Source organism: Ovis canadensis, chromosome 12, assembly GCF_042477335.2.
Source record: "Ovis canadensis isolate MfBH-ARS-UI-01 breed Bighorn chromosome 12, ARS-UI_OviCan_v2, whole genome shotgun sequence".
Lineage (NCBI taxonomy): Eukaryota > Metazoa > Chordata > Mammalia > Artiodactyla > Bovidae > Ovis > Ovis canadensis.
In genome coordinates, this window is record NC_091256.1 from 49,230,875 (window position 1) to 49,291,456 (window position 60,582).

Genomic DNA, 60,582 nt, shown 5'->3' on the forward strand with positions numbered 1-60,582 from the left:
GGATCTAGAATCACAGTAAAGCAAGGCCTCTGGCTACAGTTGTGAGTCTCCCAAGACTCCATTAGGTTCAGCAAAATACAATAATGAGAATTACAAGATAGGAAGTGATCTGGAAAATCTTCCCAAACCCTCACATATTCTGCAATAATCAGCTTGTCTGTCAAGCATCAGTGCTTCTCACGCCTTATACAAGGCTCACAGTAAATTCTCTTATTCTTCCCCAGCCTCCAAGAATTCTAGTCTGCTTCCCAGGGAAGTCAGACAACAGGCAGCCTGTCCAAACTACTTCTGCTCTGTCCAGCATTCAAACTACAAACCACCTATGGAATTTGGAAAATGGGGAATTGAAGAAAGAGGAATGAAAAAGCTGGTTTAAAGTTCAACATTCAAAAAACTAAGATCATGGCATCCAGTCCCATCACTTCATGGCAAATAGATGGGAAAACAATGGAAACAGTGACAAATTTTTATTTTCTTGGGCTCCAAAATCACTGCAGATGGTGACTACAGCCATGCAACTAAAAGATGCTTGCTCCTTGGAAGAAAAGCTATGACAAACCTAGACAGCATATTAAAAAGCAGAGACATCACTTTGCTGATGAAGTTTTGTCTAGTCAGAGCTATGGTTTTTCTAGTAGTCATGTATGGATGTGAGTGTTGGACCATAAAGAAGGCTGAACATCAAAGAATTAATGCTTTCAAACTGTGGTGCTGGAGAAGACTCTCAAGAGTCCTTGGATAACAAGGATATCAAGCCAGTCAATCCTAAAGAAAATCAATACTGAATATTCTTTGGAAAGACTTGATTCTGAAGCTGAAGCTCCAATACTTTGACTACCTGAAGCAAAGAGCCAACTCAGTGGTAAAGACCCTGGTGCTGGGGAAAATTGAGGACAGGAGGAGAAGGGGGCAACAGAGAATGAGATGGTTGGATAGCATCATCAGCTCAAAGGACATGAGTTTGAGCAAACTCCAGGAGAAGGACAGGAAAGAGTGGTGTGCTGCAGTCCATGGGGTGGCAAAGAGTTGAAACAACTTAGTGACTGAACGACAATAACAACAATTCTTATATAGCTCGTTTGGCTTATACTTCAGAGGCCCCAAACAGTAGTAGTCTCTCCACAATAGTCCCCTTGACCCAGAAGGGGAGGCACTGGGAGGTACTTCCTCAGCAACATCTCCTCACAATGGGGTCCCATGCTGCTTCTAGGCAGCTGTACTGGACAGGATTTAATATAACCCCATTTTAGCTCATCTTGGGAGGCTCACATTTGGCCCTCAATAAACCATTTCACACATTTTGTTGCAACCCCTCTGGGAGTGTATGCCAAAGCCAACACAGAAGGTCCTTCCTAGGTAGCCAGCCAGAATCTGATCCTCTAGATTTCCCAGGCAGGAGGCAGATAGACAAATTTCCTCTCTCTAAGTAATTGAATGGAGCTCCTCCTTTATGCATGTGGCAAGAAGCAGGTCTTCTGATCCCATCGCTTTGATCGAAAAGAGACACACAGCACACCTGCAGCTCTTTCCAGAGAGATTCATTTCAAGATTCTCTCTCAACCCATTTTCTTGACACTCTTACACTTTCAGTTGCATCAGCTGAAACTTCCAATTTAACTTGGCTCTTAGCAGCCAAATTGAGTCAACTTTTGGACTTTAGGGTCATATAGAACAGTCTCTTAAGCAGTTTAAGTATATTTGTGTTGTCTTTAGCTTACATTTTCTATCTTTGAAAGGTTTAGTTTGATTTATTCAGTAGATTGGGCTTCCCCGGTGGCTCAGCAAGTAAAGAATCTGCCTGCAATGCAGGAGCCGCAGGAAACAAGGGTTCCATCCCTGGGTTGGGAAGATCCCCTGGAGGAGGGCATGGCAACCCATGCCAGTATTCTTGCCTGGAGAATTCCATGGACAGAGGAGCCTGGCAGGATACAGTCTATGAGGTCATAAAGAGTCAGACACAACTGAAGAGATTTAGCGTGCGCTCATGCATTCAGTAAACCAACAGATTCAGAGAATGTTGGAAGGATGCCATTAATAGTTCAGTTTTCTCATTTTACAGAGTAGAGATCTGAAGTCTTGTGAGAATTAACACAAAATGTACAACCAAAGGGGTAAATCACTGAGTATTTATTATATAGCCCTTAGAGAAGAGTATGAATGTGTTTAGGGGTTCTAGGAATACAAAACTGGTTTCCAATTCTTTTTTCTTTTTTTTTGACTGTGCTGGGTCTTTTTGGGGGCATGTGGGCTTTTGCTAGTTGCAGTGCAAGGGCTTCTCTTGCTGGGGAGCACAGGCTGTAGGGTGTGCGGGCTCAGTAGCTGCAGCATGTGGGGTTCTCTAGTTGTGGCACACAGGCTTAACTGCCCTGTAGCATGGGGGATCTTAGTTCCCCAACGAGGGATTGAACCCTTGTCCCCTGCATTGGAAGGTGGATTCTTAACCACTGGACCACCTGGGGAAGTCCCTGGCTTCCACGTCATACCACATAACCCACGGTGCTAGACAATGCTCAGTGACATTGACCCACTCCTGTAGGGTCCCTCCTGCATCCCAAGGATTGGAAGATTCAATACTACATTTCTAAGACTTGTTTGCAGTTAAAGCTTGGATACAATTTAGGTTTTCCCATTGAGATAAATATCTGGGCTTAGAAGGCAAAGGGAAGCAGAGGCTACATTTCTGTAACATGTTGGTGGGCAAACATGTTCCAACAGATGTGTTTACATCAGTCAGACTCCATACCTCACTGTTTGAAGACATCTGTTGTAACAGCAGAAGTTTCCTGTCCTTTGGGTGGTAGCTCTAGTGATATGATCTTACAAGGCCTGTGGCAGCCCTCTGGTTTCTGCTCCTCCTACCCTTTTATCTACTCCTTTTTTTGTGAAATAGAAAATTTTCTGCTTCCTGTTCTAAATCATGAGTGATATGCATATAGGCCATGAATATAAAATCTTAAAGATGGAAGGACCTTCTTGGAGGCATCAATTCTATAATCACCTAGCAAGTCCCCAAACATCTACCTCCTAAATATTTCATATGTCCAGTCTCTATTCTCCTTTCTGCTGACATTGCTCTAATTTAGGTCCCCCACATCTCTGCCTAGACCTCTGAAATAACCTCCTGGGTTTTTATATGCTTTATTGTAGTTATTGTCCATTCTAATTTCCATGTGAATCTGGTCTTTTCTGATCTTATCACTCCCTTGTGCAAAATTCCTGAATGGATCACCACAACCCAGAGGATATATCCAAACCCTTGAATGTGGCACTTCAGTGCTCTTCATAATCTGGGCCCTGCCTGATTAATTCATCTGCTATTCCCATCACCTTCAGTTCAGTTCAGTTCAGTTCAGTTCAGTTCAGTTGCTCAGTTGAGGAACTCTGACTCCTTGCGACCCCATGAATCGCAGCACGCCAGGCCTCCCTGTCCACCACCAACTCCCACAGTTCACTCAGACTCACGTCCATAGAGTTGGTGATGCCATCCAGCCATCTCATTTTCTGTCATTCCCTTTTCCTCCTGCCTCTAATCCCTCCCAACATCAGGGTCTTTTCCAATGAGTCAGCTCTTCACATGAGGTGGCCAAAGTACTGGAGTTTCAGCTTTAGCATCATTCCTTCCAATGAACACCCAGGAATGATCTCCTTTAGAATGGACTAGTTGGATTTCCTTGTAGTCCAAGGGACTCTCAAGAGTCTTCTCCAACACCACAGTTCAAAAGCATCAATTCTTCGGTGCTCAGCTTTCTTCACAGTCCAACTCTCACATCCATACATGACCACTAGAAAAACCAGAGCCTTCACTAGATGGACTTTTGTTGGCAAAGTAATGTCTCTGCTATTTAATATGCTATCTAGGTTGGTCATAACTTTCCTTCCAAGGAATAAGCATCTTTTAATTTGCTGCAATCACCATCTGCAGTGATTTTGGAGCCCAGAAAAATAAAGTCTGACACTGTTTCCACTGTTTCTGCATCTATTTCCCATGAAGTGATGGGACCAGATGCCATGATCCCATCACCTTACAGTTCAGCAACACTGAACTGATTGCAGCTTGCTCTATCTTGTTCTCTTTTTTGTGCATTTGCACATATTTTTCTCTCTATTTTATGTTCCTTGCCCATCATCTACCTAAGAAACCTCTATTCTTCCTTCAAGATTCAGCTTTCTTCTCACTTCCTCTTAAAGTTTCTCTCACTCCTCTTCCAGGTGGACCTAGATATTCCTACCTGAGTGCCAGCACTCCACTGAATCACACTTCCATTGTGACTTTGATCACCTCTCTCCATTAGACTAAATGTTTCTAGATGGTAAAAGTGTTCTTTCCATCTTTGAGTCCCTAACAGACTACTCTAATGCATGACATGGAAAGCACTCAGGGAAGTGGATGGAAGGGAAGAGGGGAAGAGTAGGAAGAAGGTATAGAGAAACAGGAAAAGTGAGACGGAGACAGAGCCAAGATTCAGTGACTTTGAAATTCTGCCTGTTTCAAACTTTGAAGCTCATCGTCTCCAAGAGTTAACTCATCTCATCAAGCCCTCCTAAATTTCTGGAAAATTGAGACTTTTTTTCCACTGTTGGCCAAGCAAAACCTTTCATTATAGTCCAGGTGCATAGTCTTTGTTTACATATTCTATAATTCCAGAGCAAAAAGAGATTTTAAAAACCATTGTTCCTCTAATCTCCCAGGGGGTTCATTTTACAGCTTTAATAACCATATCATAGTTACTGCCTTATTTTTTGGAACTAGAACCACAGACTTCATCCTTGCCTTTACCCTTTTCCTTTCTTCCTCTGCCCCCCACCAACTTCCCCGCCCCTGTTCTTCTATGCCTACCACACTCAACCTTTCTCTTCCAAGTTTTCTCTTCCCAGGGCTCTACGTCATGAAAAATACAAGTAAAAAGGAATTTTTACTTTAAGAAAAATAACTCCTCCCCTTTCCCAATTTTTACATCAAAAGACATTCTTAAAAGCCATTCTCTTCTATGTTTAGAGAACTGTAACTTCTCTGGGGAAAGAAGGTTGTTGATTAAGAGTAAGGCCCCTTAACACCAAACATTCCAAGTAAGTATAAGGGATCCATTATGGTGGGTTTTTATGTAGAAGGCTTGAATTCTTGTTCCAGTTCTTATACTTATAAACTCTGAGACCCTGAAGAAGTAATTTGTAAACTTCTTGGAATGACAGTCATTTCATTTGCAATTGAGAGCATTAGATAGATGATTTATAAGGTCCTCACTGCTCTGGGGTTCACTGGCTCTGCTATTTTGGGCATCTTGAATAACCAGAAGAAGTCAGATTCAGTATCTTACTATAGCAAAAGTGGTAAAAAAAGAAAAAAGAGCATAAACTTTTTTTTTTTTAGCATAAACTCGTAATGTGTATCTATGTCTTCTTGAGTGTTAAGATGAGGATTGCGACATACAAACCTCAGCTGATTATTTCTACTGAAAAAACTTAAGCATTTAGGGATATCTTCTGAAGAAGTTCTCTCCAGATCCTCCTACGGGCAACAATGGTGAAGAGAGTGGCCATCATTGGAGCTGGTGTCAGTGGCTTGGCCTCCATACGGTGTTGTCTGGAAGAGGGGCTGGAGCCCACCTGCTTTGAAAGGAGCAATGAAGTTGGAGGTTTGTGGGAATTCTCGGTGAGTAAAACAATAGGAAGTGATGGGTTTACACTGCAAATCAAATGTGAACAGTTCTTTCAGACTTGATCATAATGCTCCAGATGCTCTGAAAAATAAAATCTTCTCTCTCCCATCCTACTCAAGTCCTATCATTTAAAACTATCTCATACCAGCAAGGCTTATCCTGAAGAAGACTTCTCCAGCTCATTAAATGTTGCCACCTACATGGCAGAGCCCAAATCTCTAGGCTTTTAAGGGTTAAAGGGTCAGAAGTTAACAGAAAAACTATACTACTGCCTCCCCATGTAACTGAAAGATCCTATGCCTATTGCTATTAAATCCTGAGAACATCCTATGCCTATTGCTATTAAATCCTGAGAACATCCTATGCCTATTGCTATTAAATCCTGAGAACATCCTATGCCTATTGCTATTAAATCCTGAGAACATCCTATGCCTATTGCTATTAAATCCTGAGAACATCCTATGCCTATTGCTATTAAATCCTGAGAACATCCTATGCCTATTGCTATTAAATCCTGAGAACATCCTATGCCTATTGCTATTAAATCCTGAGAACATCTTATGCCTATTGCTATTAAATCCTGAGAACATCCTATGCCTATTGCTATTAAATCCTGAGAACATGGGGGACATGTGAAAAAGAAAAACCTAGACTGGGGTCAGAAGTCCTGAGTTCCAATATCAACTCTGATTTTTTAAGCAGACAGATTTCAGGAAAGTCACTTTATTCTTCCACCCTTCAAATGCTTATTAGTCAAATGCAGAAGCTGAAAATTAAGTTCCTTCTAACCTGCCTCACAATTATAGCAGGATATGATTTTTTAATTAATTCATGTCTATTAGGCACATATTATAGGTTATTATAAATTTTGACTGTGTGTGGTGTGTACATGGATATTAAATACTCTTGTCAGGCCATATCCAGAGAGAAAAATGATTATCTCTGCCAGTAAGTTCATAGCTAGAAAAACAATATAATCAGGAAATATTCATTATAAAACCAATTCTTAAATTTCAAAAAGCAACTTTGTGGAACTTCCAGATTTTCTATCCTGAACTTCCTAGCCATTAGGATCATATATAGATGATACTTATCTGGCTTGAAGATATTCTAGCCACATCATTTATCTTGTAACCTCAGTCTGTCCTGATCTCTGTATTGCCCAACCTGCAAAAATATGTTGCTCTGGGGGTCCTATAACTGAAAATATTGCATGAAATGCAGACCATCAATTTGTATTTTCCACTAGGAAATAATCAAGGTATTTCTTTTATGAATTCAATTTTTAATTTACATTTGATCAGGGAGACATGATCAGCTTAATCTAAACCATGAAATGGTTGTTAATTGACTTATTCAGTTCAGTTCAGTTACTCAGTTGTGTCCAACTCTTTGTGACCCCATGAATCGCAGCATGCCAGGCCTCCGTGTCCATCACCAACTCCCAGAGTTCACTCAAACTCATGTGCATCAAGTCGATGATGCCATCCAGCCATCTCATCCTCTGTCGCCCCCTTCTCCTCCTGCCTCCAATTCAACCCAGCATTAGGGTCTTTTCCAGTGAGTCAACTCTTCGCATTAGATTGCCAGAGTATTGGAGTTTCAGCTTCAGCATCAGTCCTTCCAATGAATACCCAGGACTGATCTCCTTTAGGATGGACTGGATGGATCTTCCTGCAGTCCAAGGGACTCTCAAGAGTCTTCTCCAACACCATAGTTCAAAAGCATCAATTCTTTGGCACTCAGCTTACTTCACAGTCCAACTCTCACATCCATACATGACAACAGGAAAAACCATAGCCTTGACTAGATGGACCTTTGTTGGCAAAGTAATATCTCTGCTTTTTAATATGCTGTCTAGGTTGGTCATAACTTTCCTACAAAGGATTAAGCATCTTTTAATTTCATGGATGCAATCACCATCTGCAGTGATTTTGGAGCCCAAAAAAATAAAGTCTGACACTGTTTCCACTGTTTCCCCATCTATTTCCCATGAAGTGATGGGACCAGATGCCATAATCTTAGTTTTCTGAATATTGAACTTTAAGCCAACTTTTTCTCTCTCCTCTTTCACTTTCATCAAGAGGCTTTTTAGTTCCTCTTCACTCTCTGCCATAAGGGTGGCATCATCTGTATATCTGAGGTTATTGATATTTCTCCTGGCAGTCTTGATTCCAGCTTGTGCTTCTTCCAGCCCAGCGTTTCTTATTATGTACTCTGCATATAGCTTAAATAAGCAGGGTGGCAATATACAGCCTTGACGTACTCCTTTTCCTATTTGGAACAAGTCTGTTGTTCCATGTCCAGTTCTAACTGTTGCTTCGTGACCTGGATACAGGTTTCTCAAGAGGCAAGTCAGGTGGTCTGGTATTCCCAACTCTTTCAGAATTTTCCACAGTTTATTGTGATCCACAGAGTCAAGGCTTAGGCGTAGTCAATAAAGCAGAAATAGATGTTTTTCTGGAACTCTCTTGCTTTCTTGATGAGCCAGTGGATGTTAGCAATTTGATCTCTGGTTCCTCTGCCTTTTCTAAAACCAGCTTGAACATCTGGAAGTTCACACTTCACATATTGCTGAAGCCTGGCTTGCAGAATTTTAAGCATTACTTTACTAGCATGTGAGATGAGTGCAATTGTATGGTAGTTTGAGCATTCTTTGGCATTGCCTTTCTTTTGGATTGGAATGAAAACTGACCTTTTCCAGTCCTGTGGCCACTGCTGAGTTTTCCAAATTTGCTGGCATATTGTGTGCAGCACTTTCACAGCATCATCTTTCAGGATTTTAAATAGCTCAACTGGAATTCCATCACCTCCACTAGCTTTGTTTGTAGTGATGCTTTCTAAGGCCCACTTGCCTTCACATTGTAGGATATATGGCTCTAGGTGAGTGATCACACCATCATGCTTGTCTGGGTCATGAAGATCTTTTTTATACAGTTCTTCTGTGTACTCTTGCCACCTCTTCTTAATATCTTCTGCTTCTGTTAGGTCCATACCATTTCTGTCCTTTATCGAGCCCATCTTTGCATGAAATGTTCCCTTTGTATCTCTAACATTCTTGAAGAGATCTCTAGTCTTCCCCATTCTGTTTTTTCCCTCTATTTCTTTGCATTGACTTATTAGAAGTAATTAAGTGCTGCCTGAGCATCTATTTTGACAGAGTTTTGTACTAAGTCCTGGGATGACAAATATGTGTCATAACCACTTTATGTAAATGGTTTCTACTTCATTTGGTGTAGCAAGCCTTACTAAAGGTCCACAATCTCGTGACAGAAAAACTCATTTAATAGCAAAACCTGCCCTGAAATCATATGGTCAGGAAACATGATTGAACTGATATGACACTATATATATAGTCTTTGTCCAACTCCAGGTTTTGCTGTAGTAGTTTTATTACATTTGATGATAAGGTGTTGCACCAGATCTCACTAGGAATACTTTAGGAAAAACTTCAAAAATCTACAAATTCCAAAATGTTAATATGTCTGGTCCTACAAGTACAAACAAAAGATTATATAACTTTACAACAAGATAGCCCGTGGTGACTGTTACTTAAATAAATAAATGCCTTGAGATTTAGATAAGGCTGGACTCCTAAAATACTAGCAGGTCAAGAGAAATTTCCTATAGGATAACATTTAGCTGAGACTTGAAGGATGTTCTCAGATGAGAAAAGTGAAGAACCATCATGTGACACAGCCCCAGAAAGCGGGGCATTCCCAGCAGTACAGACACCAGCAGTGTGCCAGCATCAGGTGGGAAAGGCTTCCAGGTAGCAGTGACCAGCAATCCATGAAAGGCTCAGGGAAGACAATGAACATGGTATGTTCATGGATCTATAAGTTAACCAGTACAGCTAGATCAGGAAATTTATTTTAGGAAGCACTAGATGATAGATCCGGAGAGGGCAATGGCACCCCACTCCAGTACTCTTGCCTGGAAAATCCCATGGATGGAGGAGCCTGGAAGGCTGCAGTCCATGGGGTCGCTAAGAGTTGGACACAACTGAGTGACTTCACTCTCACTTTTCCCTTTCATGCATTGGAGAAGGAAATGGCAACCCACTCCAGTGTTCTTGCCTGGAGAATCCCAGGGCTAGAGAAGCCTGGTGGGCTGCCGTCTATGGATTTGCACAGAGTCGGACACGACTGAAGTGACTTAGCAGCAGCAGCAGCAGATGATAGATCAATATGATTCAAAGTCAGACTCTGGGTTATCCACAAGAAGGAAAGATATCTTTCTCATAAAGTCGTTGTGTATAAGCAGAATTATTCTCAAAAGCCCTGTGGGAGTATGCTGCTGCTGCTGCTGCTGCTAAGTTGCTTCAGTCATATCTGACTCTGTGCGACCCCATAGACGGCAGCCCACCAGGCTCCCCCAGCCCTGGGATTCTCCAGGCAAGAATACTGGAATGAGTTGCCATTTCCTTCTCCAATGCATGAAAGTGAAAAGTGAAAGTGAAGTTGCTCAGTCGTGTCCAACTCTTAGCGACCCCATGGACTGCAGCCTACCAGGCTCCTCTGTCCATGGGATTTTCCAGGCAAGAGTACTGGAGTGGGATGTCATTGCCTTCTCCGTGTGGGAGTATAACCATATACAAATATTCTAAACTTTAGCCGTCTCCATACACCCCACTTCTTCCCTCTTTTCTAAGAAAAGTTGCTTGGTATGCTGTAGTATCAGAGAGGAATTTTTGAAAAGTGTGTTACCTTAAGCTTTTATCTTACCAGTTCTGTCATGTAGAAGGTATTCTGGGAGAGAGAAACCTGAGAATTCTGAACTTTTCTCTGTGTGCTTTTTCTGTAAAATAAAAATCAAATGGGATTTAAAAACTAGCAGGCTGAATGTGAGCATGTCTTAAATTTCATACACTCTAATATAGGACCTCATGACCTCAAAAGATTTTGTTGTGGCTGTAATAAAAGGTTGCTCAACAAGCCACATACAATAGGTCATTTGGATTGCAAAGGGAAAAGTATTGAACCAGAACTATCTGAAATTTTGTTTCACTCATTCATTCCTTTATTCATTCAGCAAATACATATTTGAGTTCATTATGCATAGGGTACTACATTAGTCATAGCTGCAAACAAGAGGTACAGCAGGCATGCAGTATTCTAAAAGCAGAGGGAAAAGAAGTCTTAGAATAATCATAATACAAATGAATAAACAGAATATGATTAGGATAGTAAAAACAATTAGAGCTTGGTGAAAGTAGAGATGACTTCCGATATGTGGGATGGAAGATAAGGAAAGGCATGAGAAGGGGACAACTTTTGAGCTGGACCTTGAAGGTATATCTAAGCAAGCAAAAATGGGACTGATAAAATGGGAATATGAAAGATGATCAAGGCAGACTGCTAAAATGCATGCACAATAGTTTTGAATTAGTCTCTGACCTTGCCCTCAAGTTACTTATGTTCTAGTGGGGATGATAGGAGATTGATACAATTACAACCCAAGACAGACAATGCTAACATGCCCCATAGCGTGACATCTTGTCCTAGACATCTAGATCTATGACAAGCTCTTCCAGCCATCAGGGAGCATCTGAGCTTAATTTCCTCCCTACTGGCTCAAACTACCCCACATATTTAAATACTGAAAATGTGAACTCTCTGGAGCTACTGTCTGTTGTTACATAAAATTTTTATTTTCCTCTGTTTGCAGAACAGTCTTTTAGGGAAAATTCTAAGGAGCTGCAGGGAATGTACTCTTCTCTTCTTGTGTTAAGATTGGCTGGAGTCCAGTGGTGAAAGAGTCCAGTAATTCGTTAATGATGGAAATAATTCATGGTCTTATTATCTCTGTTTCTCAGAGCAAAATCATACATTTTTTAAACCAGTCTCCAACCCACAGCTCAGCCCTCCCTTTAGTGGGCAGCTTAGAAAACTCCTTTTCACAAACATTAACACAAGTTACTGGCTAGGGGTGAGCAGTAACAGACTCAAACATGAGAACCCACCAAGCCAAAGCGTTCACTCTTTCCCTGACCTTAGCAGAAATTTCCAAGAGAGGTTTAAAAAGTTAAAATCTCTGGGCTTACTTATCATGAGAAATGCAGCAACCACGAGTAGAGGAAGTTTATTTTTGTCACTTAAGGGGAAACAGTGAAGACTCAGGCAGCCCCCCAGAGACACAGTTCTCTCATTTGGGGTTGTTGGACTGGAGGGAGTTAGCTGTCTTTAATCCAGAAGCAATATAACATTTCATCCTTTTCCTTCCTTTCATGAGAATTCCTTCAAGATGTGGGGAAAGATGGGTTGCCAGCTTTCAGATGTACTTTCAAGGCAGCACATTCTGTGAACTTTTATCCTGTTCTTGAAACAGAAAGGAAATGTTTGTTTTGAACTTAGCCTTCCACCGCTCCTCAAAAGAAGCCACTTTTCAATTACATGGTGGTTTTACCGTAAGATGCCAAAATTTAACACAAGTTCTAAGGCTTTTTGTTTCTTTTGTTTCTTTAGTGAGGAGTGAATGCCACTAGTTGGTGAGTTCAGGAACTCCTCAAGCACAGAATTCATTCACACTACAGAAGTGGTCCTCAGGCTTGGTCCCTGGACCAACAGCATCAGCAGCACAGGGATCTTGTCAGAAATACACATTCTCAGGCCTCACCCCAGACACACTGAAATTCAGAGGTGGGACCCAGGAAGCGACAGTCTAAGGAGCCCTTCAGGAAATGACTTCTTTAGAGAGTTCTATGGCTAGTGAAGAGAAGAGTTCACCGAATTCCATACAGCCAATCAAATAGGCTAAAAGCCACAGCATCCAGTGGACTATTTAGTTATGTTCTTAAATGTTCTTAATGTTCTTAAAATGAGTATGAGATCAGACCCAGTGCTGTGACTGGGGGGAAAAAAAAAGAGCTAAACTGGAGCTAATCAGAGTAAAAGGATCAAGATGGAAGATTCACCAGCTCTGTGCCAGGTGTTGTTGAAGGCTTTCCTTTCCATGTCTTACAGACAGCAGTCAATTTTTTTTTCATTTTTTTTTTTTAACATATGGAAAAAGTTTCAATCAACTGATCATTGAATAGTCACTGAGGGGAATGCCATTCTTGGTTTCCCTTTTAAGCCTTATTATTCTTCTTCAGTTTGGTCGCTCAGTCATGTCCAACTCTTTGCAACCCCATGGACTGCATGCAGCACACCAGGCTTCCCTGCCCATCACCAACTCCTGGAGCTTACTCAAACTCATGTCCACCAAGCCAGTGATGCCATCCAACCATCTATTCTCCTGTCGTCTTATTCTCCTTAGGACCATTCAGAAGAAGGCAGAGCCAGCATCTACAAGTCTGTGTTCACCAACTCTTCCAAAGAGATGATGTGCTTTCCAGACTTCCCATACCCTGACGATTACCCGAACTACATGCACCAAAGCAAGGTCCAGGACTACATAAAGACATTTGCTCAAAAGAAGAATCTTTTCAGATATATACAGTTTGAGGTAAGGACCTTGTAACGTGTGCTGTTGACATCAATGTGTTTAAGTATTAGAGGAGAAGCAGAGATACAGGACATCATCCTAGAAAATAGAGTCAAAGGTTTGGACACCTCACCAATCAAATGTTGGTTCAGATTATAAAGCACTCATGAATTTTTTTATTTCCCCTTAAAATGTGTTCTCCAAAGTCTCTAAGAGCTTTCAAAACATCATAGAAAATGGTGGAGGCAGCTGTACCAGCCTAATGAACTTTCCACCCTCACATGCTTATGTTTTAGAAACAACCCCAAAGTCTCTAGTTCACACTTAGACTTCTATAGGTTCAATGCCCAAGGAGTTGTAATTCTACTAGATGTGGCATTTGTTAGAGATTCTGCCTTTAAGAAGAGAGTAACAATGTAAAAGAGTAATTGTATTGCCCTTTTTCTTCACACACTTAGTTTCTTAGATTAAAAGCCTTAGGAGTTATGGCATAGCAGCACTGTCTCCGTAATTATTAAGTAATACTTCCCATTTGTTTAGAACTCAACTTCAATCCATTAGTTATGTGCAGAGCACACATATATAGTGGGGAAAATAATAAGCAAAATCATAAATTGGAACTTTACTTAATATTTTATTTATTTATCTGATTAAATTTTAAACAATTTTACTTATACCAAGCTCCAGGAGTTGGTGATAGATAGGGAAGCCTGACATGCTGCAGTCCATGGGGTCGCAAAGAGTCAGACACAACTGAGTGACTGAACTGAGCTGACATCAACATAACAGTCTTACAATGGAAGTGACTAATATTTCCAAAGGATAGTGTCCTTATATTGCAAAACAGAGATCAAGGATTGAAGCCTGAGATAATCGCATATTACTGGAGCAGATAGAAGAGGAAGCAGCCATGGATGTCAATGCAGGGTGACAGCAAGCAAATGATATGGCACCTTTCATAAGAATACGCAGTGCAAAGTATCCCAAATCTACTAACTAGATGTCAGAAAAATAAATACACCCCAGTGAGTAATTATTCTTGTGAAATTTGCAGATTCACTGTGACTTCCTATTTTAATGCCTTTCCACATTATTCTCAATGACCATGAGAACACACAACAATTATTTTTTACACAGAAATACTGCAAGGAACAAACAAACAAACAAACAAAAAAACCTTATAGAACTGTAAAAAGAAGCAATTTCTTTCTGGTTTTCTTTAAGACCCTGGTTACTAGTATAAAGAAATGTCCCAACTTCTTGATCACTGGCCAATGGGAAATTGTTTCAGAAAAGGATGAGAAACAGGAATCTACTATTTTTGATGCTGTAATGATCTGTTCAGGACATCATGTGTACCCCAATCTACCAACGGATTCCTTTCCTGGTAAGTTTGGAAAATATGTAAGAATCTTATACACAAACATTATGGAATAAGATAGAGTTTTCCACAGATTGTACATAATGATCATTCTTAAGGTTCCAAATATTTTTTTAATTGTGTGATGATATGTCAAATATACTCATCATTGCCTTCATCCTAAAAGAATCAAGGACTTGCAGGTCAGAGATTAGATGAAGACACAGGTCGATAAAGAATAAACTTGGGTCTTTAAATTTCATCTATATCCACATTTTGCAAATTAACTTTAAAAATCACAGTGAGTGTGTGAGTATGTATGTGTGTGAGTGTGTAGTGATACATTTCATTACTCTGCAGAAGTGGCAAATAGCAAATAAATACATAAGCAACCTCCCTTCCTTTTTCCTTTCTTCATCTTTCCTCCTCCCTGCTTCCCCCTCTCCTTCCTTCGTATTTTCCTTCCCTCATTCCTTCCTTTGCAACAGGGATGCTTCCCCTCAAAAATAGTAGAGCTCATATGCAGAGGCTGGTGTTCATATAAGTTAAAGTGAAAGTCGCTCAGTCGTGTCCAACTCTTTGCGACCCCATGGACTATACAGTCCATGGAGTTCTCCAGGCTAGAATACTGGAGTGGTAGTGTTTCCCTTCTCCAGGGGATCTTCCTAACCCAGGGATCAAACCCAGGTCTCCTGCACTGCACGCAGATTCTTTACCAGCCAAGCCACAAGGAAGGCCCATATTGTTCATAAAACAAGGTAATTAAAAGAGTAGAGATTAAGGGATAATAGAAGATTGACAGAATTAATGCTAAGGGGCAGAATATTTGGGGGTTCTGAATGTAGATACCTGGGCTCAACTCCTTATTCTACTAGATACTTACCATGTAACCCTAGACAACTCACTAAACTTCTTTGTCTCAATTTCCTTTTCTTTTAAAATAGAGATAATAGTAGTACCTACCATTCAGAGGTGTTATCAGGATTAAATGACTAAGATAAGTAAACCCTCAACAAATACTATGATTATTAGAGAATATAAGTTCAAATTCCTTAAGTTTTTTATGAAGTCTTTAAAAGTAATTAGTTAGGGATTTAGTGCCAAAAATATCCAAAAGGATAAGTGCTTTTCAATTAGGGAAATTTTTAAAATTAAAATTGCTAATAGGAGAATCAAACATTTAAAAATAGTGGGGGGCTAACAAACACATGAAAAGATGCTCAACATCACTCATTATCAGAGAAATGCAAATCAAAACCACAATGAGGTACCATTTCACGCCAGTCAGAATGGCTGCAATCCAAAAGTCTACAAGCAATAAATGCTGGAGAGGGTGTGGAGAAAAGGGAACTCTCTTATACTGTTGGTGGGAATGCCAACTAGTACAGCCACTGTGGAGAACAGTGTGGAGATTCCTTTAAAAAATGGAAATAGAACTGCTTTATGACTCAGCAATCCCACTGCTGGGCATACACACCGAGGAAACCAGAATTGAAAGAGACACATGTACCTCAATGTTCATTGCAGCACTGTTTATAATAGCCAGGACATGGAAACAACCTAGATGTCCATCAGCAGATGAATGGATAAGAAAGCTGTGGTACATATACACAATGGAGTATTACTCAGCCATTAAAAAGAATACATTTGAATCAGTTCGAATGAGGTGGATGAAACTGAAGCCAATTATACAGAGTGAAGTAAGCCAGAAAGAAAAACACCAATACAGTATACTAACACATATATATGGAATGTACAAAGATGGTAACAATAACCCTGTATGCGAGACAGCAAAAGAGACACAGATGTATACAACAGTCTTTTGGACTCTGAGGGAGAGGGAGAGGGTGGGATGATTTGGGAGAATGGCACTGAAACATATATAATATCATATATGAAATGAATCACCTGTCCAGGTTCGATGAAGGATACAGGATGCTTGGGGCTGGTGCACTGGGACGACCCAGAGGGATGGTATGGGGAGGAAGGAGGGAGGGGGGTTCAGGATGGGGAACACGTGTATACCCATGGCAGATTCATATTGATATATGGCAAAACAAATACAATATTGTAAAGTAATTAACCTCCAATTAAAATAAATAAATTTATATATTTAAAAAAAAAAACAATAGTAGGGGGAAGAAAAGTGACTGTTAAGCATTTCTTCTGGAAGTCAACTCAAACCACTCCCCATGTTCTGTTTAGGCCTCAACCGATTTCAAGGCTACTACCTCCACAGCCGGGACTATAAGGGCCCAGAAGTGTACCAGGGGAAGAGGGTCCTCGTGATTGGCCTGGGAAACTCAGGATGTGACATTGCTGTTGAGCTCAGCCGTCTGGTTACACAGGTATGAGATCTGAAAGGTCTGGGGAAACACACTTCGGATGGCTATGCTACAACAGCAGTATCCCAAGCACTGAGGATGGCATTCACCATGTCACCTGCTGTATATGCCAATCAAATCAAGGACTTGAGACACTCTCCCTGTGAAGCAATATAATGTGTCCCATGCTAATAAGGAAGTATAGTCTGCTGAAACCAGAGTTAAGTGCATGTATATATATATGTAAACACGCATTTTTGGTTTTAATTTTATGTTCTGATACCTCCAAGCAAACTGGTTGCTAGTCAAGCTCTGCCTTTATTTATTTAACCTTTATTTCTTATCACCTACCATGCAACAGTACTATGCTTACCACTCTGGAAGAAACAAAATTTAGGTTTTACTATTGTTTACCTATTCAACAGCCAACAAATCACAGACTGTTTTTTTATGTGTCAGCACTGCATCAGGCTAGAAATTAATACAGAAGTCAAGCTACTTCTTGACTTCAAGGAGGAATCAGTGGGTAGTAGTAGGATGACAGGCACACGATCATCATGAAAGGAAGCAATGAGACTTCAGTTGTGGCTGTGGCAGCACCATGACTAGATAATCGAACTTTGCTGGATGAATTGTCAAAGACGGCTTCCCAGAGGACTCCATGTTGAGTCATACATAACCAATAAACCCAAAAGAACTGAACATATTTCTAATACAAGATTAAACTTGTCACAGTTGCACAAAGAGCTCTCTTACTCCCAGGTGTCAGGTAGTCATTCTTTCAACACCTACGCACTTGATCTCTGGGGTGGAGAGAGGTAGTTCTGTCTCTAAATACCTAGTTTCAATCATGGACTATTCATCTTGACCTACCTCTAAAAGTGCTCCTACCCGGATATTAAGGGAAATGTATATGGAGATATCCATAGATACATACTAACATATTTCTAAAGGAAATAGGTGCTCAATAAATAAATTCATAAATGGATATTTTAAAATACCTAAGGATTATTCAAAGTCAGACTCCCTTGGGTTATCACAAAAGTGATAAAATAGATAAGCAGTCTGGGCTTGTCTTGGGCTAAAGCAGCTGCCAGGGTCCTGGAGTGTGTGTGTAGTAAGGACTAGAATAGGAGACCAGGCACAGAGAACAGAATTAAATCCTTGGCATATCCTCAGGCTAATTTTGGCCAGCAAGTTAGCTGCATTTCCCCCACTCAGCCAAGCAACTACCACCAGCCACCACCATTGACTGATCTTTACTAGACCTACCATTTTAGTCTTAAGGGTCTGCAAAGATTATACTTGTCACAGTTGAATAATGCATGCATGCTAAGTCACTTCAGTCATGCATGACTCTCTGTGACCGTACAAACTGTAGCCCACCAAGCTCCTCTGTTCATGGGATTCTCCAGGCAGGAATACTGGAGTGGCTCGCCATGCCCTCCTCCAGGGGATCTTCCCCACCCAGTGATCTAACACACCTCTCCTGTGGCTACTGCACTGCTGGCAGATTCTTTACCACTGAGCCACCAGGGAACAGAGAACTCTCATATTCCAAGATGTCAGATAGTCACTCTTTCAACACCTATGCCCTCGCCCTCTGAGGTGGAGCAAGAGAGGTAGTTCTGCCTCTATTTAGCTTCTATCATGGACTACTCATCTTGACCTACCTCTTTAAAAGTTTTCCTACCTGAATAACGTATATAGATGTCCATAGAATTGTGTTGTATCTGCTTAATTCTTACAGAGCAATATTGAAATCTGTTACCTTCCCTACCAGGTCATTATCAGCACCAGAAGTGGCTCCTGGGTCATGAGTCGGGTTTGGGATGACGGCTATCCTTGGGACATGCTGTATGTTACCCGCTTTGCATCCTTTCTCCGGAATGCCCTTCCTTCATTTGTCTCTGACTGGTTATATGTCAAGAAGATGAACAAGTGGTTTAAACATGAGAACTACGGCCTGATGCCTTTAAATAGGTACTACAGATAATACATATCTTATTATTTTAAAAAAAGTGAGTGAGTGAAGTCACTCAGTCGTGTCTGATTCTTTGCGACCCCATGGACTGTAGCCTATCAGGCTCCTCCCTCCATGGGATTCTCCAGGCAAGAGTACTGGAGTGGGTTGCCATTGGTGGGTTGCCATTTCCTTCTCCAGGGGATCTTCCTGACCCAGGGATCAAACCCAGGTCTCCCACATTCCAGGCAGACGCTTTAACTTCTGAGCCACCAGGAAAGCCCTAAAAAAAGTGAAGCACTGGTTTAAGTTGAATTCGTTCTAAGCCTTGCTTTAGTTATCACATTAAGCCTGGTGAAATTAAATTAAGGACTGCACAGATGACATGGTATAATCAGAGACCATGAATGGGATTAAAACCTTTTTGAAATTAGTCTAGTGGTAAAAGTAGTAAGAAAGAATACAAAGTGGGGATGGATCTGGTAGCTAGAACACCCTAACATGCAAGTTTCATCTGGGGTTGCCACAAGAAATAACACAGAATTTTGAGGGCTGAGACATCTCATAAATGATTTTCTTGAGGAATATTTTGTCCATGCTTATAGACGAATATGGATAGCAATAGTAAGATGTACTCAAGACTGTTGTGGTATTCAGTGAAATTTAAAATATAAGAATTACTTTGTGAACTATAAAGCTTTGCAAATATCAGTTCATATTAGTGTCTTCTAATGGGCATGAAGAGCAATTAACAAAGTAGTGTTAATAAACATGTCTCAGCAAGTAGAGTCTCAAAATGAATGTGCATGCCTCCATGGAAGGGTTGACATTTCTGCAGGACAGTGAGGAGGCGTGGAACATGTAAGACAGGGGAGAGACACAGAAATGATGTAACCTGGCAAATTAATGATTCATTTATTTACTTCTCTATAAAGACAGAGTCCAACACCTACTAATTAAAAAGGTATCTAGGTAGATGAATCAGTATATCTGAAAAAAAAGAACATTTAAGTGGGTAAGAAAAAAAAAAGAATTCCTTAGAAATTTCATCTTTGGTCCATGAAAAGCAAAAGCTTTTCATTGTGATTAGAAATACAGGCTTAAAAAGTGAGAGCAAATTGTAAACTGTAGTAATAAATACAAGGTTTAGTAGCAAATTCTCACTCTGTAGCACTTATCTTACTTTGTCTGGCAGACTGCAATACCCTCTTGAGAAAAATGTTGATTTCATGCATTTAAAAAATTTTTTAATGTAATAGAAGTTTCAGAGCTTGAACTGGTAAAGATATTTTGTCTTGTAATAGTAACTGCAAACCATATTTTGGCTTTTTCCTTCAGACAATAAAAACATAGAATTGGAAATCCACTTATCCAGGAAGGGTTCCAGTTACCAAAAGGTGTTAATGATACCTTCTCACTCCTCCCTTTGTAGGGAGGGTAACAGGGGAGAAAAACAGGTTTGGCTGTGACTTACTTATTGCCCATAGGGTTAAAGAAGAGGTTGCAGAATTAAAGAGGTAGAGAACAGTGTGGAATATAGAAATAAATTCTAAGATTTATAAAGTTTCTTAGCCTTTGAGATAGTTAGAGGAAACTCCAGAATCCTTGAAGGAAAATTAAGTCAAAATGAAGAATGTCATCAAAAAACAGCATTCCTAGAATTTTGGCAACTGAAGTGCAGTATCAAAATTGTACTTTTTTTTTTTTTTTGCAACTACAGTTAATGAAAGGAAACCAAACATAGCATTAAAACATCTCACCACAGTAGATCTGATTTCCTCATGTAAAATGAGAGCTTATTTATAATAACAGTTCACTTAGAATAATGATGCTTGCACATGCCAGGCACTGTTTTAGGTGCTTTACAGATAACTGTTCATTTGACTCTCACAACAATTTTACGAGATAGCGTCTGTACTATCCCTATTTTCCATATAATACAAAATACAAATACAGAGAAGCAGCAGCTAGTAAGAGAAGGAGCTAGGTTATGAAGTTGGGCCACCTGGTTCCACAGTCAGCACTCATAACAACTTTATTGTGACTAGGAATTAGTTTTATCCTCATCTATTTGGTGAGTCTTCAAATAGTTTAAGTTATCCACAAGAGAATATTCAAGTTTCAAGAAGCTAAAAGAAGCAGCTCAGACAGATATTCTTTATTTTTTTAAGTAGAGTTGATTTACAATGTTTCAGGTGTAGTGAAGTGATTATTATACATATGTGTTCTTTTTCAGATTCTTTTCCACTATACATTATTATAAGATGTTGAATATAGTTCTTTGTGCTATGCAGGTCTTTGCTGTTTACCTATTTTGTATACAAAAAACGTAAAGTGGAAGTTGCTCAGTCATGTCCAACTCTTTGTGACCCCACAGACTGTAGCATGCCAGGCTCCTCTGTCCATGGAATTCTCCAGAAAAGAATACTGGAGTGGGTTGCCAGGCCCTCCTCCAAGGGATCTTTCTGACTCAGGGATCAAACCTGGGCCTCTGGCATTGCAGGCTGATTCTTTACCATCTGAAGCACTAGAGAAGGGCATTTTATACATAGTAGCTGTGTATCCGTTAAACCCAGTTTCCCAACTTATCCATCCCTCGTTTCCCCTTCAGTAGCCATAAGTATGTTTTCTCTGTCTGTGAGTTTATATCATTCGTTTGTACCATTTTTAAAGATTCCACAAGTGATGTCATATGATATTTGTCTTTATCTTATTTCACTTAGTATGATAATATCTAGGTCCATCCACGTTACTGCAAATAGCATTATTTCATTCTTTTTTATGGCTGAGTAATATTCCTGTGTGTGTGTGTGTGTGTGTATGTGTGTGTGTGTACCACATCTATTTTATCCATTCATCTGTCAATGGACACTGAGATTGCTTTTATGTCTTGGATATTATAAACAGTGCTACAGTGAATATTGAGGTACAAGTATCCTTTAGAATTAGTGTTTTTATCTTTTCCAGATATATGCCCAGGAGTGGGACTGCTGAGTCATATGGAAATCTATTTTTAGTTTTTGAAGGAAAATCCATACTGTTGTTCATAGTGGCTGCATCAATTTGCATTCACACAAACAGTGTAGGAGGGTTCCCTGTTCTCCATACCCTCTCCAGAATTTAACATTTGCAGACATTTTAATTGAAGTATAGTTTATTTACAATGTTTTAGGTATACAAAGTAATTCAGTTAAATATATATATATATATATATATGTATATATATTCAGTCAATTCAGTCGCTCAGTCGTGTCCAACTCTTTGCAACCCCATGGACTGCTGCATGCCAGGCTTCCCTGTCCATCACCAATTGCCAGAGTTTTCTCAAACTCATGTCCATTGAATAGATGATACCATCCAACCATTTCATCCTCTGTTGTCCCCTTCTCATCCTGCCTTCAATCTTGCCCAGCATCAGGGTCTTTTCCAAAGAGTCAGTTCTTTGCATCAAGGGAACCAAAGTATTGGGAGTTTCAGCTTCAGCATGTCCTTCCAATGAATATTCAGGACTTGATTTCCTTTAGGATTGACTTGTTTGATCTCCTTGCAGTCCAAAGGACTCTCAAGTCTTCTCTAGCACCACAGTTCAAAAGCATCCATTCTTCAAAACTCAGCTTTCTTTATATCCAACTCTCACATCCATACATGACTACTGGAAAAACCATAGCTTTGACTAGACCAACCTTTGTCAGTAATGTCTTTGCTTTTTAATATGCTGTCTAGGTTGATCATAACCTTTCTTCCAAGAAGCAAGGGTCTTTTATTTTCAAGGCTGCAGTCATCATCTGCAGTGACTTTGGAGCCCAAGAAAATAAAGTCTGTCACTGTTTCCACTGTTTCCCCATCTATTTCCCATGAAGTGATGGGACCGGATGCCATGATCTTCATTTTCTGAATGTTGAGCTTTAAGCCAACTTTTTCACTCTCCTCTTTCACTTTCATCAAGAGGCTCTTTAGTTTCTCTTTACTTTCTGCTATAAGTGTGGTATCATCTGCATATCTGAGATTGTTGATATTTCTCCCAGCAATCTTGATTCCAACTTGTGCTTCATCCAGCCTGGCATCTCGCATGATGCACTCTGCATATAAGTTAAATAAGCAGGGTGACAATATACAACCTTGATGTACTCCTTTCCCAATTCGGAACCAGTCTGTTGTTCCATGTTCAGGTCTAACTGTTGCTTCTTGTCCTGGATACAGATTTCTCAGGCGGCAGGTAAGGTGGTATGATATTCCCATCTGTTGAAAAATTTTCCAGTTTGTTGTGATCTACATGGTCAAAGGCTTTGGCATAATCAATAAAGCAGAAGTAGATGTTCTGAAATTCTCTTGCTTTTTCTATGATCCAATGGATTTTGGCAATTTGATCTCTAGTTCCTCTGTCTTTTCTAAATCCAACTTGAATATCTGGGAGTTCTCTGTTCACATACTGTTAAAGCCTGGATTGGAGAATTTTGAGCATTTATTTGCTAGCACGTGAGATGAGTGCAATTGTGCAGTAGTTTAAACATCATTTGGTATTGCCCTTCTTTGGGATTGGAATGAAAACTGACCTTTTCCAGTCCTGTGGCCACTGCCGAGTTCTCCAATTTTCTGGCATATTGCATGCAGCACTTTCACAGCATCATCTTTTAGCATTTGAAATAGCGCAACTGGAATTTCATCACCTCCACTAGCTTTGTTTGTAGTGATGCTTCCTAAGGCCCACTTGACTTCAAATTCTAGGACATCTAACTCTAGGTGAGTAATCACACCATCATGGTTATCTTGGTCATGAAGATCTTTTTTGTATAGTTCTTCTGTGTATTTTTTCCACCTCTTCCTACTATCTTCTGCTTCTGTTAGGTCCATACCATTTCTGTCCTTTAGACAGAAGCTGAAGCTGAATGGTTTTATGAAGACCTACAAGACCTTCTAGAACTAACACCAAAAAAAGATGTCCTTTTTGCCTTGAAATGAGTCCATCATGAGAAATGCTGGGCTGGATGAAGCACAAGCTGGAATCAAGACTGCCAGGAGAAATATCAATAACCTCAGATATGCAGATGACACCACCCTTACGGCAGAAAGTGAAGAAGAACTAAAGAGCCTCTTGATGAAAGTGAAAGAGGAGAGTGAAAAGGCTGGCTAAAACTCAACACTCAGAAAACTAAGATAATGACATTTGATTCCATCACTTTATGGTAAATAGAAGGGAAAGCAATGGAAAGAGTGTCAGACTTTATTTTGGGGGGGGCTCCAAAATCACTGCAGATGGTGGCTGCAGCCATGAAATTAAAAGACCCTTGCTCCTTGGAAGAAGAGTTATGATTAACCTAGACAGCATATTAAAAAGCAGAGACATTACTTTACTGACAAAGATTGGTCTAGTCAAAGCTATTGTTTTTCCAGTAGTCATGTATGGATGTGAGAGTTGGACTATAAAGAAAGCTGAGCGCCAAAGAATTGATGCTTTTGAACTGTGGTGTTGGAGAAGACTCTTGAGAGTCTCTTAGACTGCAAAGAGATCCAACCAGTCCATCCTAAAGGAAATCAGTCCTGAATGTTCATTGGAAGGACTGGTGCTGAAGCTGAAACTCCAATACTTTGGCCACCTGATGCGAAGAACAGACTTACCTGGAAAGACCCTGATGCTGGGAAATACTGAAGGCAGGAGGAGACAGGGACAACAGAAGATGAGATGGTTGGATGGCATCACCAACTCAATGGACATGAGTTTGAGTAAACTCCGGGAGTTGGTGATGGACAGGGAGGCCTCGTGTGCTACAGTCCACAGGGTCACAAAGAGTTGGGCACAACTGAGCGACTGAACTGAACAGAGATCATTCTGTCATTCTTGAGATTGCACCCAAGTACTGACTATGAGGGCTGTTTCTTCTAAGGGATGGAGGACATATAGATATATTCAGTTAAAATATATTCTTTTCCAGATTCTTTTCCATTACAGGTTAATAAAAGATACTGAATACATTTCCCTGTGCTTATTTTATATAGTAGTATGTATCTGAAATTCCTAATTATTATTTGTAGACTTTTCAATGATTCCCATTCTAACCAGTGTGAGTTAGTACATCATTGTAGTTTATTATTTCTCTAAAAATTAGCAATGTTGAACATCTTTTCATGTGCCTGTTGGCCATCCATATGTCAAACAGATGTCTTAAGGACTATTAATATCAACAGGAAAGAATTTTCCCAAAAGAAGAGAGTTTAGCTGCCCTCTATGTCTTCATGCTGATGTTCAACTGCTTAAATTTGGTTTCAGTGCTATGGACTGTTGCAGATATTTCTTGGAAATGAGGTACTTTATAGCATGTGCCTCTTTCTCTTATTTCTCCACAGCACCTTGAGGAAAGAGCCTGTGTTCAATGATGAGCTCCCCTCCCGCATCCTATGTGGCACTGTATCCATCAAGCCCAATGTGAAGGAGTTTACAGAGACTTCAGCCATATTTGAGGATGGGACAGTGTTTGAGGCCATTGATTACGTCATCTTCGCAACAGGCTATGGTTATGCCTACCCCTTCCTTGATGACTCCATCATCAAAAGCAGAAATAATGAGGTCACCTTGTTCAAAGGCATCTTCCCCCCATTCTTGGAAAAGCCAACCTTGGCTGTGATTGGCCTTGTCCAGTCCCTTGGTGCTGCCATCCCCACAGCTGACCTACAGGCCCGCTGGGCTGTTAAAGTATTTGCAAGTAAGTGGGCCATTCTGTCTTTCATTCATTTAGTCAACAAATATTTACTAAGCACATACTGCATGCCAAGCTCTGTGACAGGTGCTGGGGATATAAAGGGAATAAGACAGACATGAGCCTTGACCTCATAGAGCTTAAAACAGGGTAGCGGGAATGCTACAACAGGGAAAGGTTGAGGGTGTTGTGGTGAGGATAACTGGGTTGTAAGTTATTGTCTAAAAATAGAACAGCCTGAGGAAAGGTATAAAGGTAAGACTCAGCATGGAATGTGTGAAGAATGAGAAGCATTTTGGTGTAATGAAATATAAAGCAGAGGTAGAGAGTAGCAAGAAAGGAAGGAAGGAAGGAACCAGAGCATGGAGGGCCTTACAAGCTATGTCAGAGGGCTTAAACTTCTCATAGGGGATTGATAGGACTTTGAAAGCCTATAAAAGCAAGAGGACAGCAGTGGGTCACTGCAATGTCAAGTTACACTGCAAAGACTGAAAGGGCCCTGATGGGTGTCAGGTCATGCTGGAGACATTATTGGTGTCAACTCTGTCAAAATAGCAGTGTCAAGCCACTTTTATGCTCTGTTGATAATCTTCTCCCCCTTCCTCCACCTGGATCCTATGGGCTTCAGAGGCAACGAGTATGTCTGTGTGGACAAATTAAGAATATAAGGGCTACATGGAGAAAAACAATGTCTCAAATATTGATTTAATTTACTCCAGAAAACTAAAATCATGGCATCTGGTCCCATGACTTCATGGCAAATAGATGTGGAAACAGTGGCTGACTGTGCACATGGTGACTGCAGCCATGAAATTAAAAGACGCTTACTCCTTGGAAGGAAAGTTATGACCAACCTAGACAGCATATTCAAAAGTAGAGACATTACTTTGCCAACAAAGGTCCATCTCGTCAAGGCTATGGTTTTTCCAGTAGTCATGTATGGATGTGAGAGTTGGACTATAAAGAAAGCTGAGCACCGAAGAATTGATGCTTTTGAACTGTGGTGATGGAGAATACTCTTGAAAGTCCCTTGGACTGCAAGGAGATCCAACCAGTCCATCCTAAAGGAGATCAGTCCTGGGTGTTCATTGGAAGGACTGGTGCTGAAGCTGAAACTCCAATACTTTGGCCACCTGATGCAAAGAGCTGACTCATTTGAAAAGCCCCTGATGCTGGAAAAGATTGAAGGCAGGAGGAGAAGGGGACAACAGAGGATGAGGTGGTTGGATGCCATCACTGACCCCATGGAGACGAGTTTGAGTAAACTCGGGGAGTTGGTGATGGACAGGGAAGCCTGGCGTGCTGCAGTTCATGGAGTCGCAGAGTTGGACACGACTGAGCAACTGAACTGAACTGAACTGAATCATATTGATCACCACTGTTAAAGTGTGCTTTTATTCAAGGATTCAAAAACCTTGGCCAGTATAGTTGTACCTTACCTAACATACTGTCCATAGAAATTTAGACTATAGGTAATAAAGAAAAAGTTACAATCAAAGAGCATATGTGTATGTTTTCTTAACATGTTGTGGATAAGTAAATTTCTATTTCAGATGTACCATGAAGGTTCATTACTTTCAAAAACCCATCATGAAATCTTTTGTAAGTGATCCTATTATCTTTTTCTCTTAAAAGGCACAACACTCTTATGGGAAGATCAGATACAGTTCATATATCCAAGAAATTTACATAAAACTAAGTGAAAGTGAAGTCACTCAGTCGTGTCCGACTCTTTGTGACCCCATGGACTGTAGCCTACCAGGTTCCTCCCTCCATGAGATTCTCCAGTCAAGAGTACTGGAGTGGGTTGCCAATTCCTTCTCCAGGGGATCTTCCTGACCCAGGGATCGAACCCAGGTCTCCTGCATTCCAGGCAGACACTTTAACCTCTGAGCCACCAGGGAAGCCCACATAAAACTAAGGGCATCATTTATCCATTCAACAAATATTCACTGAACACCTGCTATGCACAAGGCTCTGTCTTGGCACTTAAGATACATCGAGCAAAATGACCAGAATTCTGGTCCCTTACTTTCTCATAGGGGCACAGCAAATATCTGACCACAGGGTACCAGCAGGCTGAGGTGAGATACTAACAATGATTGGGGAGTATTCACGAGAATGTCATATATCCCCTGCCATTATTACAGAGCCAAATGAGCTAGTTAGCAACTGGAAGAGGCCTCCATTAATGTGAAATTTACAAAAAACTAAAAATTTTCTGTCATCCCTTAAAATATCCTCCTTGGCTACAGGCTGATGTTGGAAAATCCAGATTTCCTTCCATTGTCCCAATTGAATTGCCATGGACCTTAGATTGAATTATTTTACCAGACTATCTCTTGAGATCATTCTTGGTAAGAGGATGCAGAAAGAAATATGAAGACACTGGTAAGCTATTATATGCATGAGTCATGCTGAGGATTAGGCCCTCCATAATGTCATCAGAAGTATAAGACTCAGTCACTTGAAGCTACAAACTTTTCCACTGCCACTATCTCATGGAAGGCCAGCTTTGCAATTCCCAGAGCAAGTTCATTGGCTTCTCAAATCTTTGTTTCTGTGAATTCTTATTCTGCTAAACACACTAAAGATAGTTCCTCTTGATAGAAAATCTGTTATGGATATAGTTCATAAACACTAAATGAAATTCATCATGTGTAATTGCATATTTCTGATTTCTTTTTCTTTTTCAATATCTCTGACTTCATTTCTTTTTTAGATTCATGTACCTTGCCAACTACAAATGAAATGATGGATGACATTGAGGAGAAAATGGGGAAGAAACTCAAATGGTAAGAGATGGTACTTGCTAATGAACAAATCTTAAAATTTGCCTTTTATGTAGGAAAACATTAATAGATTCTATAACCTTGTCATTAGTCAGTTCACATTTTTGAAACACTTGCTATAATCAAGCGGTATTAGATGGGCAAATAATAATCATTATATTTCTCCTCTATAACGCTAGCACACAAGTTCTCAAACAGGGGTGATTTTCCCCCTCAGGGGACATTTGGCAAAATCTGGAGACATTTCTGGTCATTGCAAGTGAAGAGGGCATGCTACTGGTATCTAATGGGTAGAAACCAGGAATGCAGAGGACAGTCCACCTATACAAAGAATTATCCATCTCAAAGTGTCAATAGTGCTGAGGTTGAGAAATGACTGTTTTCCCAAGAGCTTCTTTCCCATCAGCCACATGTCTACCACAAATTAGCTAACTGGAAAGTGAGCAGTGGCAATGCTGTAACAAGAAAACCAAATACAGTATTAAATAGAGTTCACCTGCCCTAATATTTTCTACTAAAAGAATAGTCACTTCTGATCCATCCAATCATGAGTTTTCACGTAACCATAAATGGGACTGGTAGGAAGTTAAGTGACTCAACATCAGATGTATAAATGTACTCTTTTGTGTTAATCACTCCTATAAAATTCAGTCCTTTTTAAATTAAACATTAAAATCTATTAAAAATAATTAGGTAATGGATCACATATAGATGAATAAGTGACCATATAGGAAGTATTTCTACTTTAAAATCTCTAACATGTCATTCATTAAAGGCCCAAGAAAGTCATTAGCTAAGGGCCTAAAGAAGAGAAGACATGGGTATACTCAGACTCAACGAAACCTTCCCTATTTCATACAGAAAGCCATCACAATATTGTAATTATCCTCCAATTAAAATAAATATTTTTTTAATAAAAAGATCAGCCAAAAGATACCTCCCCTGCACCTCCTCCAGTTCACAGGACAGCTCTGTGAAATGAGCACTCCTATGTGCTAACAGTTCACGCAGCTTACTCTGCTTACTACCCTTTATGTCTGAAGCCAATAAGAAGAAAGAGGAGGGGAAAGAGAGACCTTAATGTCAATCTTATTCTTAAGAGTTTCTAAAAGCAAATGAGATCACATTCCAACTAAATGTATGAAACAACTTATAAATTGCAGCAAATATTAAAACTATTCATAAACCCAATTTAAAACACATCAACATAAAAATCTAACTCTGGAGAAGATCTTAAGCAAGTGTCATATAAAGAATAATCATGTATCAAAGACTAAGTTAATTAATCACCTTGAGACCCTAGGGTCAGTTCACCCATGGCTAGAAGCAAGCGCCCAAAATGACATCATAGTTGAATAGAGGTTAGAAAGGAGAGGAAAAAACAAAAACAGGTCATTTAAGTCAAAGAACATATGATGCATTCTATGTTGTGAGAAAAGAGAGGAGTCATGGTGTATTACTGGAGGTAAGTGAAAGTGAAGTTGCTCAGTCGTGTCCAACTCTTTGCGACCCCATGGACTGTAGCCTACCAGGCTCCTCTGTCCATGGGATTTTCCAGGCAATAGTCCTGGAGTGGATTGCCATTTCCTTCTCCAGGGGATCTTCCCAACCCAGGGATCGAACCCAGGTCTCCCGCATTGTAGACAGAGGCTTTACTGTCTGAGTAAAATGCTACTTTTCTGAAAGTAAAAAAAAAAAAGAAAGAAAGAAAGAAAGAAATTTGTGCCTCTGTTTACAAATGTGGCACTCACTGCAATGTGTTATTTTGTTTCCTCAGGTTTGGCCAGAGCCAGACTTTGCAGACAGATTACATCACATACATGGATGAACTGGGCTCCTTCATAGGGGCCAAACCTAACATACCATGGCTCTTCCTGACTGATCCCCAGCTGGCCCTGGAGGTGTACTTTGGTCCTTGCAGCCCATACCAGTTTCGACTGATGGGACCAGGGAAGTGGGATGGGGCCAGAAATGCCATCCTGACCCAATGGGACAGGACATTAAAGCCAACCAGGACAAGAGCTGTCAGTGAAGCTACAAGACCCCAACCCTTTTACAATTTGCTTAAAATTCTTTTATTCCCAGTGCTTCTTCTGGCTGCTTTACTTGCATTTCATTGATAAGAAATTTATTTGGGTCTCAGAATTCAGCCTAGAAGTTTAATTGCAGATATGTATATACAGATATTAAATTTTACAGCTGTTGTTTCCTTTCTTGCAGATGTAAGAATAAATCCTAGCCCATCTGACTAAAGTCTAAATAAAATGGAAAATAGTATCTCTCTTTATGATAAGAATCTATACTTTAAATAGATTTTCACATACTGAATTGGCGAGTTTGGAGATGATCAAGATAAAGAAAAAGATGGGAGGGTATATGGGAGCGAGCCCAGATTTGTTGGCTGAATAAAGTTTAATAAGCTTTTTAAAGTGTGTTTGGTCATGGGGAGAATTTACATCACAAAAAATGTTAAGTCTTATAACCCATGACACTGTATATCTCTCTATTTTAGATCTTTAATTTCTCCCTCTGTAGTTTTTAGCACTGTGCCCATTTTATGTCATGTTTATCCTGAGTATTAAGCATTTTTGAATATTATAGTTTAATTTTTTAATTTCTTATTGTTTATTGCTAGTATATAGAAATGCACTCATTTGTTCTAGGAACTTTATGTAGATCCTATATACTCTACATAAACAATCATGTTGTCTAAAAATAAAGATATTTTACTTCTCTCATTTATAATTAAATGTCTTTTATTTCTTTTTCTGCATTATTGCACTGAATAGAAACTCCAGTATTTTGGATAAAAGTGGGGAGATCAGACATCCTTGCCTTGTTCTTGGTCTTAGGAAGAAAACATTCAGTCTTTTACCATTAAACATGATCTAGCTATAGATTTTTCATTAAATTGAAGAACATTTCTTTTGTTCCTAGTTTTCTGACAATTTTTATCAAGAATGGATTTTGTCTTTTTCAACTACTTTTTTCTGCATCAGTTGAGATGGTCTCTTTTTTGTTTTAGTTTATAAATATGGTATTTATTAATATGGTGAATTCCACTGTCTGTTAAACCAGTCTAGCATTCCTGAAATAAAACCCAACTTGGTCATGATGATATTATCCATTTTATATGCAGTAGGATTATATTTGTTAACATCTGATAAGAAATTTTATACTTTTTCTGTCAGGGATATTAATCTGTCTTTAAGTTCTCATAATATTTTTGTCTGGTTTTGGTATCCATGTAATGATGGACTCATAGAACAAGTTGAAGAATATTCTGTCCTCTTTGTCTGGCAGAGTTGTATATAATTGGCATTATTGTTTTCTTAAACTTTTAATGGGATTTACCAGTGAAGCCATCTTTAATCTGAAGTTCTTTGTGGGAAAAATGTTAAACTGAAAATTCAAGTTCTTTCATAGATGTAGGACTATTCAGGTTATATGTTTCTTCTTAAGAGAGTTTTGGCAATATGAGTATTTCAAGCAATCTGTACCTTTTACATTAGGTAATTCAATAGTGACATGATAGTCTTATCAACAAGTGGCACTGGAACAATTGGATATTTATATGATATAAAAATAGTGATTTGAAACATAAAAACACTTGAGAATAAGAAAAGTGAAAATTTGAACTTCCCTGGCAGCACAGTGGTTAAGAAACTGCCTATTAATGTAGGGTACATGGGTTCAATCCCTGGTCCAGGAAGATTCCATATGCCACAGGGAAACAAAGGCTGTGTGCCACAAATACTGAGCCCATGTTCTAGAGTCCATGAGCGGCAACTACTGAGACCCTGTGCCACAACTTCAAAGCCCTCATTATCTAGAGCCTGTGCTCTGTAACAAGAGAAACTACAACAAGTAGAAGCCCACACACAGTAACTAGAGAGTAACCCCACACACAACTAGAGAAAGTCCATGCACAGAAACAAAGACCCAATGCAGCCAAAAATAAAAATAATAAAGATAAATAAATAGAAGAGAATGGAATGAAACATTTTTTTAAAAAAAAGAAGAAAAGTGATATTCTGAGTAAAAATGTCTATGCTTCAAGAACATGTTTCAGGGTGTGAAGAGTCTCTTCCCAATCCAGACCCAATGCTACAGGGATGCTTTCCCCAACCAAGATTCTCGTGGAAGTGTGGATAAGTACAGTGTTGGCTCTTTTGATCAAAAAAAAAAAAAAAAAAACTAAGCCAGCTGGAAATTTCATTGGCAAATTGGAGTAGTTGGTATCTTATTCAATCAACAGGGCTATACTGATTTTTATCAAACTAAATTTGATGGGATGCTATTTACAATGTCTGTGTACTTAGTCCTGTGTAGTAAACAGACTTAAGTATATCTTTTTCCCATCATATTTACCAGTTATGCAAAATAAGATGAGAACAAAGGAACACTGAGGAGCAACAGGGGTCTACAGAGCAAGGCAACTCAAGGGCACTTCATATTCCTGACTGAGTACTTAGCTGGATCTTTGGTGAAATTCATGTTGTATAAGAATGTGTGTATGTAGGTGTGTGAATATGTTTGTTACTGAATTCAGTGTGAGGATTATAGCAGGCAAACTCATTAACAAAGTAAACAAACAAAACATTTTTTATCTGTTCATTATCATTGATAACCACTGATTTTTTTTGACATCAGATTGGGAGAAAGTCTAACAGTTAAGCAACTGCTGGTTTCCCATCAAACACAAACTTCTTTTTCCCCAAACTTTAAACTTTTTATTTTGTATTGGGGTACAGCCAATTAACAATATTGTGGTAGTTTCAGGTCAATAGCAAAGGGACTCAGCCATACACAAACTATTTTTAATGTTCTCTTTTACTCCTAAAATCCTAGCATACAGTAATAAATTAAAGTGAGATAATATACTTAGTGTGACCATCACAGAACTCGTTACCATTGACTCTCTTTCATGTTTGAGAGTACTTCATTAATCTTAGTGGCATTCCTTCTAACAGTCCATGGGGTCACAAAGAGTCGGACACAACTGAGTGACTCTATTATCATCACCTTGCCCCATTTTACAATGAAGTGGAAACTTTGAGGTAACATGAGGATTAAGGATAGCACTAAGGAGTCCTTTCCAAGAGCTAATTGACTAGTTCCTGTTATTTTCTCTAAACAACACATGAGGGCATTGAGAACAAAAAGGACATATTTATGTCACCACCCATGTATTGATAACATTCTTCATGCACAGAAGTACTCTTCAGGAATATGATTAAATGTACTGCGTACATTATGTATGTGTATGGGTATATACACATATATGTGTGTGTATATATAATACGCATATACATGTTTGTATATACAAATGCATATATACATATATTGTTTGCATGTGTATGTATAAATATGGCACAATGCATTTAATCGTCTTTCTGAAGAGAACTATACTTCATATGTGAATATACTGTATATGTCTTTGTGTGTGTGTGTACATATATAAAACATAGCAAAAATGTAACCAAGATTACAAAGACAATGTGAGAGGAGTAGTGTAGGAAACAGAAATATTTCCTGGACTTCTCTAGAAAAGGTTCCCAGAGCAGGTGTCATTTGCTTGGACATATGAAGAATATGTGGGAGAAGATGGAAAACAGTATTCTAATAAGGAATGAACTCATCAAAGCCACGAATAAAACAAATTCAAGTTCAGTGATAGAAGTAAAGGATATAAAAAGGCAAGTGATAGAAAATAAGGATGAACAGGAAGGTAGGGCCAAACTAGATACAGTGTTATATTTTATACTAAGGGCTTTCAGTTTTACAACATTGAAGTGCAGCACAAGCCACCCCAAAATATGCCACTATGGCAAAAGGATTATCTTGAGGTGAAGCCGACTGGGAATCAGACACAAGAAAAGCTATCTGCCCAAAAGCAGGACAGAAATTCACAAAGAACAAAGGTTAATACCTAAAGACAACTTTAGACTCTATCAGCCTGGAAAAAGCACTAGCGGAATCTACATAACAAACTTTACTAAACAGTATCTATCTTCACCCTTGAAAGCAAAAATCTGCTTTATTTTGTCCTGTCATTTCTCCACAAGTTTATAATCTTTTTGTTGAAAATGCTATGTAAATTGGAATTCTAAGCCATCTTGGGGAATTACTCATTTTCCTCTGGGCATTTCCCATGTATATATGAGGCATACATGTTAATAAACTTTCGTTTTTTTTTCTCTTATGAACTTATCTTTAATTATAAGGGTCTCAGCCAAGAACTCAGAAGGCTAGGGGGAAAATTATTTTTCCTTCCCTAGAATGTCTACTGCCAAGAGCCAATAGAGGAAAAAATAGATCATACAATATGAATTTTTTGAAACTTTAGGAGTTCAAAATTAACCTCAATTTATTTTTTCAAGCATACAACATTATATCTATACTTCTATATAACCTACAGTGTGCTCAACACCAAAAATTTAAGTTTCATTGATCACAGTACATCAGATCCCCTTCACCAATTTGATCCTCTCCCTCTGGTAAACACTACTTTGTTCCCTACACGGTTGGGGGTTTTTGTTGGGTTTGTTCTTTGATTTGTTATATCTCACATATGATAAAATCATATGGCTTTGCCTTTCTCTGTCTGACTTATTTCACTTGGCAAAATACCAAGGTCCATTCACTTTGTCACAGGTGGCAAGATGTTATTTTTATGTCTGAGTAGTATTCCATCACACATACATACACACACACACACACGTGCGCACACACACACACGCACACACACACACCTTTGTATACACTGCTTCTTTATCCATGTATCCACTGATGGGCACTTAGGCTGTTTCCATATATCGGCTATTGTAACTAGTGCCATAGTAAACATACTGGTGGATATAGCTTTTCAAATTAGTGCTTTTTATAGTTCTTTGGATAAAGATGCAGAAGTGGGATAGCTGGATCATATAATAGTTCTATTCTTAAAACTGTAATATTTAGAGGAATCTATATATTGTCTTCCAGGATGGCTGCACAAATTTCCATTCCTACTTTTTCCTATATCCTTGCCAACATTTGTTATTTCTTAGCTTTTTGATAATGTCAATCTAACAAACATGAAGTAATATATCATTGTGATTTTGATTTGCATTTCCCTAGTAATTAGTAATTCTGAACATCTTTTTATGTGCCTGTTGACCATCTGCATGTCTTTTTTGGAAAAATGTTGGTTCAATTCCTCTGCCCATTTTTTAACTGGGCTCTTTGGGTTGGTGTTTTTTTTCTTTTTTTTTTGTTTTGTTTTTTTTTTTTGTTTTTGTTTTTGCTGAACTGTATGACTTCTTTCTGTATTTTGGATATAGTTACTTATCAGATATATTATTTGCAACTATCTTCTCCCATTTAGTAATGGTTTCCTTTCCTTTCCTTTCCTCCTGTGCAGAGGCTTTTTAGTTTGATATAATCCCATTTGGTTGCTATCACTTTTTTTTTTTTTACTTTATTTTGCTTTACAATACTGTATTGGTTGTGCCATACATTGACATGAATCCATCACGGGTGTACATGAGTTCCCAAACCTGAGCTCACCTCCCACCTCCCACCCCATATCATCTCTCTGGATCTTCCCTGTGCACCAGCCCCAAGCATCCTGTATCCTGTATCAAACATAGACTGGCGATTCGTTTCTTACATGATAGTATACATGTTTCAATGCCATTCTCCCAAATCATCCCACCCTCTCCCTCTCCCACAGAGTCCAAAAGACTGTTCTATACATCTGTGTCTCTTTTGCTACCTCACATACAGGGTTATCATTACCATCTTTCTAAATTCCATATATATGCATTAGTATACTGTATTGGTGTTTTTCTTTCTGGCTTACTTCACTCTGTATAATTGGCTCCAGTTTCATCCACCTCATTAGAACTGATTCAAATGTGTTCTTTTTGATGGCTGAGTAATACTCCATTGTGTATATGTACCACAGCTTTCTTATCCATTCGTCTGCTGATGGACATCTAGGTTGTTTCCATGTCCTGGCTATTATAAACAGTGCTGCGATGAACACTGGGGTACACGTGTCTCTTTCAATTCTGGTTTCCACAGTGTGTATGCCCAGCAGTGGGATTGCTGGGTCATAAGGTAGTTCTATTTGCAATTTTTTAAGGAATCTCCACACTGTTCTCCATAGTGGCTGTACTAGTTTGCATTCCCACCAACAGTGTAAGAGTTCCCTTTTCTCCACACCCTCTCCAGCATTTATTGCTTGTAGACTTTTGGATTGCAGCCATTCTGGCTGGTGTGAACTGGTACCTCATTGTGGTTTTGATTTGCATTTCTCTGATAATGAGTGATGTTGAGCATCTTTTCATGTGTTTGTTAGCCATCAGCATGTCTTCTTTGGAGAAATGTCTATTTAGTTCTTTGGCCCATTTTTTGATTGGGTCATTTATTTTTCTGGAATTGAGCTGCATAAGTTGCTTGTATACTTTTGAGATTAGTTGTTTGTCAGTTGCTTCATTTGCTATTATTTTCTTCCATTCAGAAGGCTGTCTTTTCACCTTGCTTATATTTTCCTTTGTTGTGCAGAAGCTTTTAATTCTAATTAGATCCCATTTGTTTACTTTTTCTTTTATTTCCAGTATTCTGGGAGGTAGATCATAGAGGATCCTGCTGTGATTTATGTCTGAGAGTGTTTTGCCTATGTTCTCCTCTAGGAGTTTTCTAGTTTCTGGTCTTATGTTTAGATCTTTAATCCATTTTGAGTTTATTTTTGTGTATGGTGTTAGAAAGTGATCTAGTTCCATTCACCATTGCAATGAAAAGAATAAAATACTTGGGAATATATCTACTTAAAGAAACTAAAGACCTATATATAGGAAACTATAAAACACTGATAAAAGAAATCAAAGAAGACACTAATAGATGGAGAAATATACCATGTTCATGGATCGGAAGAATCAATATAGTGAAAATGTGTATACTACACAAACCAATCTACAGATTCAATGCAATCCCTATCAAGCTACCAGAGGTATTTTTCACAGAGCTAGAACAAATAATTTCACAATTTGTATGGAAATACAAGAAACCTCGAATAGCCAAAGCAATCTTGAGAAAGAAGAATGGAACTGGAGGAATCAACCTGCCTGACTTCAGGCTCTACTACAAAGCCACAGTCATCAAGACAGTATGGTACTGGCACAAAGACAGAAATACAGATCAACGGAACAAAACAGAAAGCCCAGAGATAAATCCACACACCTATGGACACCTTATCTTCAACAAAGGAGGCAAGAATATACAATGGATTAAAGACAATCTCCTTAACAAGTGGTGCTGGGAAAACTGGTCAACCACTTGTAAAAGAATGAAACTAGATCACTTTCTAACACCATACACAAAAATAAACTTAAAATGCTATCACTTTTATTTCCCTTGCCTGAAGAGACATATCTAGAGAGATATCTAAGACCAATGTCAAAGAGCATACTGCCTATGTTTCTTTCTATGAGTTTTATAATTTCTATGACCTGAATTTTTTAGGAAAAGTCTCTGGCAGTTGTATGGAGGTTGGCCTCACAAAAGAACAGTTTGGTACGAAAGATCACAGTTAGGAGACTGTTCTGGAAACCAAAGATGGTAATCTCCTAACTTAAACTGATGTGGTGGTGATGATATTGGAAAAGAGAGGCTAAATTCCAGGGGAAATTGATGGAGTTAGTGTCTACCTGAACATGTAGAGTACATAGAAAGGTAGAGACAGAGACAACATTACAATTTCCATTGGGAACCTAAATGGATGGTAACTCTTCCACCTGAACTAAATAATCTCAAAGGACCAGGTTCAGATTAGAAACAGTGATGACAAGTTAGAATGAGCGAAATTTGAAATTCTTTTGAAAATGTCCCAGAGGCATTTGGAAGTATAGTTCTAGAAGACAAGAGTGAGAGTTGCAAAATTAACATGGGCAAAAATAGTTGTTGAAGCTAAAACCATGAGTGAAATCAGCTAGGGAGAACAAGTAGTGTCAAAAAAAAATAGACAGCCCTAGTAGGAAAAGTAAAAGAAGGAAATTAAAAAGAAATACTTAGAAAGATAGGAATGGAAACTAGGAATAAGTAACATGCTGAAATATGAATAAAGGAGTTTTGAGGTGTTTATAAACCCAACAAAATACAAATTGCCCTTAGATGACAATTCCAAAATTAATCTGAAATCATTCAAAAAAAAGAGGAGCCTAGAAAATTTTGATGAAGACAAATCTGGGAGAAAATATTTCTCTGTCAGGTATTTAAGTATTGTGTAAAGATATAGTATGATAAATATACTGTTATTTCAAATGAATACACAGATTCATGGACCAGAAAAAATGATCCAAGAAAACATGAAGTCCTCAGGAGAAAATCTGTGTTGATTGCAACAAGCCTAACCCAAAATGCCAAGTGCAGACTTGTTTTTAGACTTATTCCCCTGAATCCACAAGGGAACAAGATTTATTTTCCAAAGTTTATTAAAACTCAGTTTGTCACCTCTCCTCCTAAATCTAATTGGGTCTAATAGCTTCAAAATGATGGACAAGGGGGCTGAGATATTAATAGCAAAACTCTGATTCACAACTTGGAATTCTGGGATATTTCTAACCCCTTGGTGTCCATTCCACAAACTGAGGCAGAAATATGTCCCATTTCAGCAGGAAATAGCCAGAATAGTTGGCACCCCATTCCCTCAAAGATTGGGAGAAGGCTGAAACAGGAGTGGGCATTGAAACCAACTCCTCCTAAAACCTAGTTCCTCTGCCAAGTTAACCTTTCTATCCAAAATTTTATACCCTTTCTTGTCCCGTTACCCAAAAGCCAGCTTCACCTCTTGGTGGCTGTCAAGCCAAAAGATACAGCCACACCAAAGGTCAGGGAAAGAAAGGATTTATTATTACTTGCAGCAAGTAAGACGGAGAAGGCAATGGCAACCCACTCCAGTACTCTTGCCTGGAAAATCCCATGGACAGAGGAGCCTGGTGGGCGGCAGTCCATGGGGTCGCTAAGAGTTGGACACGACTGAGCAACTTCACTTTCACTTGTCACTTTTATGCATTGGAGAAGGAAATGGCAACCCACTCCAGTATTCTTGCCTGGAGAATCCCAGGGATGGGGAAGCCTAGTGGGCAGCCATCTATGGGGTCGCACAGAGTCGGACATGACTGAAGCGACTTAGCAGCAGCAGCAGCAAGTAAGAACACTAGAGATTTTTCCCAAAACAGCATTTCCTCAAACAGCAAAAATCAGAGAAATTTTAAGCTTCTCTTTCTCTCAGTTCAGTTCATTTCAGTCGCTCAGTCGTGTCCGACTCCTTGTGACCCCATGAATCGCAGCACACCAGGCCTCCCTGTTCATCACCATCTCCCAGAGTTCACTCAGACTCAGGAACATCGAGTCCGTGATGCCATCCAGCCATCTCATTCTCGGTCGTCCCCTTCTCCTCCTGCCCCCAATCCCTCCCACCATCAAAGTCTTTTCCAATGAGTCAACTCTTAGCATGAGGTGGCCAAAGTACTGGAGTTTCAGCTTTAGCATCATTCCTTCCAAAGAAATCCCAGGTCTGATCTCCTTCAGAATGGACTGGTCAGATCTCCTTGCTGTCCAAGGGACTCTCAAGAGTCTTCTCCAACACCACAGTTCAAAATCATCAATTCTTCGGCGCTCAGCCTTCTTCACAGTCCAACTCTCACATCCATACATGACCACAGGAAAAACCATAGCCTTGACTAGATGGACCTTAGTCGGCAAAGTAATGTCTCTGCTTTTGAATATGCTATCTAGGTTGGTCATAACTTTTCTTCCAAGGAGTAAGCTTCTTTTAATTTCATGGCTGCAGTCACTGTCTGCAGTGATTCTGGAGCCCAAAAAAGTAAAGTCTGACACTGTTTCCACTGTTTCCTCATCTATTTCCCATGAAGTGATGGGACCGGATGCCATGATCTTCATTTTCTGAATGTTGAGCTTTAGGCCAACTTTTTCGCTTTCTTCTTTCACTTTCATCAGGAGGCTTTTTTGAGGACCCCTTAACCTGTCTGCTTACAGTCCAAAGACTGGGGAGTATCAAAGAAAAGGGGTCACTGAAACAGTAGAACTCTATGGGTCCCTCTTGTTTAAAAATCCTGTTCTCTCCATTTCATACTTGAAGGGAAAATGTTTCAGCCTCCCAGATCTTCCCTGAGTTCCAAAGGGCAGATTATAACAGTTGCTATTGGTTTGTTGAAAAAGTTTATTCGGGTTTTTCGATAAGATATGATGGGAAACCCAAACAAACTTTTTGGCCAACCCAATAATCAAGGAGGTAAGACAGAGGATGGTAACTTCTGAGCACAAGATTCCTGGAACAGCACCCTGCTACCTCACCACCAATTAATAGGAGTAAAGTCACACATCATGCAGCCATCAAGCCATCACCTCAAATGTTGCCTTTTGGACTCTGGGGGAGAGGGAGAGGGTGGGACGATTTGGGAGAATGGCACTGAAACAAGTATACTATCATGTAAGAAATGAATCACCAGTCTAGATTCGATACAGGACACAGGATGCTTGGGGCTGGTACACTGGGATGACCCAGACAGATGATATGGGGAGGGAGGTGGGAGGGAGGTTCAGGGTTGGGAACTCATGTACACCTGTGGCAGATTCATGTCAATGTATGGCAAAACCAATACAGTATTATAAAGTAAAAAATAAATAAATTAATTAATTTTTTAAAAACTTACCTAAAAATCATCTGGGAATTCAAGCTTTTTTCAGTATTCATCCAAAAGCAGCAAAATGCACATTCTTTTCAAGCACACATGGAATAATCTCTGGGATAGATCACTCTCTGGGCCACAAAACAAGTCTCAATAAATTTAAGAAGTTTAAAATCATATCAAGTATATTTTCTAACTATACCAGGATGTGATTAGGAATCAACTACAAGAGAAAAACTGCAAAACCCCAAAACACATACAGGTTAAACAATACATTACCACACAATCAATGGGTCACCAAAGAAATCAAAGAGAAAATCCAAAAATGCCTTAAGACAGATTAAAAAGAAAACACAATTATCCAAAATCTATGGGATGATCTAAAATGAAAGTTTATAGTGATACAAAACTACCTCAGGAAACAAGGAAAATCTCAAGTAAGTAATCTAATCTTACACCTAAAGGAAATAGAAAAAGAAAAACAAACAAAATCCAAAGTTAGTAGAAGGAATAAGTTATAAAGAGCAGAGAAGAAATAAACAAAATGGAAACTTTAGAAAACAATTTAAAATATCAATAAAACTAAGAACCGGCTGGTTCTTTGAAAAAGATAAACAAAACTGATGAAAACCTTAGCCAGATTAAACAAGAATAAAAGAGAGAGGGCCCACATAAATAAAATGAAAGAGTTATAACTGACACCACAGAAATTCAAAGGATCCTTAAGAGAATATATAAACAATTATATGCCAATTAAATGGACAACTTACAAGAAATGAATAAATTCCTAGAAATGTCAAATTTCCTAAGACTAAATCAGGAAGAAGTAGAAGGTATAAACAGACAAATTATCAGTAATGAAATTAATAATTTTAAAATTCCTAAAACAAAAGTCTGGGAACACATGGCTTCAGTTGAATTCTACCAAACACTTACATAAGAGTTAACACCAATCCATCTCAAATAATTCCAATAAACTGAAAAGGGAAGAATGCAGGTCCATTACAGTCAAATTTTCTAAAATTTTTGAAAGCTTAGTATTGATATTTATATCTGTTATTTTATTTTATGGATTTTTAGAGTGGCAACTTTTTTGAGATTTTTAAGCCTGGGACAGGCCAGTAAGTAAGTTTTCAGGGGCTTCTAGCTTAAGATCTCTTTCTTGCCTTCCTTGAAACATTCCTTGATAAAGGTTTGTGTTTTCTGCACAATATCCAGCCTCCTCTTTGATACCTATTTAGGCATATGATTCATGCATGACCTTCTGGAGCAGGCGTCAGATCACTGACTGCCTCTAGCACATATCCAGTATGATCACCATTCATTCACAGTGGTGACTAACACTGCGATGTCTGTAATTTTCAGAGTCAAATGTAGGAGCCATGTTCTACTTGCTCAATAACCAAAAGGAAAGCACTGAATTCATTCCAAGCTATGGTTTTAATTACTTAAATGAATATTGAAAAAGACAGCATTACCTCCCAGAATCTATCCTATACAAATGTTTGCATAAATGCACAAAGATGGATGGACAAGGAGAATCAATGCAGCTTTGTTTGTAATCATGAAAAACTGGAAACAATTCAAATATCCACCATAATGTAAAATAATATACTGTAAAATATATGAAATCAACTTGACATGGAACTCTACAAAACATATTGTTTAATGAAAAAATAACTAGTAATTAAATATTACATGCAGTGTTTTCTCACTTATGTAAATGCACGTGTATATATGTACATGTATGTTTTCAATATGATTATGTTCATATATATCTTTCTTAAAATTTTTAAGAGGTATCATTCAGTCTACAAAGCACCTACAAGATGTTTGATTAACTTCATGAAGACGAGAGGAAATAAAAGATTTTGTGTATGAGAATTTCACCCTCAACCGCAAATTAATTTTCCTGTTTTCTCAGTGACATTCCTTTGTGATGTGTATCATATTACCACTCCCTGTGCTCAGATGACTGAGCTTTATCCATTATATAACAATGTTTACTGTAATTCTATCTTAGAGGACTGTAATTAGAGAGTTTTGTACTCACTATTAGAATGCACTTCATTAAATAAACAGTCACAGATGAGTTAACAAAAGCTCAGGCAAGATTGTGGACAAACTCACAATGCCCAGCCTGTGGGATAAATACTCTGGGGTCAGAGTGTCACAAGCCAATAACAGTATATTTTGCCTTATAGATAAGAGAAAGGAAGAAAGAAAAATGAATTGTGGAAGTCTCCAGGTAACTGATACAAATGATGTTTCATAATACATCATTCAGACAAATGCACAGGACTGGAAAAGAGACAATAATAGGGTGTTAATAATGCCCTGCCACCCCCATCCATCCTCCTTCACACTGCTACAAGTCTGGCACAGCAAGCCCATCCTCAATATCCTTCAAAAGCTTCCCATGACCCTTTGGATAATGTTCAAGCTTGATAGCATACCAAACCCATTATCTGGCTGTAGCCTACCTTGTTCTTACCTCTCCCTGCTGCCCTCTTTATACTCTGGTGACATTGAACAGGTCATATTTCCTAAACTCATACCATGACTCATTGCTTTCCCTCAACAGTTCATGCTATTCCCCTTGCAAGATAGCCCCCATGACCTCATACTCATTTCTATGACCCCTGGGATAACTCCTAATATTTTATTATTTATTTTCATCCATAGTGGCTATTCCTGGAGGTTATTGCCCTGACTCTTCTTTTGCTCACAGTTGGCCCATACATTTACTTCTCCTCTTAAAGGAAAAAAAAAAAAACTTCTTTCAGTAAAAAAGAAATCTGACAAATTAATTTACACTCCATTTTCAGTGACTGACATCTGCTAACACTGGGGAGCCCTTCCAAAGAAGGCTGATAAAATTGGCAAATAAAAATACAGAGCATCCAGGTAATTTTAAATTTCAGGTAAACAACAAATAATGTTTTAGTATAAATGCAGCCTGTGGAATATTTGTATTTCACCTGGAAACTCCAACACCAGGGTGTCTGAATCATCAATGTAGTGACTACTTGGTAAGGTGTTGTGCTAATGCTATTGCTGCTACTGCGGCTGCTAAGTCGCTTCAGACGTGTCCAATTCTGTGCGACCCCATACACGGCAGCCCACCAAGCTCCACCATCCCTGGGATTCTCCAGGCAAGAACACTGGAGTGGGTTGCCATTTTCTTCTCCAATGCATGAAAGTGAAAAGTGAAAGTGAAGTCACTGAGTCGTGTCCAACTCTCAGCGACCCCATGGACTGCAGCCCACCAGGCTCCTCTGTCCATGGGATTTTCCAGGCAAGAGAACTGGAGTGGGGTGCCATTGCCTTCTCCAGTGCTAATGCTACAGGAAGGAAAAAAGTATCAAAGACTTCACCTAAATGAAATGGATAAAGACCCAGGAGTGGGGCTTTGAGCACCTGTCAGCAGATGGAGAGGCATTTATCTGACCAGAGCCTTCCCACCACTCCTGGGTAAAATACTGAGAGAAAGATTTTCTCCTAAGTCCAACCTTAGAGGGCTCACAGGCTCATTCTTCTGTGAGTTTTCTCTTTGCCGTGACTCTCACCTCATCTATCTTTAGCCCTTACCTAGCTATTGCTCAGGCCCAGATATTCTGCTGTCTTTTAGGCATTCTAGCAACACTTCTAAAGCCAATTCCAAATAGGCTACAAAAAGAAGGCTCTTTATCCGAGTATATGATGGTCTACAAGGCTAAAAATCTTACAAATAATCTTTACTTTCTCTCTCTCTCTTCTTAGCTATTTATACCTATTATTAAGTCATCAGGTCCTGACAATAGAAAAGGTCAAACCCAACATACCTGCATTCTTCTTGCTCTCCTCCATCTACATACACACAAATTTGACTGTGGAGTACATTGTCCTTAAAATAAACTAATTAATTTTATGGGCAACCTTTGCTCTTGTTCTCACTATTCCCTTAAATAAATCTAATTCCATGAAGCATTAGCAAACAATTCAGATTGTCCTGTTGGAAAACAAAGGGATACATTTGGCACCATAAGGGAAAACTTCATCGAAAAATCTTCATCAGACACCTCCACTTCCTCGCAAAGCTTCTCTTTGATTATTATGTCATTCTCACCATCTTCTCAACCCTTTCTAACCACTGCTACTCCATTATCCAGTACCAAACAAACCACCTCCTCTACCTTCTCCTTGTTAACCTTTTCAGTTCACTTCAGTCGCTCAATCTCACTCTGAGACTCCATGAATTGCAGCACGCCAGGCCTCCCTGTCCATCACCAACTCCCGAAGTTCACTCAAACTCACGACCATCAAGTTGGTGATGCCATCCAGCCATCTCATCCTATATCATCCCTTCTCCTCCTGCCCCCAATCCCTCCCAGCATCAGAGTCTTTTCCAATGAGTCAACTCTGCATGAGTGGCCAAAGTACTGGAGTTTCAGCTATAGCATCAGTCCTTCCAAAGAACACCCGGGACTGATCTCCTTTAGAATGGAATGGTTGGATCTCCTTGCAGTCCAAGAGACTCCCAAGAGTCTTCTCCAACACCACAGTTCAAAAGCATCAATTCATCGGCCCTCAGCTTTCTTCAGAGTCCAACTCTCACATCCATACATGACTACTGGAAAAACCAAGGCCTTGACTAGATGGACCTTTGTTGGCAAAGTAACGTCTCTGCTTTTGAATATGCTATCTAGGTTGGTCATAACTTTCCTTCCAAGGAGTAAGCGTCTTTTAATTTCATGGCTGCAGTCACCATCTGCAGTGATTTTGGAGCCCCCAAAAATAAAGTCTGACACTGCTTCCATTGTTTCCCCATCTATTTCCCATGAAGTGATGGGACCGGATGCCATGATCTTCATTTTCTGAATGTTGAGCTTTAAGCCAACTTTTTCACTCTCCTCTCTCACTTTCATCAAGAGGCTTCTTAGTTCCTCTTCACTTTCTGCCAAAGGGTGGTGTCATCTGCATATCTGAGATTTTTGATATTTCTCCTGGCAATCTGGATTCCAGCTTGTGCTTCTTCTAGCCCACGTTTCTCATGATGTATTCTGCATATAAGTTAAATAAGCAGGGTGACAATATACAGCCTTGATGTACTCCTTTTCCTATTTGGAACTAGTCTAACTGTCCAGTTCTAACTGTTGCTTCCTGACCTGCATATAGGTTTCTCAAGAGGCAGGTCAGGTGGTCTGGTATTCCCATCTCTTGAAGAATCTTCCACAGTTTATTGTGATCCACACAGTCAAAGGCTTTGGCATAGTCAATAAAGCAAAAATAGATGTTTTTCTGGAACTCTCTTGCTTTTTCCATGGTCTAGCAGATGTTGGCAATTTGATCTCTGGTTCCTCTGCCTTTTCTAAAACCAGCTTGAACATCTGGAAGTTCACGGTTCATGTATTGCTGAAGCCTGGCTTGGAGAATTTTGAGCATCACTTTACTAGCGTGTGAGATGAGTGCAATTGTGCAGTAGTTTGAGCATTCTTTGGCATTGCCTTTCTTTGGGACTGGAATGAAAACTGACCTTTTCCAGTCCTGTGGCCACTGCTGAGTTTTCCAAATTTGCTGGCATATTGAGTGCAGCACTTTCACAGCATCATCTTTCAGGATTTGAAATAGCTCAACTGGAATTCCATCACCTCCACTAGCTTTGTTCATAGTGATGCTTTCTAAGGTCCACTTGAATTCACACTGCAGAATGTCTGGCTCTAGGTGAGTGATCGCACCACCATGATTATCTTGGTCATAAATATCTTTTTTGTACAGTTCTTTGGTGTATTCTTGCCACCTCTTCTTAATATCTTCTGCTTCTGTTAAGTCCATACCATTTTTCTCCTTTATCGAGCCCATCTTTGCATGAAATGTTCCCTTGGTATCTCTAATTTTCTTGAAGAGATCTTTAGTCTTTCCCATTCTGTTGTTTTCCTCTATTTCTTTGCATTGACCGCTGAGGAAGGTTTCCTTATCTCTTCTTGCTATTCTTTGGAACTCTGCATTCAGATGCTTATATCTTTCCTTTTCTCCTTTGCTTTTCACTTCTCTTCTTTTCACAGCTATTTGTAAGGCCTCTCCAAACAGACATTTTGCTTTTTTGCATTTCTTTTCCATGGGGATGGTCTTGATCCTTGTATTTGTACAATGTCACGAACCTCCATCCATAGTTCATCAAATAACTAATCTTTTACTTCTTTCTTATTAGAACAGTCCCATTTTCTCTAGTTTCCTCAACCATCTCAGTTAACAAAGGATTCTCCTTTGAACCATAACAACTACCTTTCTAATTTTCCCCATGTGTCATAATTGTCCAGTCACAAAAAAATCAAGGGCAGCCTTGAAAGCGTAAAGGAAACACAAAGTAGCATCATAAAACTGGAGGAATAATATAGAAAGAAAAAAAGGTAAATGGCTTTGCTTTTTCTAGAGTTTAGAGCCACGGAGACTGTGATTGATTTTGATCTAACATGTGGGGGTTTTCTCCACATCTCTATTCAATTCAGTTCAGTCACTCAGTCGTGTCTGACTCTTTGCGACCCCATGAATCACAGCATGCCAGGCCTCCCTGTCCATCACCAACTCCCGAAGTTCACTCAGACTCACATCCATCAAGTTGGTGATGTCATCCAGCCAACTCATCCTCTGTCGTCCCCTCTCCTCCTGCCCGCAATCCCTCCCAGCATCAGAGTCTTTTCCAATGAGTCAACTTTTCGCATGAGGTGGCCAAAGTACTGGAGTTCCAGCTTGGCATCATCCTTCCAAAGAAATCCCAGGGTTGATCTCCTTCAGAATGGACTGGTTGGATCTCCTTGCAGTCCCAGGGACTCTCAAGAGTCTTCTTCAACACCACAGTTCAAAACCATCAATTCTTCGGCACTCAGCCTTCTTCACAGTTCAACTCTCACATCCATACATGACCACAGGAAAAAACATATCCTTGACTAGACAGACCTTGGTTGACAAAGTAATGTCTCTGCTTTTGAATATTCTATCTAGGTTGGTCATAACTTTTCTTCCAAAGAGTAAGCGTCTTTTAATTTCATGGCTGCAGTCACCATCTGCAGTGATTTTGGAGCCCCAAAAAATAAAGTCTGACACTGTTTCCACTGTTTCTCCATCTATTTCCCATGAAGTGATGGGACTGGATGCCATGATCTTCGTTTTCTGAATGTTGAGCTTTAAGCCAACTTTTTCACTCTCTTCTTTCACTTTCATCAAGAGGCTTTTTAGTTCCTCTTCACTTTCTGCCATAAGGGTGGTTTCATCTGCATATCTGAGGTTATTGATATTTCTCCTGGCAATCTTAATTCCAGCTTGTGTTTCTTCCAGTCCAGCATTTCTCATGATGTACTCTGCATATAAGTTAAATAAGCAGGGTGACAATATACAGCCTTGACGTACTCCTTTTCCTGTTTGGAACCAGTCTGTTATTCCATGTCCAGTTCTAACTGTTGCTCAATGTCCAGTTCTAACTGTTGCTTCTTGACCTGCATACAGATTTCTCAAGAGGCAGGTCAGGTGGTCTGGTATTCCCATCTCTTTCAGAATTTTCCAGTTTATTGTGATCCACACAATAAACTTTGGCATAGTCAATAAAGGCTTTGGCATAGTCAAAGGCTTTGGCATAGTCAATAAAGCAGAAGTAGATGTTTTTCTGGAACTCTCTTGCTTTTTCCATGATCCAGCGGATGCTGGCAATTTGATCTCTGCTTCCTCTACCTTTTCTAAAACCAGCTTGAACATCTGGAAGTTCACGGTTCACATATTGCTGAAGCCTGGCTTGGAGAATTTAGAGCATTACTTTACCAGCATGTGAGATGAGAGCAATTGTGTGGTAGTTTGAGCATTCTTTGGCATTGCCTTTCTTTGAAATTGGAATGAAAACTGACTTTTTCCAGTCCTGTGGCCACTGCTGAGTTTTCCAAATGTGCTGGCATATTGAGTGCAGCATTTTCACAGCCTCATCTTTCAGGATTTGAAATAGCTCAAATGGAATGCCATCACCTCCACTAGCTTTGTTTGTAGTGATGCTTTCTAAGGCCCACTTGACTTTACATCTAGGATGTCTGGCTCTAGATGAGTGATCACACCATCGTGATTATCTGGGTCGTGAAGATCTTTTTTGTACAGTTCTTTTGTGTATTCTTGCCACCACTTCTTAGCATCTTCTGCTTCTGTTAGGTCCATACCATTTCTGTCTTTTATTGAGCCCATCTTTGCATGAAATGTTCCCTTGGTATCTCTAATTTTCTTGAAGGGATCTCTATGTTTGTGCATTTTTTTAATTATCTAGTTGTTTCAAAGTTTGATGTTGACTAGATTTATCATTTCATCCATACATACTGTGAAATTTTTGTTCTGTAAATTTGTTACACACAAATCACATGCAAAATATGACTAGCCTAAAAAATTTATAACATATACTAAAAGGTTCAAAAAAATTTAATTGGAAACCAAATAGGGTTTTTTTAAGCAAAGAACTGACATAAGTTAAATGAGCTATATAAGAAATTTCTCTAGCTTCAGGATGGAGAATGTGTTGTAAATTGCAAATGGTGGAAACAAGACTAGTTAGAAACCTATTGCTATAATTCAGGCCTTATTTCAATAATTCAGAAGATGTTATAATTCCAATAAGGATGTGAGTAAGGTATCCCTTTTTCTTATATATAAAAGGGAAGTTTCATGAACAGTTAACACTACAAAAAAAATTGTAAGAGAAAACACACTATTACGAAGTACAGAACATTTTAAATACTTTGGAAGCAATCATGTTCACATGACTAATGAGGAAGTTTTAAATGACTGTTTATTTTCAAAAGTATGTTCTTGAAAGACTTTGATTGGGCAACAACTGGCCTAAATTGTACTTTGATAAGTTGTTTAAGTATGTGCAATATTTGGCAAATACTTAGCACTCAATAAATATTTATTAAGTAACTGCACATATTCAGTATTTCTTTAAAAATATCCCCTCATTCAAATATTATAACAGTACACCAGCTTCACCCTTTTCCCTAAGATTCTATCAATTAAGCTTTTAATCCATGAAATATTCTCCTTAAATAATATATGATCTATAATCCTAGAATGTATTTTAGAATATTCAAAAATAGATCAGAAATCATCCTTGATTTATAAAGTAAAATCATGTAGTTTTAAATTACACTAAATATACTAGAATTAAAAGTATGTGTGTAGAGAAGAAAACCAGCAAAAATTCAAGTTGTTTATTTTCTTAAGAATTAGTGATACGGAAAGTGTACTGCTAATGAGATTTAAAGGATTTAGTTAAACATAATGAAGAACTCTCTGAGAGTGAAGACTGCTAAAAGAATGAGTGACAAAGAGAATTGAGCATCTTGTTTTTTAAGAGGCTTTATAAAGATAATCATTTCAGTTCAGTTCAGTCACTCAGTCGTGTCCAACTCTTTGCGACCCCATGAATTGCAGCATGTCAGGCCTCCCTGTCTATCACCAACTCCCGGAGTTCACTTAAACTTATGTCCATCGAGTCGGTGATGCCATCCAGCCATCTCATCCTCTGTCATACCCTTCTCCTCCCGCCCCCAATACCTCCCAGCATCAGAGTCTTTTCCAATGAGTCAACTCTTTGCATGATATGGCCAAAGTACTGGAGTTTCAGCTTCAGCATCAGTCCTTCCAATGAACACCCAGGACTGATCTCCTTTAGGATGGATTGGTTGGATCTCCTTGCAGTCCAAGGGACTCTCAAGAGTCTTCTCCAACACCACAGTTCAAAAGCATCCATTCTTTGGTGCTCAGCTTTCTTCACAGTCCAACTCTCACATCCATACATGACCACGGGAAAAACCATAGCCTTGACTAGACGGACCATTGCTGGCAAAGTAATATCTCTGCTTTTTAATATGCTATCTAGCTTGCTCATAACTTTCCTCCCAAGGTGTAAGCATCTTTTAATTTCATGGCTGCAATCACCATCTGCAGTGATTTTGGAGCCCAGAAAAATAAAGTCTGACACTATTTCCCCATCTATTTCCCATGAAGTGATGGGACCAGATGCCATGATCTTAGTATTCAATGTTGAGCTTTAAGCCAACTTTTTTACTGTCCTCTTTCACTTTCATCAACAGGCTTTTTAATTCCTCTTCACTTTTTGCCATAAGGGTGGTGTTATCTGCATAAGGGTGGATTATTGATTTTTCTCCCGGCAATCTTGATTCCAGCCTGTACTTCATCCAGCCCAGCGTTTCTCATGATATAGTCTGCATATAAGTTAAATAAGCAGGGTGACAATATATAGCCTTGACATACTCCTTTTCCTGTTTGGAACCAGTCTGTTGTTCCATGCCCAGTTCTAACTGTTGCTTCCTGACCTGCATATCTGCATACTGGTTCCTCAAGAGGCAGGTCAGGTGGTTTGGTATTCCCATCTCTTGAAGAATCTTCCACAGTTAATTGTGATCCACACAGTCAAAGGCTTTGGCATAGTCAATAAAGCAAAAATAGATGTTTTTCTGGAACTCTCTTGCTTTTTCCATGGTCTAGCAGATGTTGGCAATTTGATCTCTGGTTCCTCTGCCTTTTCTAAAACCAGCTTGAACATCTGGAAGTTCACGGTTCATGTACTGCTGAAGCCTGGCTTGGAGAATTTTGAGCATCACTTTACTAGCGTGTGAGATGAGTGCAATTGTGCAGTAGTTTGAGCATTCTTTGGCATTGCCTTTCTTTGGGACTGGAATGAAAACTGACCTTTTCCAGTCCTGTGGCCACTGCTGAGTTTTCCAAATTTGCTGGCATATTGAGTGCAGCACTTTCACAGCATCATCTTTCAGGATTTGAAATAGCTCAACTGGAATTCCATCACCTCCACTAGCTTTGTTCATAGTGATGCTTTCTAAGGTCCACTTGAATTCACACTGCAGAATGTCTGGCTCTAGGTGAGTGATCGCACCACCATGATTATCTTGGTCATAAATATCTTTTTTGTACAGTTCTTTGGTGTATTCTTGCCACCTCTTCTTAATATCTTCTGCTTCTGTTAAGTCCATACCATTTTTCTCCTTTATCGAGCCCATCTTTGCATGAAATGTTCCCTTGGTATCTCTAATTTTCTTGAAGAGATCTTTAGTCTTTCCCATTCTGTTGTTTTCCTCTATTTCTTTGCATTGACCGCTGAGGAAGGTTTCCTTATCTCTTCTTGCTATTCTTTGGAACTCTGCATTCAGATGCTTATATCTTTCCTTTTCTCCTTTGCTTTTCACTTCTCTTCTTTTCACAGCTATTTGTAAGGCCTCCCCAAACAGCCGTTTTGCTTTACTTGCATTTCTTTTCGATGGTTATGGTCTTGATCTCTATCTCCTGTACAATGTCACGAACCTCCATCCATAGTTCATCAGGCACTCTGTCTTCAGATCTAGTCCCTTAAATCTATTTCTCACTTCCACTGTATAATCATAAGGGATTTGATTTAGGTCAGACCTGAATGGTCTTGTGGTTTTCCCCACTTTCTTCAATTTAAGTCTGAATTTGGCAATATGGAGTTCATGATCTGAGTCACAGTCAGCTCCCAGGCTTGTTTTTGCTGACTGTATAGAGCTTCTCCATCTTTGGCTGCAAAGAATATAATCAATCTGATTTCGGTGTTGACCATCTGGTGAAGTCCATGTGTAGAGTCTTCTCTTGTGTTGTTGGAAGAGGGTGTTTGTTATGGCCAGTGTGTTCTCTTGGCAAAACTCTATTAGCCTTTGCCCTGCTTCATTCTGTACTCCAAAGCCAAATTTGCCTGTTATTCCAGGTGTTTCTTGACTTCCTACTTTTGCATTCCAGTCTCCTATAATGAAAAAGACATCTTTTGGGGTGTTAGTTCTATAAGGTCTTGTAGGTCATCATAGAATCATTCAACTTCAGCTTCTTCAGTATTACTGGTTGGGGCATAGGCTTGGATTACCATGATGTTGAATGGTTTGCTTTGGAAATGAACAGAGATCATTCCGTTGTTTTTGAGATTGCATTCAAGTACTGCATTTCAGACTCCTTTGTTGACCATGGTGGCTACTCCACTTCTTCTAAGGGATTCCTACCCACAGTGGTAAATATAATGGTCATCTGAGTTAAATTCACCCATTCCAGTCCATTTTAGTTCTCTGCTTCCTAGAACGTCGATCTTCACTCTTGCCATCTCGTCTTTGATCACTTCCAATTTGCCTTGATTCATGGACCTGACATTCCAGGTTCCTATGCAATATTGCTCTTTATAGCATCAGACCTTGCTTCTATTACCAGTCATATCCACAGCTGGATATTGTTTTTGCTTTGGCTTCATTCCTTCATTCTTTCTGGAGTTATTTTCCCACTGATCTCCAGTAGCATATTGGGCACCTACCGACCCGGTAAGTTCCTCTTTCAGTATCCTATCATTTTGCATTTTATACTGTTCATGGCGTTCTCAAGGCAAGAATACTGAAGTGGTTTGCCATTCCCTTCTCCAGTGGACCACATTCCGTCATAAATCTTACTAAATCTCTATGTAGAATTCATAATGTCATGAGTAGGGTATGAGCTAAAGTTGATTTTTGCTAACTATGACTTCTGTTTTTCAAATCGAAAAGAAAATGAATAAAAAACAATATTTAAATGGAGGATATTTAGCCTAATATAGAAAAACTAATCATTTACTATTACAGCACAAAATCCATAAAAATTAGAATTATGGAAATTATAAATGATGACCTCTTTGCTAAGAAAATGCCTGCTGAGGTCCGTGGCACATTTAAAAGTGAACTGTATTACATATTTTAAAAGCAATCATTATTAAAGTTTTTCATTGATTTTTCACTGATATCCTCAAAGGCAAATACTATTCAGTTTATTTGCCTTAAATTTAAAATTGGTAGGACTATGTCAATAATCCTCAAGAAATCCTAGTGGATTAAGGTACCTTTTCATTCAAAATCAATTGATCCTGAATGTGATCATTATTCAACAACTAGGACATGCAAAGCATTTTGCTAGTAAGGAAAAAATAGCTAATCCTGCTTTAAAAGAATTTATCCAAAGGAACACATACACACAAGCTGCTGCTAAGTCACTTCAGTCGTGTCCGACTCTGTGCAACCCCATAGACGGAAGCCCACCAGGCTCCCCCTTCCCTGGGATTCTCAAGGCAAGAACACTGGAGTGGGTTGCCATTTCCTTTTCCAATGCGTGAAAGCGAAGTCACTCAGTCGTGTCCTACTCTTAGCGACCGCATGGACTGTAGCCCAGCAGGCTCCTCCATCCATGGGATTTTCCAGGCAAGAGTACTGGAGTGGGGTACCATTACTTTCTCCACACAAGCTGCTGCTGCTGCTGCTGCTAAGTCGCTTCAGTCGTGTCCGACTCTGCGCGACCCCAGAGATGGCAGCCCACCAGGCTCCCCCGTCCCTGGGATTCTCCAGGCAAGAACACTGGAGTGGGTTGCCATTTCCTTCTCCAATGCATGAAAGTGAAAAGTGAAAGTGAAGTTGCTCAGTCGTGTCCAACTCCTAGCGACCCCATGGACTGAAGCCAACCAGACTCCTCCACCCATGGGATTTTCCAGGCAAGAGTACTGGAGTGGGGTGCCATTGCCTTCTCCTCCATACAAGCTACATATAAGCAAAAAAATCTGGAGCAGTTGAGGACAGTGACCGCTCTATAGTGACCCCTCTCCCAGGATCTACTCATCAAATAATTTGAAACAAGTAGAAATAAAAGGCAATTTCTACACAAAACATTCCTTCAGTATAACTTGAGGATAGAGGATGCCAAAACTGCAAAGTAACTGTGAGTAAAAGAGAAAGATCACCAAATAACAGCGTGCAACTTCACACTCTGCCACCCCTCCTCCTCAAATTGCAAGACTTTGTAGAAACAGATCAAGAAAAACTGCATGAAAGAAAGATGGAGATAGTGAAGGAGCCTAAGGGTGAGTTGAACAATCTCTAGATTCATTACATTCACCATGCATTACAAAATACTAGAAAAGCACCTAGGCAGACCAGAGGAAAGGAACTTTAAATACAAGGAATTTGAAGAACTGGGCACCATTTTAAGGACTGGTTTAATATAAAAAGACAGACACTTTTTTTTAGCAATAACAATTTCTTATTAAATTAATTAATTTATTTCAATTGGAGGCTAATTTCTTTACAATATTGTGGTGGTTTTTGCCATACATCGATATGAATCACCCACAGGAGCATACATGTCCCCTCAACCTGAAAACCCCTCCTACCTCCCTCCCCAACCCATCCCTCTGGGTTGCTCCAGCTTTGAGTACCCTGCTTCATGCATTAAACTTGCACTGGTCACCTATTTTACATATGGTAATATACATGTTTCAATGCTATTCTCTCAAATCATCCCACCCTCACTTTCTCCCACATAGTCCACAAGTCTATTCTTTACATCTGTGTCTCTTGCTGCCTTGCATATAGGATCATCATTACTGTCTTTCTAAATTCTATATATATACATTAATATACTGTATTAGTAATTCTCTTTCTGACTTACTTCACTCTATATAATAGGCTCCACTTTCATCCACCTCATTAGAACTGAATCAAATGCATTCTTTTTTATAGCTGAGTAATAGTCCATTGTGTATATGTACCACAGCTTCCTTATCCATTCATCTGCCAATGGACATCTAAGGTTTCTTCCATGTCCTAGCTATTGTAAACAGTGATGAAATGAACTTTGGGGTACATATGTCTCTTCCAATTCTGGTTTTCTTGGTGTGAAAGCCCAGCAGTGGGATTGCTGGGTCATATGGCAGTTCTATTTCCATTTTTTTAAGGAATCTCCCCACTGTTCTCCATAGTGGCTGTACTAGTTTTCATTCCCACCAAAAGTGTAAGAGGATTCCCTTTTCTCCACACCCTCTCCAGCATTTATTGTTGGTACACTTTTTGACAGCAGCCATTCTGACCAGTATGAGATGGTACCTCACTGTGGTTTTGATTTGCATTTCTCTCATAATGAGTGATCAATCATTTCCTCCATGATCAATGCAAAGAAATAGAGGAAAACAATACTATGGGAAAGAATAGAGATCTCTTCAAGAAAATTAGAGATACCAAGGGAACATTTCATGCAAAGATGAGCACAATAAAGGACAGAAATGGTATGGACTTAACAGAAGCAGAAGATATTAAGAAGAGATGGCAAGAATACACAGAAGAACTATACAAGAGAGATCTTCATGACCCAGATAATCATGATGGTGTGATCACTCACCTAGAGCCAGACATCCTGGAATGAGAAGTCAAGTGGGCCTTAGGAAGCATCACTATGAACAAAACTAGTAGAGGTGATGGAATTCCAGTTGAGCTATTTCAAATCCTAAAAGATGATGCTATGAAAATGCTGCACTCAATATGCCAGCAAATTTGGAAAACTCAGCAGTGGCCACAGGACTGGTAAAGATCAGTTTTCATTCCAATCCCAAAGAAAGGCAAGGCCAAAGAATGCTCAAACTACTGCACAATTGCACTCATCTCACACACTAGCAAAGTAAAGCTCAAAATTCTCCATGTCAGGCTTCAACATTACATGAACTGTGAACTTCCAGATGTTCAAGCTGGATTTAGAAAAGGCAGAGGAACCAGAGATCAAATTGCCAACATCTGCTGGATCATTGAAAAAGCAAGAGAGTTCCAAGAAAACATCCACTTCTGCTTTATTGACTCTGCCAAAGCTTTTGACTGTGTAGATCATAAGAAACTATGGAAAATTCTTCAAGTGATGGGAATACCAGGCCACCTGACCTGCCTCCTGAGAAATCTGTATGCAGGTCAGGAAGCAACAGTTAGAACTGCACATGGAACAACAGACTAGTTCCAGATAGGAAAAGGAGTACATCAAGGCTGTATATTGTCACCCTGCTTATTTAACTTATATGTAGAGTACATCATGAGAAACTCTGGGCTGGATGAAGCACAAGTTGGAATCAAGATTGCCAGGAGAAATATCAACAACCTCAGATATGTAGATGACACCACCCTTATAGCAGAAAGTGAAGAAGAACTGAAGAGCCTCTTGATGAAAGTGAAAGAGGAGAGTGAACAAGTTGGCTTAAAACTCAACATTCAGAAAACTAAGATCATGGCATCTGGTCCCATCACTTCATGGCAAATAGATGGGGAAAGAATGGAAACAGTGACCAAATTTATTTTGGGGGGAAGCTCTTAAAATCACTGCACATGGTGACTGCAGCCATAAAATTAAAAGACACTTTCTCCTTGGAAGAAAAGCTATAACCAACCTAGACAGCATATTAAAAAGCAGAGACATTACTTTGCCAACAAATGTCCATCTAGTCAAAGCTATGGTTTTTCCAGTAGTCATGTATAGATGTGATAGTTCTACTATAAAGAAAGCTGATCACTGAAGAATTGATGCTTTTAAACTGTGGCATTAGAGAAGACTCTTGAGAGTCCCTTGGACTGCAGGGAGATGCAACCAGTCCATCCTAAAGGCAATCAGTCCTGAATATTCATTGGAAGGACTGATACTAAAGCTGAAACTCCCAATACTTTGGCCACCTGATGCAAGAACTGACTCTTTTGAAAAGACCCTGATGCTGGGGAGGATTGAAGGTAGGAGGAGAAGGGGACAACAGAAGGTCAGATGGTTGGATGGCATCACCGACTCAATGGACATGAGTTTGAGTAAACTCTGGGAGTTGGTGTGGACAGGGAGGCCTGGCTTGCTGCAGACTATGGGGTCACAAAGAGTAGACACGACTGAGCAACTGAACTTAACTGATAATGAGTGAAGTTGAGCATCTTTTCATGTGTTTGTTAGCCATCTGTATGTTTTCTTTGGAGAAATATCTGTTTAGTTCTTTGGTCCATTTTTTGATTGGGTTGTTTATTTTTCTGGTATTGACCTGCATGAGCTGCTTGTATATTTTTGAGATTCTTTGTCAGTTGCTTCATTAGCTAATATTTTCTCCCATTCTGAAGGCTGTCTTTTCACCTTGCTTATAGTTTCCTTTGTTGTGCAAACTTTTAAGTTAAATTAGGTCCCATTTGTTTATTTTCATTTTTATTTCCATTGCTCTGGTAGGTCAGTCATAGAGGATCTTGCTGTGATTTATGTCACAGAGTGTTCTGCCTATGTTTTCCTCTAAGATTTTTATAGTTTCTGGTCTTACATTTAGGTCTTTAATCCATTTTGAGTTTACCTTTATGTAAGAAATGTTCTAGTTTCATTCTTTTACACACTGTTGACCAGTTTCCCCAGCACCACTTGTCAAAGAGATTATATTTTCTCAGTTGTATATTTTTGCCTCCTTTGTCAAAAATGAGGTATCCATAGGTACATGGATTTATCTCTGGGCTTTCTAATTTGTTCCATTGATCTATGTTTCTGTCTTTGTGCCAGTACCATACTGTCCTGTGACTGTAGCTTTGTAGTATTGGCTGAAGTCAGGCAGGTTGATTCCTCCAGTTCCATTCTTCTTTCTCAAGATTGCTTTGGCTGTTAGAGGTTTTGTTTTTTGTTTTTGCATTTCCACACAAATTGTGAAATTATTTGTCCTAGTTCTGTGGAGAATACCATTGATAGCTTGATAGGGATTGTGTTGAATCTATAGATTGCTCTGGGTAGTATACTCATTTTCATTATGTTGATTCTTCTGATCCATGAACATGGTATATTTCCCCATCTATCTGTGTCATCTTTGATTTCTTTTATCAGTGTTTTATAGTTTTCTATATATAGGTCTTTTGTTTCTTTAGGTAAATTTATTCCTAAGTATTTTATTCTTTTCGTCACAATGGTGAATGGGATTGTTTCCTTAACTTCTTTTTCTGGTGTTTTTTTCATTGTTATTATACAGCAATGAATGGGATTTCTGCATATTAATTTCATATCCTGCAATTTGACTATATTCATTGATTAGCTCTAGTAATTTTCTGGTAGTATCTTTAGAGTTTTCTATAGAGGATAATGTCATCTACAGAAGTGAGAGTTTTACTTCTTCTTTTCCAATCTGGATTCCTTTTATTTATTTTCCTCCTCTGATTTCTATGGCTAGGACTTCCAAAACTATGTTGAACAGTACTGGTGAGAGGCATCCTTGTCTTGTTCCTGATTTTAGAGGAAATGCTTCAGTTTTTTGCCACTGAGGGTAATGTTTCCTATGGGTTTGTCATATACAGCTTTTATTATGTTGAGTATGTTCTTTCTATGCTTTCTGGAGAGTTTTGATCATAAATAGTTGTTTAATTTTGTCAAGGATTTTCTCTGCATCCATTGAGAGAATCATGTGGTTTTTGTCTTTCAATTTGTTAATATGGTATATCTCACTGATTGATTTGTGAATACTGAATAACTGTTGCATCCCTGGAATAAAGCTCACTTGGTCATGTTGTATGATCTTTTTAATATGTTGTTGGATTCTGTTTGCTAGAATTTTATTGAGGATTTTTGCATCTATGTTCATCAGAGATATCAACCTGCAGTTTTCCTTTTTTGTGGCATCCTTAAGATAGGTGCAATTTGAAAGGATAAACTATATGTAAAGAAACAGTCTGAAATACACAGCTCTGGGGGAGAAAAAAGACAAAAGAAAGGACAATGTGCGCTTTTAAAATTTGCTGGTGAAGAGAGAAAGAAGAAAAAAGGGGGAAACAAATCTAGGGACTTCCAAGACCAAAAAAAAAAAAAAAAAAAAAACCTCAAGATGAGAGGACTCATAACCCTGCCAGGCTCCTCTGCACATGGGATTTGCCAGGCAAGAGTACTGGAGTGGGGTGCCATTGCATTCTCCGCATGACCCTTCCACTACCCTTTAAACAAAAGAAAAATCTTTAATACCAGAATTTTTCTGTTCTTCAGAAGGAATGAATCATTAAATGGGGAATCTAACAAAACATCCCAATATCATAAAAATATAAATAAAGAAGATGAAGACTCAGTTCAGTACAGTTCAGTTGCTCAGTGGTGTCCGAGTCTTCACAACCCCATGGGACCACAGCACGCCAGGCCTCCCTGTCCATCACCAACTCCCGGAGTTTACTCAAACTTGTCTCTATGGAGTTGGTGATGCCACCCAACCATCTTATCCTCTGTCATCCCCTTCTCCTCCTGCCTTCAATATTTCTCAGCATCAGGGTCTTTTCAAATGATTTAGCTCTTCACATCAGGTGGCCAAAGTATTAGAGTTTCAGCTTCAACATCAGTCCTTCCAGTGAACACTCAGGACTGATATCCTCTAGGATGGAGTGGTTGAATGTCCTTGCAGGGTCCAAAGGACCCTCAAGAGTCTTCTCCAACACCACATTTCAAAAGATGAAGACTATGCTACATCTAAATAGATAGGGGGAAGGAGAAAGAGAGAGGGAAGAATATGGGAAGAAGATAACGGAGGGGGAGAAGGAAGGAGGGAGGAGAGATGAGGAAGGGGAGAAGAAGGGGGAAAGGAGAGGAAGGAAGAAAGAAAGAGGGGAAGAGGAAGAATAAAAGGAAGGAGGGAAAGAATATGGGAGGAAGAAAGGGAAGAAGATCAAATACTGCCCAGAAATCCACTAGAAGAGTTCTTTGCATGTTTCATCATCAAAATTAAAATTGCATGGTGACTTCCAAGTGGAAGGGCATCTGTAATAATGAAAATCTTTTCCAGCCTATAGTGGAGAGGGAAAAAGAACTTGGAAGCTTTTGGACATGCAA

At 39.3% G+C, this 60,582-nt stretch overlaps 1 protein-coding gene across 1 annotated transcript; it reads left to right on the plus strand.

The window, feature by feature from the left end:
* Positions 1–4,978: 4,978 nt before the first annotated feature.
* LOC138416033 (putative dimethylaniline monooxygenase [N-oxide-forming] 6) lies at positions 4,979–30,954 on the plus strand. Its single transcript, XM_069544695.1, has 9 exons — positions 4,979–5,067; positions 5,466–5,650; positions 12,918–13,106; positions 14,310–14,472; positions 16,651–16,793; positions 18,553–18,752; positions 25,075–25,430; positions 28,147–28,219; positions 29,994–30,954. Exons 2-9 carry the CDS (start codon positions 5,519–5,521, stop codon positions 30,334–30,336), a joined length of 1,599 nt encoding a protein of 532 aa, XP_069400796.1. The 5' UTR covers positions 4,979–5,067; positions 5,466–5,518; the 3' UTR covers positions 30,337–30,954.
* The last annotated feature ends 29,628 nt before the right edge of the window (positions 30,955–60,582 follow it).

Bases quoted from the DNA above. Each gene is read 5' to 3' on its own strand.
- LOC138416033 (XM_069544695.1), top strand. From the start codon at position 5,519: ATGGTGAAGAGAGTGGCCATCATTGGAGCTGGTGTCAGTGGCTTGGCC. The intron at 5,651-12,917 runs GTGAGTAAAACA...TATTCTCCTTAG, and splicing joins GAGGTTTGTGGGAATTCTCG to GACCATTCAGAAGAAGGCAG. The intron at 16,794-18,552 runs GTATGAGATCTG...CTTCCCTACCAG, and splicing joins TCAGCCGTCTGGTTACACAG to GTCATTATCAGCACCAGAAG.